The sequence below is a fragment of the Artibeus jamaicensis genome, unplaced genomic scaffold (genome assembly GCF_021234435.1).
Source record: "Artibeus jamaicensis isolate MK-2021 breed Jamaican fruit bat unplaced genomic scaffold, CSHL_Jam_final contig_465, whole genome shotgun sequence".
In the NCBI taxonomy this organism is placed as follows: domain Eukaryota; kingdom Metazoa; phylum Chordata; class Mammalia; order Chiroptera; family Phyllostomidae; genus Artibeus; species Artibeus jamaicensis.
Window position 1 is genome coordinate 27,844,270 of NW_026521843.1, and position 72,089 is coordinate 27,916,358.

General features: G+C 46.4%; 1 long non-coding RNA gene and 1 pseudogene across 1 annotated transcript; one reads left to right on the plus strand and one right to left on the minus strand.

Annotated features, from left to right (window-relative positions):
- Positions 1-21,859: 21,859 nt before the first annotated feature.
- LOC119060877 (uncharacterized) lies at positions 21,860-24,045 on the minus strand. The gene is made up of 3 exons (XR_005084681.2): positions 23,946-24,045; positions 22,850-22,943; positions 21,860-22,337 (listed from the first exon to the last, which is right to left on the minus strand). It is a non-coding gene; the product is annotated as an uncharacterized LOC119060877 (long non-coding RNA).
- Positions 24,046-38,041: 13,996 nt separating this feature from the next.
- Positions 38,042-38,516, plus strand: LOC128627709 (60S ribosomal protein L23a-like; annotated as a pseudogene).
- The last annotated feature ends 33,573 nt before the right edge of the window (positions 38,517-72,089 follow it).

Consider the following 72,089-nt stretch of genomic DNA (forward strand, 5'->3'; position numbering starts at 1 on the left):
TTTGAACTCTGTATCTAGTATATTGCTTGTCTCCATTTTTTAAAATTATTTTTCTGGAGCTTTGTTCTGTTCTTTCATTTGGGACATATTTCTTTGTCTCCTCACTTTGGCAGCCTCCCTGTATTTGGTTCTATGTGTTACGTAGAGCTCCTGTGTCTCCTGAAATTGATAGAGTGGTCTAATGTGGTAGGTGTTCTGTAGGGTCAAGTTGCACAGCCTCTCTGATAATACAAGCTGGGTACTCCAAGTGCACGCCCCTGCCCTGTGTGGGCGGTGTACACCCTCCTGTTGCAATTGAATCTTAATGGAAGGGATTTATCTCCAGGCTGATCAGATACAAGGACTGCCTATTACCACTGACCACCAACCACTGACTGCTGGTATGGATCTACAGATAGATATATAGGGCCCACCCCACAAACCAAGACTTACTTCAGTGGGGCTGGTGTTTGCTGAGTCTTTCCCTTGAGTGTGTCACTGTGGAGGTGGTTAGGTAGTGGTGCTTCAATGTGGTTTGAAGCTGTCCATTGGATGCTCTGCCTGGGGCCTCCTGGGAGGTACAGGCCAAGGTCAGCTGCCACTTATGTTTTGCCTGGGGCCACTCGGCATGAGCTACAAAGTGATCTGCATATGGCTACTACTTGTCCTGCTCATAGAGGTGCCCAGGTGAGACTTAGGTCTAAACCAAGGCCAACTGCTACTAGTGCCAGGCATAGGACCACCTATCATAGGTAGAAGACATGCCGAGGCAAGATGCTGCTTTCTTGAGAGATTTAGGGAAATCTGAAGCATGAGCTAAGACAGGTCATTCTTATGGAAACACCACTGGAAATAGCTTGGGTGGGCCCACAGGTTTGGTGGGCCAGGGCCTCAGGGAATCACCAGTATAAAGTGAATTGTGAGATTGGTTGATGCAGATGCAGATATGGTGCCCACCCGCTGGCTCTGTATGTGTGTATGTTGGGTTGGGTATCTCAGAAAAGGAACAATGGCCTCTGCCAGTACTCTTGTCTGGCAGAAAGTTGACCCTCCCATCTCTTGCCCTGATGTCAGACAATTCGTTTCCTCTTTACATGTCCCTGGTGGCTTTCAAGATGCTTCTCTAGTGCTGGAGCTCAGAGGGAGTCAATCCAATAAGTACATGCATGGGCCCTTTAATAGGAACTGCCTGAGACCCCAGAAGCCCTCCATCTCACTCAGCTACAATACTTGCTGGTTTTTTCATCCAGAAGTTATGGTGAACTTCTCTTCTTGACACCTGACTGGGGGGCCTGGTGTGGGGCTGGACTCCCTGTCCTCAGAGGGGACCTCTGTAGCTAAGATATCCCTCCCAACTTTTATCTACCACACATGGGTATGGAACCAGCCTCTTCCATGTCTCCACCCCTTCTATCAGTCTTAATGTGGCTTCTTTAAATCCCTACTTGTAGGACTTTGGGTGGTACTGAATGATGGTTGTTCTGTAGTTTAGTTGTAATTTTGATGTGGTTGTGGGCAGATGCCAGTACTGCATTTACCTATGCTGCCACCTTGACCAGCAGTTTAGAAGCATTTCTTTCTTTATTTTTTAAAAAACTTATTGATTGGAGAGAGAGATAGAGGAAGGGAGAGAGAGAGAAATGTTTATTTGTTGTTCCACCTATTATGCATTTATTAGTCACATAAATACACACATTTATGCAATGAATGCATAAATGCATAGTTGATCCTTTGTATGTGTCTTGACTAGAGATCAAACTTGCAACCTTGGTGTTTCGAGACAATGCTCCAACCATCTGTGATACCTGGCCAGGATCTACCAGCATTTCTTCTAGTAGGGAAGACAACTCTTCCTCATGAGCATTCTGGTTAAAGTAATGCAAAGAGGGATAGTGGTTATGGGAAACAGGGTGGGAGGAGTGAATGAAATCAAGACTCAGTATTTGGAGTTGTGAAAGAAAAAGTCATGTTTTAATTGACCTGAAGATAGAAAAGATCCTGGTACAGCCTTCCCTTCAAGCTAATTCAAGGCCTGTGCCCCTTGACAAGCAGGATCTGGCCAGAATTTGAATTGGGGGTGGGAGAGATACTGATGCTGGGAAAAGAAGTCTGACAATCTATATTCTTCTTTTGAAATTCTTAGGGGAGCAACTAAACCAGCAAAAGTTAAACCGTACAAAGCCAGCATGCCTGCTTACCTCTTTAATTTACTTTCCCAAATAGATATCATTTGGGCTATTCCCCTGAAGTCAAGCATGAAATCTATTTAGCTGAATAGCTACCCATTTCCTCTGACTTGCTGAAGAGATGCCCTGTTCTCTCAGAATCTCTGGAATGCCAGAGTCCAGAGAAAACTGGAGCCACATGCCTAGGCTCCATGAACCCCCCCAGCCCCATGTCAAAGGAACGTGTCACCAAAGATGGAGGCGACTGTCAGCACCACCCAGGCCAGAAACAGAACTGCCGATTCGTCTGTGTAGGTCACTGCGTGACTTTAAGTTGCTATGAGTTTGAGAGGGTCTCTTGTCAACAAGAGGTTTTTCATATTTTTGTGTGTCCAGGATCCTTTTGGTGGTTTTGTAAAACCCATGGATGGCACTCACAATGATGTTTCTAAATGCATACATCATATTGAAATAAAGTTATCAGAATATCTTAAAGAAACGAAGGTGTAAGATAGAATTATTTATATTTGCTTCTTCATTAACCTATTAAATGCAAGAGCCAGTGGTGGGTCTAATAACTCCTGTGATGTTGAAACAGTGATAAGTGTGAATGGTAATTCAAACTGTAATGTGATGTGATGTGAAGGTGTCTGGAATTTCTGCTGGTAACAAAGCCATAGGCATTTCTAATACTGTAGTTTGTTGTTTATATTCATAGTAAAAAATGATAATCCTCAGACGAAGGTTAATAGAAATAAAGATGTAAATTTTTCACATCCAAGTTTATGGATTTTTGTATTAAATGACTGCATTTCCGAATCACTTCACTTCCCAGTAAAGACCCCTTTAGGAGGAGGAGGAGGAGGAGAGGAAGGTACTTGAGAGGTCTGCAATGAGATTGTGAGAGCCCCTTGCATGGATTTTGAATGAATTATGCTGGGCCTACATTGGGAGTTTACACTGGGAGCTTGTGATACTAGGTCTCAGCCCTGTGGTGGAGAGTAACTTTATATTGTAATCCAGTAGAGTGGAGATCTTGAGAAGTGTGCCCTTGCTGAGAGGACACTGAAAGAAGTGCCAAAGATCACCTGTCAAGGTAGCAGTGGGCATAACCGGAGCCAAGAGGCACTTGAGAAAGACGAGTGAATCATCTCGGCTTGGTGAATGAGCCTGGGGTGAGGCCCATACTGGAATGTGGAGGGACCTAGGGAAAGAGTACTGGCTGCTAATGGCAGGCAAGGAGACCCCTGGGAGGATGACATAATTCCAGCATTCAGGAACTGTGGCCACAGAGGAAATAAGTCCAGGCATGAGTCAGAAAAAGAGAGGGATTCTGTTTATCCAAATAGGAGCAACGGCTTCGGCCTCCACCCTGGGAGTCTACAGTAAGCCAACGGAGCAGAAGAGATCTGTGGGAAGGGGAGGGGAGGGACCTACAGGTCAGCCCAGGGCAGCCTTCGGCCTTGGGAACCACAGCAGAGAGAAAACCCAAAGCAGAGTGTCTTTCTGAAGGCAAAGGATGAATTAATAATTGAACTTCATTCAAACGAAGAACTTCTATTCATCAAAAGACATCATTAAGAGGACCATGAGAAAAATATTCACAATGCATATATTTGACAAAGGATTCATTTCTAGAATATGTAAACAATTCTTGCAAATAAATAAGGAAAACATAAACTGAAGTTTACAAATGAACCAGTCTCAACAGGCACTTCACTGAAAAAGAGCCAAATGGCCAGAAGGCATATGAGAAGGTGCTTGAAACCACAAGTCATCAGGAAAATGCAAATTAAAACTTCATGAGAAGCCAAAATTAAAAAAGAAAAAAAAACATTGACTACATCAAGTATTGGAGAGGATGTGGAGCACCTGAAATTCTCATACATTGTGTATGGGAATGTACACTGGTACAACCACTTTGGAAAACACGCAGAATCTACTAAACAAGCACCCATTCATACCCTAAGAGCCAGCAATTTCATTCGTAGGCATGGGCCCAAGATTGCACCTGTCCATCAAAAGAATATAACTTTATATATTTACATGTTTATAAATACAGAGGGGGGCAAAAGTAGGTATATGGCTGTTCACATGAAAATAGTACAATAATTAATAAATAATAATACAAGAACAAACTCTGTTTTATGTACTCACAACTGTCAACCTACTTTTGCCTACCCCATATAACTATTAGGTAAATTTATATATATAAGTTGATATATATAAATTATAAGTTGATATAAATTTACATATATATATATATATATATATATATATATATATATATATGTTGATATATATATATATATCAACTTTTTCATTATAGTACCAACCTGGAAACAAACCCAAACTGTGGTCTCTTTATATAATGGAATGTCATGTAGCAATGAAAAAGAATAAACTATCGCTATACACAAAGTGGATGAATCTCACAGACAGAACAAAGAAGCCAGACACTAAAAGAACACTCTGCATGATTCCGTGTATGTGAAGGACAAGCACAGGCAAAACCAATCTATGACGATAGAGGTCAGGGTAGAATTTACTTGTGCAAGGGGTATTGATCAAGAGGGGGCACAAGGGCACCTTTTGTGGTGCTGAATTATAAATATTATTGACTTTTTGAAAAGTGATTTGGAAATGCAATCAAGTAAAAGGAGCCAGCCATCCTGTGGACTCGTTCCTCCTAACTCTGAGGTTTTATATTACAACAAGGTTTCATTGGGCCATATGAGCATGAACAGAGTACAAAGCAAGCTACAGACTGTCAGAAGATTTTTAGAAGATGGCAGAAGATTTTTACAATATAGGTATCTGACAAAGGGCTTGTATCCAGTAAAAATATGCAAATGACTTGAAATGCACTTTGCAAAAGTGGCTGAGAAGTATAAGGAAAGGTGCTCAACATCATTATTCTTTAGGGAAAACAAAATCACAACTCGATACTAATACACAGCCACCAAAATGACCCAAGTACCAAACACTGGCAGTAACAGAGGTGGGCCAGTGTTTTGAGCAATGGAACACTCATACACTGTTGCTGGCTGTGCAAAAATGGGATTGATGGTCGGAAATTGGCTGCGTCTACTGAGCTAACTGTGTGCCTATCGGGTTAGGGTTCCATGTGCCTGGTCTAGGAAATCAGCTAGATAGAACAAGAGAAGGACCAGGGATCTTAACTAATGAAGTCTGCCGGGTTCAGAGTCTACCCTACTCCAAATGTTTGGGGTTTTCTTTAGACTTCTAGCAAAGTTTCTTAGGCAAAATCTTAGCATTATTTTAGTTTAACCAAAGGGGAGGGAACTTGTCCAGGCTTAGTTCAAAATAGTAAGGGAGATGAGAGATCAGGTCTGCAGGTGGAAATGGCTGAGCCATACAAAAAACAAACAAACAAACAAACAAACAAATAAACAAAAATCTGGGGAGAACCCTGGAAGCTTGGGAATGAGTGGACAATCTGGGCAGCTAAAGGGTTCTCTTCTGCAGTGGGTACCATGTGAAAGACAAAGCCACTGACCTCTTCCCACTGCTGTCCAGCAAGTGGTCCTTTCCCAGCTCAGAGCCCCACCACCCATGGGCGGCATGGACCACATGGACAGACAGAGTGAGCAGAGGTATATTTCATGAGCCAGGGCTTCAAGCACTGAAAGAAGAGGCCATGTTTATTGTGAAAATCCAGCTTGGGGGGGACAATGAAGATGATGAAGGCTGAATGTGGGGGAACAAGGAACAAAGCAAACAAAGTGACCAAAGAGGCAAAGGAGACCAGAGCTAAGGGGAGGCCGAGGCCCAGTCCGCCAGCTGCCCTCACATGAGCCTGTCCATCAGCATGAACTTCTGGCCACACAGTGGCCCATGAAATGCTTCCCATAAAAATTGGTGCCAGGGAGGACAGCCTTCGGGGTGACTCACAACAAACGGCCAATGGCAGAAGGATGGCTGGGGATTTGACATCTGTTCTTTGGCCCATAATTAAAACTTCTTTCCCCTGAACACCGAAGGCAATAGTAATAAAAAGTACCAGCCTTTGAGTGTCACTGTCAGAGTATTTTTTCCGATTTTGAAAATTTTCTCAGGAGATGCAACCAATGAAACAACCACGCCAAACCTCCCAGGTCACACGTAGAAGTTCCAAGTTCTCATTATCTTATGACAGCCAAATCCCCAAACAAAACATGGAATACAAGACACTGGTCTTCTTGCAAAAGAAAAGTTTAAAAAAAACTACTAAACTTAGACTCTCTTCAGATGTCTTGATCTGTTCATTTGGCTTTGAGATGTGGGAGACTGACTTTTCAATCTCATGTTCATTGTCACCATCCACTGACATGTATTAGGCACCTACTGTGTGTAGAATGCTGTTTCTCAGAGGAAAGGTGTGTATAAACTCATAAAAGTTATCAATAGAATGACCCAAGGTCTTGTACTAAATCCTAAGATAACATTCATTCATTCATTCATTCAAAGAATGTTCATTGAGGGCCAGGCACCGTGGCGATGCCAATGACACAGTGGAGAGCCAAAGGACAAAAACAGCTTCTGCCCCTAAGATGCTTATAGTGCAGCAGGAGAGGAAGATTTTAACTTTTAAAAATTATTTCTCTCTGCACATTTCATCCCTTCCTCAACCCTGAATAACCCGGAAAAGACAGTTGTTGAACTTAGGATAATCAGGGGTACATAGTGAGAAGTCAACTCACTGTGTCGGAGAGGGCTGCGGGCTGTGGGGAGAAGGAAGCACACGGGTCCAGGGAGCTGTGGTGGGGGTCCCATCACGTGTGGCACGGGCTTCGGAGGTGTCTGGTGGAGGCCGGCTGTGGCCTCAGTCAAGCTAAGAGACAGGATGCTGCAGGAAGTGCCACAGGGGTGTGGCTGTGTTCTTCTTTGGTGGGGTGAGGCCGATGCCCCCTACATGGCTGAGAATCCCCCAACAGGCTCCTGAGAATAGCTGGAATCTGGGGTGGGGGTGCAGTGGGAGCTAGGGCCTCAGGACAGGCAGAGAGCCTAACTCACGTCAAGAAGAACACTGTTCTAGGTTTTTCTCACCTTGACTCCCTGCCTGGGTTTCCACAGACAAAGAACGAAGGGTGAGAATCCAGCTAATATTGCTCCCCGCCCACGAAGAGAGAAATGATGCATTCGTGTGCTGCTCTCCAGTTTACAAAGCACCTTCATGGGCATGTCACATTTGTTTCCCTTAACAGCCTTCTGAAGTCAGCAGGGTGGCCGTTTCACAGATGAGAGCACGGAGGCTTCTTTCTGCAGGTTAAATAATTTACCCAATACCACGAACTAGTTAAGTGGCAGAGGGGGGATCTGAACCCATTTCTTTTGACTCTTAGTTCTGTGTTCTTTCTGCAGGCATAACTATTCTTACCTAAACTTACACTGTTAAAGGCATGGATGAAACCTGAGCCCCTTCCCCACCAAGGAGCCCAGAACCTGGAGAGGATTTGCTCCTGAACCTGGCAAAGAACAGTGAAGATCCTGCCGGGAAGGAACCCTGCGTTTGTTGGACACTGCCCAGGAGGGCTTGTCACTGTGTGTGCTGAAGAGAAAGCAGATGTCAGAGACAGGGTCTCTCCTCCAACACCAAATCCCTTTTATGATTCTCTTCCATAGGCAGAAGAGAGAGCCTTGCCCGGCTAACAGGTCCAGCTCTATGCACAGGGGAAAAAATAGCTGTTCCCATCATATGATTCTAGAGCCTCGGTCATCGAACTTGCTATCAAGGGCCAGCGAGTAAATGTTGTGGGTTTTGGGGCCACAGGCAAGCTCTGTCACAGCTACTTCACTGTCACAGTGGCGCGACAGCCAGCGTGCAAATGAGTGGGAGTCACTGTGTTCCAGTCAAACTTTTGGACACGGTCATAGAATGTTTACATGTCTCAAAATATTATTCTTCTATTGATTTTTTCCACTTAAAAGAGTAAACACCATTGTTAACCCACAGGCCACATAAAACAGGCAGTGGGCCGCCAAAGGGCCACAGCTTGCCCAGCCCTGTTCCAGAGGGATCAAAGAAGTTTCTCAGTCCTCAGTATTGTCCCCGCTCATACCCTAAATGCGCCATTGGTACTTCATTCCTTTTGGGATGAAGTACTTCTCCATGCTTTTCTTTTACAATACAGGTATCCTGGGAGAAGAAGCTTATTAAATTCCTAACAACTTCATATAAAAAGTTTATTCCATGGGTTAGAATGTAAGCGCCATGAGAGGCTGGGCTTTTGTCTGTTTTGTCTGTTTTGTTAACTCACAGATGTTAGGGAGGGTCTATGATGAATCGTGAAGATATCTCTTTCTTCGCATACCCATAGTAGCGTGGCGTAGTAGTTAAGAGTCCGGTGGACCTGGATCACATCCTGGACCCTGATCTTACTAGCTTTTTGACTTGGGGTAAATTACTTTGTCTCATGGTGGCTTGGTTTAATCAGCTATAAAGTGAGAGTGATATTTAATTGACCTCATTCACTGGCTATAGCAAGGGTTGACTGAAATTATCTGTGTAATGTGAATGCTTCTAGCACAGTGGCTGATGTGTAGCATTTGCTGTTGTTATTTTTTAACTGCAGTGTGATGGAATCACTTCCATTGGTGCCCCCAGGCACCTCACCGCCTACTTCTCCGACTCTCCTGCATTGGAAGAGGAGAGCCCTTCGGAGGGGAGAGCAAGTAGGGCTCCAGTCGAGTATGGCCCAAAGCGACACTCAACCCTCATGCAATTTCTTTGGAGTCTTAGCCTTAATTTAAATATTCTCACAAATTTTGTGTTTGACTCTATACAATGTTTCAATATGTTGACTCTTATAGATGTGTCTCCCCAGAATCTTTGAGCAACACTGAGGCTCTGAGAAGACACGCTTTGTCCTGAACACACATCCCTGGTGGAGAACCTCAAACCAACATCACGTCTGCCCATGGCAGGTCCGCAGGTCAGGGGAGGGAGGCTCCAGGTTAGACCATCAGGGATGACTTCATGGAGGCCTGAGCTGGCCTGCCAGGATTTGGACACGTGGACGGAAAGAAGAAAGGTTATGAGCAAAGGTCTGGAAGTGGAGAACACACATAAAACTCTAAAAAAAAAACCCACAAAGAAACTTTGTTCCAGAAACCAGGAACTCGGGTTGTTTCTTACCTGAAAGTCACTAATCTTCGTGTCTCCTTCCAGTAAAACCTGATTCCCCAGGAGCCAGATTTGCCGTCCTCAGGCCATCAGTCACCTCAGCAGGCACACGGTCCCCTTGCTCTCCTCCTTCACAACCTACACATTTTACATCCGGACAGGAGGCCCCGTGTGAGCGTGGCTGGCGCCAGGCACTGCTCACATGCCTCCCCCAGGACGTACGGTCATTAAGAGACTTCTCATAATGAGCACTCTGGCCCCAAAGCATCCAGCCTTCTCTGCCCCTCTCAGCAGTCTGCTTTTAGGTTCCACCCTTGCCCCACTTGCTTCCCTCCCTCTTCCCTTCCTTCCTCTGTGCAGCTTCCTTCCTGGAAGTGTTAACAGGGCTGAAGGACAAGGGGAGGGTGAATCATGCCATACTTGATTGGTGGTTCTGCTCCATAAAGCGTGAGCTGTCTCAGCATGCTGAGCTAGCTTGCTGTTTTACTCTTCCAGTGTTAGATGGCCTCCTCCAGATTCAAGTGGAGACAGACATCAGGGAAGCAAAGCGAGATACAGTGAGCTTGGAGGCAGGACCAACAATACCTGCCTCCCATGGGCACATTCGCCATCACTGAAGAAGGCTGCTTTGGGACGCACTTGTACAGGATGATGCTGTACTAAGGGGCCCCTTGGAGTTCACGAGGTTCTTAGAATTATTTTGTGGTATTTATTCTGCATCTCGAAACGACAGTTCATGCCTCAGGGTTCTGGCTGCAGGGAAGATGAGACAAGCAGGCATGTTTTTCTGCATGTTTTTCTCTATTCCAAAGCAAGTAGCTGTGTCCTTGTCGATGATATCGCTCTCCCTGCTTGCCAAGCATATCCTAGGTCTCAGCGAATACTGATGAAAGATTAATTGGTTTCCAGCCAACATAGTTAGATGTGTAACTCTCTCTCACACAGAAACCAACATGGAGCATCAGAAGAGGATTCTTTAAGTTAGAAAGACGAAGGTTGCTGTAGAGCAGCATGTAATGAAATTGTGGACTTGGCAGTGAGGTGAAACCCGGAGAAGAAGCTTAGGCTTTAATACAGAGATGATTCAAGCCCAGCCCCTCACCCATAAAATGGAGATAATGCTGCCTAAATAATAGGGTTGCGCTGAGACACTGTGGCAAATGTCAACACGAGGCAGAGGGTTTAGTGCATCGTAAGTCCCATTCGTGATCATTTACTTCTTCTCTTTGGTGGGTCATGAAATTCAAGCTGGAGAAGTGGCTCCTCTGGGAGAGGGTACATTTTAGACAGTGGGAAGTTAGCTCATCGACTTCACTCTCCCTGGATGTGGCCCTGATGGGAAATACAAAGAGCTCACAGGAGAATTGGGACACCAGGCACATCGCAAAAGCTGTGCCGTGGATGCTCAGGCTGTGCTTTTCACTCAGGCCTGTGGAGGAGGCCGTCATTATCCCTGCCCCAGACTGCCCTGGTGTCCCAGCAGCCAGGAGATTCTAGGCTGGACAGAACTCTGGTGCGGCCATTGTGGGGGCCTTCCTGTGGCTCTGATCTTCCTTGTCCCTCCCTGGTGTGCCAACGGCATGTGCCCAGTGCCTGAACTTAAAGTGGACAGGAGAGAAGAGTGGCTTCAAATGTCTCTGTAGGGCTTTGGGGCGGGACTTGGAGATGCTTGCAGGGAGCATAAGAAGTGACCCCATGGAGTCACTGCCCCTTGTCAGTCAGGGGTGTCATGGTTGATCGCACCCACGGTTTATCGTGTTCTTTCCTCTGGCCTGGTCAACAGCTGGGGCCTTTCTGACCCTGGACAGTGAGCCTCAGCTCTTCTGGTCCTTTCTTCCTCTGACATAGAGGCAGCACTTAAGCCTCTTGTAACCAAGTCCAGGACCCTCCATCAGTGCAGAAGGTGAAGTCCTGACCAAACTCTGATAGGATTTACTTTCCAGAACTGAATGGGGTAGAATTTGTTCAGTTTCTGTTAAGCTTTGAGAACCCCATTGAACATCAAGAACAAGTCAAAAGACAACTGAGGTTTCAGCTAAACTGGGTTTGCTTGTTTGTTTTCATTTTGTTTTGCCACCGCAACCTAAGGGCAAGAGCTACAGAGTTTTGTAGACACAAACCCCTTTCTTAGTGAGAATACCTAGATTTAAACATCACCCTTTTTTTCCAGGAAGCTAGTAATCAACAGAATGTGTCCTGGGGGCAGGTGGGTAGGAGCAAAGATGTAAAAAGTTCAAGTGACCTGCCTGGGTCACACGGCACAGGCAAGCAGAGCGGGAGAAGGAGAAGCCGCAGTGAGAGTCAGTCTTCTAAATCTCTGGTTTGCAGTGCTCTCTGGCAGGGAGGGTATTTTTTAGTCAAAACAGAAATAGACTCATAGAGACAGAGAACAAACGGATCATTGCCAGAAGGGAAGGCGGTGAGGGGATAGAAGCCAAAGGGGAAGAAGAGGCACAAACTTCCAGTTATAAAACCAACAGGCCACAGGGAGGTAAAGTACAGCTCAGGGAATATAGTTAATGATTTCATAATGCCTTTGTATGACAACTGATGGTTACTATAGACTTATTGGGGTGATCATGTTATAAGGTATACAAATGTCAAATCACCATGTCATATATCAGAAACAAATATAATATTGTGTGTCACATATTCTTTAATAAAATATAAATACATATGCGGAAAAAAAAAAGACAAAAAGAAGTTCTCAAATTTGGATTCAGGGTTTCGGTCCAAGCCCAGGCTGTACAGGTCCTGGAGGCAAAGCTTTCACGTGTCAACTCAAAGGCTTCCGGCTGAAAATTCTCCCTGGTTGGCCCCCATGGCCTTGCTCCTGACTCCCACTGTGGCCAGAGTGCCACCTGTAGCTGACGTCTTTCCACCACATGGTCTCTCCGTGCCAGCTTCAAGACCACCAGGAACGGCTGGAGCACGTGTCCCGGCCACGCACTGTGGGCTGCCGCTCAGCCAGGTTTCCATCTTTGGTTCTCAGAGTTGCTCAAGGCCCCGTTATCCATTCTTGCTTGACTTTCTATCCCATTTCCCACCTGCCTCAAATTTCTAAGCCACCCTACTCTGACCATCCTTTTCCATCTCCACCCCTGCTCTCAGCATATGACCTCATCAGTTCCTTCCCCAAGAGGCTGCCAGTACTCTCATCCTTGCCTTTGCCTTTATCTCCTGGCCCATCACCCCTTCCTCCTGCTGCTTTCCAAGGTCAGTCTCTCCAGCCCTTTCTGCCTCTCCCATGGTCACCGCCCACCAGAGTGCCTTCTCTGGTGCCCTTTCAATCTCTCCCTCCTTACCAATTCCTCATTAAATATTGTTCAAGGGCCCGCCCTGCAAGAAACTTTCCTTTCACTCATCACTGTGAACCTTCTCTAAATCCACTCGTTGCCTCTTCTTTTCACTTCCCACTCAACCTCCCCCTCACTTAGACTGTCCTCCCAGAGACAGCCAGGGTCCTCTTTATTGCTGAGCTCAGCTGCTGTCTCCCCTTCTGGGGCCTCCCTGAAGCATCATAACTGTGTTCAGCCCTCCTTCTTGAAACTTGCCTCCCTTTTCTTCTTGGCCCTTCTCCTCCTTCCCCTGCTGTTCCCTCTCATCTGTCGCATTTACACTTTCCCACGTGGATACTCCTGAGTTCTGCCTTTCTCCTACTTTGGTCCATCTCTTCCTCCTGGATATTGTCTCGTGAAAATCACCACCAGGAACTCCAACTCCACCCATCCAACTAGAGCTGGTGTTTTCCTCTCTCCCCACTCCTTCTCTCTTAGAGTTCCCTGTTTCTATCATGGCCATGAGCATCTTCTCAGACACCTCGAAGACAGCAAGTGACTTGCTGGCCTTCCCTTCCTCCCACCACAGTGGATGGGGTGCGCCTCACCTCTGCGGGGTCCCGGCCTCCTTCCCTCTCCCCAGGAACACTGCCTGCACCTTGCTAGCCCTGCTCCTCTCTGACCCAGAATGCCCGCCTCCACTGTCTTTCCTCCTCAGCCTGCCTCCTCCTTTTTTTAATGGCTCACAGGGTCTACCACAAATATGCAGATGGGGTCACATCACCACTTCCAAGCTTACTCCCACTGTCAAGACTCCAACACCTTTAAGGTGGCTGTGATTTGCAAAAGAAAAGATAGCTTCTGTAGCCTGCCATCCTGGCTCTCACTAGGGCCCCCGTCTTAACTTCTTAACTTCACTGCTGTTCCCCATCACCCTTCCCATCCCTACCAACACATGCACCCTCCACAGGCACGTGCTGTATCCTCCTTTCACTTGGGACCACATGCCACTTTCCAGAAAAAACACTCTCATATCTCCATGTTATGCTGGTTCATTTCGTGCTTAGCTGGTTCCTCACCTTGGAACATCATGCTCCCCTTTTGAAATCCTATTCATCTTAAAAATATATATATTCTATTTACTTATTTTTAGAAAGAGGTGAAGAGAGAAAGAAAGAGTGGGAGAGAAACATCAGTGTGTGGTTGCCTCTCCCGTGCCCCCTACTGGGGACCTGGCCTGCAACCCAGGCAAGTGCCCTGACTGGGAATCGAACTGGTGACCCTTTGGTTCACAGGCCAGCATTTAATCCACTGAAACACAGCAGCCATAGCTTGAAACCTTACTCATCTTTTAAGGCTCATCTCCTGCATAAACCTCTCTCTTCGTCCTTCTGTCACAGCTCACTGCTTCCTCCTCTGAAGTCATGTGGCAGTTTGTTTGTATCTTCATGACAGCACCGTCTCCGTCCGTGACACGGCTGACCATGTCTTCGTCATGCCTGCCCCCTGGAAGATGTAGCCACATGGCTTGCTCATGGTGAGAACTTACTCGCCGAGAGCATGAGTGAACGACTGACTTGCGTCCCACTGCTGGAGGGGAGCAGCGAGGATGATCGCTTCAGTGGTGGACGACGGCGCTCCCACACCGTATCTTAGCTTCCTCGGGGTCCCAGCTCAGACTCATCCAAGGCTCACAGGAGTAGCTTCGCTTCCTCACCACCTCTCCCTTCTTTCTTCTGGACTTGGGCCTCCTCTGCCCCTTGACCCTGGATAAGATGAAGTTGCTACCTCTTCCACAAATCTACTGGCAGTTGTTTGATGAAGGAACTTTCTATTTCTTCACAGGATCACTGTGAAGGTGTCCGTTGGCTGTGATGCTAGTCCCCCCACTTCTCTGTCTCTCTCCTTCCTGGAGTTCTCCTCCCCTCCTGCCACCGAGGTACTAATTAACTAGGGCTTTTTCTCTTACCCAGTCATAGTGGGCTTTGCTTTGCCCAACTGAAGACTGAAGTTCCTCCCTATGACTCCTTTGCAAGGACTTCAGCCTCAATCCAGTTAAAGGTTCTGTCCCCTACTAAAGGCAATTCAGGCCTTAGGAAACAGGCAAAGGAATTCTGAGATGTGAAGATCTTTGGTCATTCTCGTGAAAACCTGAAAGCAGCCATTTTCTGTATCTTCTGCTACAGTAAATTCAGGGAGGCTGGGACCACACAGAAGCTCTTTCCCTAAACACCTTCCTAGCATGCAGCAAGAGAAAGCCGTGTTGGGGTAGGACAGCTTGTAATTCTGGCCTGCCCTGCCGGGTGAGTCAGCACTCATGTGGGCAGCCCCTGGCTGCTCTCCCCCAGCCTGGAGGGAACATGCTGAGTCACGCACCCGGAGCCAGAGACCCCATTGTTCCCCACTTCCCCATGCTGCAGACTGCATGTGGGCCTTGTACCTTTCTTGGCCTTTGATGAAGGGCCTAGGAGGCTCCAGAGCAGTTGCTGCCCTGGGAAGCCATCCCTCTAGTGGCCAGAGGAAACACAGGCAAGTTCACTGGAAGGGGCAAGTGCTGAGGTCGTGTACCCACTGCTGGTACCTGTTGCAGGCTGAAGCTGCAGGCTCCCGGACCCAGGCGGCAGGCAGCAGGCAGCAGGCAGCAGGCAGCAGGCAGCAGTGGAGCTGGCCACGGCCACAGCCTGCCGCCCAGGTTTCCATTCATGAGCCCGCTAAAGCACAAGGCTGGAAGGTGCTGCCTCCGCCATGGCTTGACGTGGTTTGCACAGGCCGAGTCCAGATATGTAATAGCCGTTTTCGATTTTCTATGAGGAGATTTATTCAAAAATAAATTTAGCTAAGGGGGAATAGTTAAAAAAAAAAGAAAGAAAACAGAGGGACAGATTTCCTTGTTGACTGGCTGCCAGGGACTGAAACGTTGAGGCAGCCAGTCCCTGCGGAGGAGCAGCTGCAACATTTCACGGTGTAAAGTCAGCGAATTTCCACTGGCCCGGCTGCCAGAGACCACAGAATGGTTTCAAACAACGGCTTGCTTCATGATATGCGTGTGTGTGTGTGTGTGCGCGCGTGTGTGTCTGAGAAAAAGGCAAGGGTGGGGGTGGAAGGGCGAAGAGGGAGCTGGAAGTGTCCTCCCGGCCAGCGAGTGGGCAGGGGTGCAGCGAGCAGATTAATGAAAACGTTTCGCTGGCATGAGGGGTTTGATTGCCCCACTGCAAAATTGCTTGCAGATTCGAAAACAGCATGTTTCATTTCAAACTCATTCTCTTGCCATACATTAGCACTTGTCAATGTGAGCATTAAGCACAGGCAGTGCAGAAATTTAATTACAAAACCATTTATTTTATTGAAAGAAAAATAAACCCAAGCTACCTCAAATGCATTAGGTAGGTTCAAAACATGTTCAGCTGATAACACCCAAGGGTAGGGAGGCGGCTGCAGGAATAAGTGCGTCTTTCATGTGCGGCGGGGACTCGGTATTAGAAACAGCTGCTTACAGGTCGCTCCTTATTCCAGTTCAGTTATGAACTGAAAAACAACTGATGTGATGAAGGGACTTTTCATATCTTAAGTGACTCAGTTCTGGTATTCCTTCTTCTCTTCCCGTGTTTTGCCTCTCCTTTTCAGCGTTTGAATTATAAATGCTAATTAGGCAAACAGAACTTTTGATTGAATGAAAATCTCCACTCTCCACGTCAGGCTCGTCTTTTGTTCTCCTAATGCAAGAAGAACCACAAGGTCTGTGGTATTAAAGGAAGTGACAAAAAATGTGCTAAGCACATCCCAAAGTCTGCAATGTGTGTCTTATTTATGCCTCCTTCCCCTGTCCCCCATGTGCACCTTCTACTCTATGGGTGGAAAGCCAGCAGCGCAAGGCTCTCTGGTGAAATACTGATGTCATGCAGGAGACGGCCTCTCCTTAGCACTAATGAGCTGCCAATAGTCCGTCTGTTTTACTATTCTGCTGGAAGAGGTAAAAAAGAGTTATAACCTAGTGGTTTGGACTGATTTGTCCATTTAAAGTGCTTTTTCCTTTTTTCCTGTCTGAGGTACCTACCCACAATGTCTTACAGACATCTCCTCAGGCCGTTCGCTCAGGGGAGGAATCAGGATAGGGAAGATAATTTTTAAAAAAATCCCCCAGTGAGACTACTCCAAATCTCTAAATTTCAAGGAGGCATCATCTGTCTGGTGGAGGGAGGGAGGGAGGGAGGGAGGGAGGGAGCCAGAGGCAGACAGGCGCGGGGGGGCCCTGAGACTGGAGGGTCCAGTTTGAGCTCTCGGACTCAGCCTGTGCACAGTAGCAGACCCCTGTGACCCAGACACGGTGATGATGCCACCTGGGAAGGACATCCTGGCCTGTCTCATGAGGGCTCTGGACATTTGTTGCCTCCTGCAGGACTGTGGCTGATGCTGGGGCTGGGGGGTGGGGATGGTTGGGGGGGATCACACACATCTGAGTCCACACTGGTCTGGGACCCACCGGGAGGAGCAGCTGAGGAGCCAGGCTGCCCAGACAACTTGGAAACGGTTCCCATTCCCTGGCCTGGAGGGCACCGCTGTCTCTGACCCAGCTGCTCTGCTCCCTTCTCCACTGGTGTTCTCCGGGCCAAAGACACAGGGAGCCTTAAGCCAGAACAACATTCCGAAACAGAGAGTCTCACCACTCCAGACAGCAAACCCTTTACTGACAGATTCTATTTTATGTTTTATTAGTTCATTAATTCTTCACTGTTGACACTGTAACAGATGTCCCCCATCCCCTCCCTGCTTCGCCACATCGTTGTCTGTGTCCATGGGACATGCATACATGCATATACGCATACAAGTTCTTCGGCTAATTTCTTCCAGTACCCCCCACCCCGTTCCCCTCTGAGATCTGTCAGTCTGTTCCATGCCTGCATTGTAGACAATCACTTGACTGGGGAGGAGGAGGAAGGGCAGAGGGAAACAGGATAAGGAAGTTGAAGGTGGGGGGGTTGCATCCTATTTGAATACTCTAACGGGGGAAGCCCCTTGAAACCAAGGAAGCTCCAGAGTAGAGCGGGCCTTCATCCTGTTATCACAAGTGTGTCCAGAAGAGAAGACGGCAAAGCACTACAAACACTCTCCGAGGGGGTCAGGAAGGTGATGCCCTGCTCTGACCCGGCCGGGGTGGGAGGCTCTTGCTCCATCACTGAGCATACACAAGCACAAGGGGCCGGGGTGGGTGGGCGGGGAGGGCGGGCTGGATCGGCTAACATGCTATCCCTGAAAGAATTGCCTCTGGGGACTTTCGGAACTTTACCTCTCACTCAATAAAAGCACATGCCAGCACCACAGGCTTCTTCTGTGTCTCCCTGGCCAGTGCTTGGAGCAAATGAAGGCATTGCTGGTCATTTTCTAACCATGTGGTGCTTCCCGGCCTGGGTCTCAGGCAGGAGAGTTCCAAAATGCACCCCAGTTTCAGAAACATCAATGGCTCTTTAAAAATAATAAAGCAAATCAAATTATTCAAGAATGGTTTATTTTCTCTTATTTTGCTGTCTTTGGAAAAAAGATGTAAACTCCTAGGAAACAGGTTTCCTTTCTTGTTGGGTTGGTAAAGCGGATGATGCAAGCAAGCTTTTCAAGCCTGTGGCTTAGAAGTAAGATTTGGGAAAGGGGCAATGAGCTTGCATCCAAAGCAGCCTTCTGTGGAGTGCGTAAGTCCAAGCCCTGCAGTGTGCGCACCCGAGCGGGCCCGGGGAACAGGAGAGCTGGGTATCTCACCCAGAGCCTCAGTTTCACAGGCAGGGCTGCTCCTTCTCCCTAAGGAGCTGCTGCGCCTATTACAAGATCATGAGAGGCTGCCACCCTTCAAATAAGGCTTGCTCTCCCCTCCTCAGACCCGTCACCCCCACTCAGCTCCCCTTGTGTGACAGAGAGTTGATGACATGCCCTTTGGCATCTACTTATAGCCATTTACCCACACACATTTTTTTGAGTACCTCCTATATGCTGGGCACTATAGTAGTTGCCGAGGATTTCATGAAGAACAAGACAGCCAAACTGCTCACCATTGTGGTTTATATCCAGTGGGAAAGGTAGACATGAATCAAGTAAAGAAGTTAAAAGGCTACAGATTGTCCTTAACGCTTTAAATGGAATAATTTGGGCATTGTGACAGGTTTTAGCAGCAGAGATATCTGAGGTAGGGAAGGTCTTTCTGAGAAGCTGGGAGTTACGCTAGAACTAAAAGTGAAGAAGGCAGCCTCAGAAAGAGCTGGGAGGAAAGTGGCAGCAGTGACCGGGACCACAGTCAGCACAGAGCCCTGGTGCCCACGAGGGCTTGGCCCAACCAGGACCAGCCAGGGGGCCACTGTGACAGAGTGGGATGAGTGAAGGGAGAGAGGTCGGGCATGAGGCCGTGGGACGTGGTGCGGACTCGGAACGCTGCAAGTACAGTGGGGAGCCATGAATGGTTCTAAGCAACGGATCAACAAGATGATGGCCTGCAAGTGTGACAAATGGCCTGGAAGTGCAATAATGGGAGACACACTGGGAGGGCGTTAAGAATCCAAGGAAAAGAATGATGGCTGTGGGTGTTTGACCTCTTCTTGTTTGATGTAGGTTGACTTGGCTTCCCGGCCAGTCTGAGAGCTCCTTGAGGGTGGAGAGCTTGCTTTAGTCTCCCTAGGGTAAAGGCGGGGGTCCCCTCCGCCCCACCGGGGCCTTCATATGTTACAATAGGAACACACGACTCCTCAGCTCGATCTTCAAGGCAGCCTGACACAGGCCACTCCTCAAGTCCTCCCTGGGGACACTACACTCCATTTCCTCTTCCCCCTCTTCCCACACCATAGCCAGCCTTTCCCACAAACCTCTGACTAGAATGTTCTTTCAGCTTTTGGACAGACCCTGACTCTTCCTGACAGTTAAAATGCCCAATTAAATGCCAACCTGACTCTGAAGGTTTTTCTTGACTCCCCGGGGAGACGGCAGCCAGGTGCACCCCTGTGCTCTCAGGGCGCTCTGTTTGCACCTGGATGTCAGCACCTGGTCACCCCGTGCTGTAAACTCTCTGCTTGGCGTCTATTGCCTAACCAGGTTCCTAACTCCCAGTCAAGCTATGAACACATCACAAAAGAGCAAGTTGTTTGTTTCTTTTTAAGAAAGTTGTCAAATTAAGGACAGGTTTTTAATTACATTATGTATGCAGTCACAGTATTACATGGTTAATATTAATAAATCTTTGCACTATGGACTTTCATTGTACTTTAAAATCTGAGCTGAGGCTTCTAGTTTGAATAGCAAGCAAGCTGCACTGGAAGCCAGTCTCCTAAAGGAGAGGAGATTTTTCTTTCTTCTAAAGAAAAATCTAAGGATGCTTTTTTTTGGTAATCCCTAGACCAACCATTAAAGAAATAATGTAAAGTGGTATAGCTAAAAATCTAAAATTAAGTTAAAATAATATTATAAAATATAAGGTCTGTCCAGAACATATCCAACCATGTAATAATCAAAGACAATGTAAGACACAAGAAACACTGTACATAGGACAATGACACCTCAGTCCCCTTCAAAGTAGGCATCTTGGGACCTCACACAGTTCACCTAATTGCCATCAGCTGCCCCTGAATCATCAACAGTCAAAAATCTCTTCTCTTTCAAAGGTGACTTTAATTTTGGGAAAATCCAGAAATCACGGGGTGCCAAATCTGGGCTGCAGGAGGGCTGAGTCACCTGGGTGACTTGATGTTTCACCAAAAAATCTCTGCACAAGATGTGATGCCCTGTCATCATGAAGCTGCCCATCACCAGTTGCCCACAGCTACGGCCTTCTAAATCATCCAAAGGGTTTCTGTGGAGGAATGTTCAAGCTTAACGCAAAATTTAATGCATATTTGTTGCTCTGCTCACTCAGGCATTTTGAATACCAAAGCCACAAAGTACATATGCTCACTCAATGGCACCTACTGCCCTCACTGACCAGTACAGTGAGTTGTCATTGTTCACACATGTGCATTCCAGTCCCTTCTCCTTACATTGGTGCCAGGTTATATCAATGTCACACAAACCACTCTCATTATATTAACAACGGCTGGACTTTTTCTGGACAGACCTCAGTATATTTAATCAACCTAACAGGAAGGGGGAAGCAGAAGAATTAAGCACTATATGGAGTGAACAACAGAAAAGAAATAATAACCTAAATCTAAAAGCTTTAATTATACAACAGCTAGAAGGAAACAGGAGAAAATTCTTATGATTCTAAGAGAACTTTGCAAGTTCTCTTAGAATATCAAACACACCATCCATAAAAGCAAAAAAAAAAAAAAAGATAAGTTGGATTTCCTCCAAATTATTCAGGAAATAAAGTATCACTTTTTTAAGAGCTAGAAAATTGAGGCTTGCACCAGGTCACGTAGCTGGCAAATGGCAGAGCCTGGAAATGAGCTCAGGTAGTCCGACTCCAGCATCTACAGTTTTATGCCTAGTACGATTCCAAAACAATTCCTTTTGCAAGACACAATGCAGGGGGCGTAGATTTTGATAGCATAACCGTGCCTCTGGGATAATGGGCTTGCAGCTCCACAACACCCTGGTTCCCTGCCCTGGACCTGGGAAGGCGTGAGTGCTTGAGCTCTAGCATCACGGAACGAGCTTTCAACAAACCCCGCAATGCTTCATCGCAAAAGAAAAATGTTATGACGGAGGTTAGGCCTGGGCTGTCTTCCCTGAAGATTTGCTAGCTCAATCTTAATGACTTGTTATTGCTGAAAACAAGGGCTGTCCGTGTGACGGGTGTCACCCCAGCGGCTATGCTGCAGAGAATTCAGTTGGCTTGAGCCCACCGCTCAGTGTGGGCTTGTGCAGGAAGGGGTGGGCAGTGTTTCGGGTTGAAATCCCAGCCTTACTGTTGGACCTGCCCTTGCCTCTTTCTTTCCTGGACTAGACACATAGTAGATTTCCATAAAGGCCCATGCTTGAGAGATGGTTTGTAGATGCCATTATTCACACTAGAGATTTATTTCTAGTTCCAAACCCCAAACTGAGATCATTGCATTATTTTCTCTATGTTCTATAGAGCACTGCATACGAACCTCTTTATAATGCAAGTTTGAATTCAGTAGGTCAGAAGTGGGGGCCGAGACTCTGCATGTCTAACAAGCTTCTAGGCCATATGGACGCTGTCCATGGAGCCCCCTATGGCTGGCCAGTCTAGAGAACTTGAACTCCAGAAGCAACTTCTCTTCCCTTTCAATCAAGAGAGAGTTTACCACAAACAACACCTTATGATCATTGTCCAGCTGGGAGAAAAAGCTCGACCAGTTTGTTGCCATTCCCTTCATTCATTCCTTTATTTTTAAAAAGATGAACCAAGAACATGCTGTGTTTGTAGTACAGCTACCAGGGCAGACGGAGACCTGTGAGAGCCCAGTCAGGCTCATGGCGTGGTGTCCCTCAAACACATTTGGACACGTATGTAGAGGCCATGTCTGCTCTGCTTGCTGAAGGTGGAGGCAATTTCCCTCCTGGCTTCCTGACTAGTTTGGCCCTATTCAAACTTGCAGTCCCCTTAGAAAGAACATGTAGCAGGTATCTGTTGAATGCCCACCAAGGTCTTTCCCAGACACACTTTCTTTGGCTTTCCCATGAGACAGATCAAAGTGAGTGCTGGGTGTCCTTCATTCTTCCTCTGGGGAGAATCAGTTAATATAAGTTTTCTATCTTGGTATTTGTAATAGATCAGCATCCTTGGGAAGGGCCTTTATCCTCAGCCCAGTACTGAGAAAACTTCGTCTTGGCCTTCAGCAGGCTTTCCATCTTCTTTTTAAAAGATATTTTATTTATTTATTTTTAGAGAGAGGGGAAGGGAGGGAGAAAGAGAGGGAGAGAAACATGAGTATGTGGTTGCTTCTCACATGCCCCCCCCTACAGGGGCACCTGGCCCACAACCCAGGCATGTGCCTCAACTGGGAATCACACTGGCGACCCTTTGGGTCACAGACCTGTGCTCAATCCAATGAGCTACACCAGCTGGGGCTCCACCTTCTTAAGGAAAGAAAGCTCACAGCTAAGCAGAAGGAGCATGAGCTGAATTCGGATCATGCTGGACCTGTGTGAGCAGGGACAGACCACTGTGGCCTGGTGGGCCCGTGGAAGTGGGCCTTCATGGGGAGGGCTGGGCCAGGCCTGCGGAATAGGAACATAAAGTGAATCCAGAGAGTGTAAACCAAGGCTAGGGAGGAGGAAAACTTGCAGTTTGGACAAATGCACACACAAACACCCCCGCAAGTGTCAGAGTTTTCAGAGCCGCTCCAGCCACATGCTCCTCTTACCAGCACACGGCCAAAAGTTCCACCAATGTGTCCATCCTGAATTCAGCCAGGCTGGGGTGTTTCATTCCGCCAGAGTGGAACCAGAGGCTTTGACCTGAATGCATAAAATGAAGGTGGAAAAGTGATGTTTCTATTGTTTTTCAGGAAAAGGACGCAACCACCAATAATCTGGAAATTCTCAATGGGGCAGCAGTTCAGGACAGCCGCTGACACTCCTTGACAGAGTGGAAAATCACGCGAGGCCCCTTCCTGAACTGCGGTGATCATCCACTGGTCCTGGGAGAAGAAGGGCCACTGCCAGGACAGTGCTGTTTGGGGCTCTAAAAATCCAGGTCTTCCTCCACTATCTGACCCTCCCGCCAACCCCTTCTTCAAATGTGCCACGGTAACTCCATCCAGCGCATTCTTGCCATTCTTCTGCCTCGATCAGGCTTCAGGTCAGAGCAGTTGCAAGATTGGATTTGTTTGTGATGTTTTTGTAGAATAAAATGTTTTAACAGTTTGGCAGAAGGAGGGAAAGATGAAACCAAAATGGCTGGAGCACTCATACCAAATGGGCCGCTCTTTGCAAGAGCAGAGAACCGCTGAGTAGTGGAGCAGAGGGAGGCCTAGGGCCTTCTATCAGCTCCCAACCTGGGGCAGCTACTTGGCACCTTGGGCTGGCCAGGTCCCTTTGGAAGGGCAGCTGGGCAATGAGGAAGGCCCTGGTTGTTTAGAGCAGCTGCAGAGAGTCAAAACCACAGCCTGGGCAACCTGGGTGGCATGCCTGGGTGACCAGGCATCCGGGTTGCTGGCTATTTGGGGCTTCTGCTCAAAAGGGCTTCGAGTAGCTTGGCTGCCTGGTACTTGGATTTGGGGGAGGAAAGACAATGACAGCACCAAAATTGCACCCACCTCCCATCGAGTCTCATTGCTTATGGGATACAATACACACCCTTTGACCAGGAACTCAAGGTCTTTAAAAATGTGGCTGCAATTGAACTGCCCAACCTAGTTGCTCCCCTGCACACACCATGTGCTCCAGCGAGGCCCGTGTGCTCACTGGTCTTCCCTCCCGGCTCATCCTTTCCTCTTCTGTCCCCCTCCTTAGTCCTACCTGTCTTTGAAGATCTACAAGGCTTGCTGCCTCCACGATCCACGGCAGCCCTTCTTTCCCCAGAACAGGATCACCCAAACTGCAGGCCGAATTTGGCACCAGCAAGGCAACTAAAAGCGTCGTTTGGAAAGAATTTGTTACCAGCAAATTTCTTTGAGAAGTCCTTTATAAATCATAATATGCATTTTTCTTATTATTCTTTACTTTTTTAGTTAACATATTGCTTATTTTTTATATGTAAATTACCTGCAGGAGTGGGGGGGGGGTGCATCCTGTAATCTTTCCAGGGTTTAAGTCCCCTAGGTCTGAACTCAGCCTGTTCCTCTCTGACCACTTCACCTGTGACAGCCTGTCCTGGACGTACACACATCAGAGCCCCTAATCATTCACGTTTTACAGGTGATTATGTAACTATTTCCTGTCTCGCTTCCCAATTAATCAGCATCTGCTTCTGAGCAGGCACCAAGTCTTCTCCAGGATTAGAGGACAGTGACTGGTACGTAGTTAAAGCTCACTGCATGTTAGATATTGCAGCTGCTGTTGTAGTTATTGTCATTTTACTTCTTTGCAACTCCCCAGAGAAAAGAGTTTTAGTTTCTTCAAAGACTGCACGTGGCAACCAATAACATAGCACACTGATTATACACACAGCCTCTGGAGACATGATACTGAGGTCCAAGTCCTGGCGCCACCACTTGAGTTTGATTACTTCATCTCAGGGACTCTGTTTCCTTGTCTGTTGCCCAGGTCATAAGTTCATTACAAGAATTAAATGGGCTAGTATTTCAGTAGTGCATCGCACTGTGCCTGGAACACAGGAAGCCCTATGTAAGTATCTTAAGTACAAACATTACCAAATGAAGCTGGGTAGAAATATACCTTCGAGAAAAAGTTTTCTGAGCAATACCAAGAAGATCGGTGCCATTTTATTAATTTGATAAAATAAGTTCCCCTTTCTGGAAATATCATTGGCAGATAAGCAATCAGTATGCTAATCACATTGTGTCTCAACTCTTCTTCAAAGCAGATGCTACAGGAACTCTCCCTGACAGGACCTGACTAATGATTGAACTTAAAGCATTTATCTTTATGATACATTTACTCAAACTCTCCTCTCCCTTCTGGGCAGGGCATGCTGTGATAGGCCACTCTGACCCCTCTCCAGGACTGCGGGAGTACTGGTGGCTGTCAGCCTCTCCAGAAATCAGCCCTCAGCTGGAGGGAGCCCTCAGGGACAGCCATGGCTGAGGACTCATTGGTGTGGAGAAGAGAGAGTCCTCCTCAACCCAACTTGCAATAACTCTGAAAGTCACCCCAGCCCCAGGGCTCCCCTCAAGGTCAGCTGAGGTCTTGGATGCTTTGCAGTCCAGGTATCCCAGTTCCCAATCCCACTTTTCCTCCCTCCCTTCCACAGGTGTTGACCCTGGGAGCACCCTCTACTAAACATCCCTACACTACTCTCCATTGCAATGTCCACTTCCTGGGAACCCAGCCTGCAGCTTGGTTAGGGCAAATTCATTTATTTTCATTAATTCTGATATGACCTCTAATTTACAGTTACCTGGGTTTCATCTGTAACTAAAGTGAGTATATGGTGTGGTTTGTCTGAGATAATTTGTGTCTTTAATTATGAAGAGGTTTAGTAATTAATAGCAATCCCTTTTGCTTTAACAATATTCCCACTCTGAACAATAAATCATATAGCCACGCTATTTGTAAACAACTCCATTCCCCCAGGTCTCATTGCCAATGTGGGAAACTGAGCTCATGTTTACATAGTCTGAATTACCCCCACCCTTAGAGCTCCCCTTAAGTGCCACTTTGAAACCTCGGCCCCCTCACAGACCTCTTTCCACTCATCTGCCCTACTTCTCCCCCCACCACACCCCCAGAGATCTGAGGACTCTGGAGCTCACATGCTCTCAACGGAGCAAACTGCGGTGGCTCAGCCGCTGCTCTCAACCCTTTTCTCAGGCTGCGGCTCACACCCCGGTGCTGACAGCCCCTCCACGCTCCCCAGGAGCCACACAGACACGCTGCTCTTGAGCATCACACAGCCTCTGCGTGTTCCATCATTGCTTCGGGGCCTGAATGGCCTGAGGAGTCCCTGAATCCTCAGCCTGGCCAGAGTTTGAGTCTCTATTTTGGTTGTAGCTTGATATATCTGCCCTTCCATAAAATGAGTAAGGAAACATGCCCCCTTTGTCTAGTACACACTTTTTAGCTGGAGCCCACAGCAGGATGGCATGGACCCTAGATGGGTGCAGGACAGGACCTAGATGGTGGCATATGACCCACAGGGCTCTTTCCCACCCTAGGTCACACATTGGCCATCAAGATGGCTGGGTCAAATTGAGGTTGAATAATGGTCGCCAAACTATACCTGGAGCCCCTATACCTACCTAATCCTCATGGTTCAAGTTCTATCTCCAGAAGTTTCCTTGCACTCCACATAATCGAGTTAGCATGAATGGATGCGGAGGAACTGTAATCTAACTTTACCCAAACCAGATATGCATACTGGCAGCCCTCACCTTGCACAACAGCACAGGACCACAGACACGCTGTGTAAGGTGGAACTCTGCCAGGTGATGATGCTAATCAGTGGGAAAAAATCACAGTTGGTCTGTGACCTTTGCAAATGTTTGCCAAAACATTTAAAACTCTCCTACTGTCAGTTATAAATGCATTAGAAAATGAAAAATTAGGAAAACCAATATTTACTTATTACACTGTAATTTAAAACATTAGAAACATTGAGAATTAAAGTGTTAAAAACTTGAGGAATTTGAACAGGTCTGGCCTTCTCCCTGTCATTGTGTAGTTTCGGATTCAGGGCAAGCATCCTTCCTGTACCTTGGTGCATTGGATCGGCCTGCAACATTTTGTTCTTTGCTCTTGCAATGCCCGGAAATAGCTACGAGCATCCTTTTAAGGTAAAGATTTTTGCTGGTGTCACTTCTCTTGGGACATTTTCATTTTCTTGGAATATGGGTGTAAACTTCTTAGCAACACTCTTATCTGTGCCTGAGAGTCACCTGGAGCTTAATGTCAATCAACTTATGCTGAATTGTGAAATGATGAAACCAGCCCCTATTGGCAGTAAAAGGTTCTTCTTCGGCCTCCTCGTAATTACCCTTTTTTTCATTGAGGCAACCAACATCAATGCTTTGCCCTGCATGCTAGCCAGACTACTCAGGATTTTACAATATTACAATCTTCTGTCCAAAGTAGAGGAAAACACTCCACTTCAACCGTAAGTGGCTTTCTGTGTCTAGTGCAATTTAAACTAAAAGATGAAGTGATTTTACCTTCTTTTTCATACCTTTTTATTGGATTTTTCCAATATGATTAGCCCCACCGCTTCCAGCAGCCCCACACCCTGTCCTGTTTTTGCTTTGCTACTGCCATTTTCAAATCTTATCGTACCCAGTGTCTCTTCCAGCATTATTAAATATTTTTGTCCTTGTTGTAGTTTAATTTTTGTTAGCTAACCCTCTTTAGATTATTCATTTTTGTAAAATGCCACATAGGCTTATCACTGGGAGAGGGGAGGCAACAGAGCCCATGCTTTGCTGTCTGCGTGGGAGCCAGGTACCAGCCGCTCGGAGACCAATGGCGGAGAGACGCAGGAAGGAGTGATGCAGTTGCTCGCGTCGAGGTATGCCTCTGTTGTTATGTAGTGATCCGCGGTCTGAATAGCAGACAGTGAAATTTGTACTTTATGCACTTACAGTCCCATAGTGTGGTGACTGAAATTTGAACCATTTTGTTGGGGATTGGTATTATTTAACTAAATCAGGGTAATTGAAAATTGTGCATATTGGAACCATACAAAACAAGGGCTGTTTTATGCGTGTTGTTTACCGAATATTTCTGAGCACATTTACAGCCTGGCACTTCACCCACTTTGTGGTCGGGTGGTTGCACGTGATTACTTCTGGCCAATGAAGTGTGAGCAGAAGTTACAGATGCTACTTCCGTGGCAAAGCATTTGACTGTCAGTGAGTACTGGGGAGCATAGCCCCTGAGTAAATCTGAGAAGGTGGCTGCCCTGTGAGCCTGGGTCCCTGGGCAACTAAGATAAGCAGAGGCTTCTGCTAAGATGTCATAGACATGAAGCATAAGCCAGAAGTAAACCTTCCTTTTAAGCTATGGAGGTCTTAGGGTTGTCTGTTTCTGCAGCACTGTAGCCCATTCTGATGGACACAATACAGAATTAGGAGAGAATCTAGGAAAAGGAGGAGAGAGAACCAGGCAGAATTCAGAAGCCAGAAATGGGCAGCTAATGTTCAAAAAGGGCTCCAACTAGGTGGGAGGAGGGGTAGAGAAAGAGTCAGGGGCTTTTACTAAAAAAACAAACAATAAGTCTTTATGTGATTAAAAAAAATAAAACAAATACAGAAAACAGGTGTCTAGTTGAATCAACTATTAAAAAGTAAACACTCATAACCTGTACCCTAATCAAGAAATAGAACTCAGTCAGCCCTCCAGGAAGCTCCCGTCCCTGTCCAGTCTCACCACGGAGCTGCTCCGCCCCCATCAGCTACCCCATCCCACCTCTAATGATGATGACCACCTCCCTTTCTCCATCACATTGCTACCTGTTCACTCCTCCTGCAACACCGTGGCTTAGTTTGACTAATACTTTCAAGTTTCCTGCAATGGACAGATTTCCTGTCCACTGCTTTCCCCTTCTGAATTTATTTGCTGAAGAATTTATTATCTGCGGTACCTGTGACACTCACGGTGCAGCGGTTATCTTCACCCACAAGGGGAATCCAACCCTGACCCACGTGCACTGCCTCCCCGGCATTGGGACTGAGTTTCCCAGGAAGGTTCCCCCACTTTGAGGGGAAATCTTATGGGCATGAATGCCCAGACCTGAGATTTATGTGGTGTACTATGAGTTTTCATTTAATGTGTTGACTTTATTATATTTAATATTTCTAAATGCATATTATAATATTTATGTGTCTTACTACAGTACCACAGTCTTTAAATATTAAAATAATAAATTTTTATAGTTTCCAAATAGAGTCAAATTTGAAGGTGATAAAAAGGGGGTCATGGAGAGTTTTCTGTGGTGTGGGTTTTGTGGCTTGGTGCCCCTCTGACCCTGCAGTTCCTCTGCATTGCTAGTCAGGTCTATAGCTGATCGAACTTGGGTTCAACTATTTTTGGCAAGACGACTTCATAGGCAGTGTTGCATTTGTTTACCAAAAGGCACATACTCATCTACAAAATGCTTTTTTTATATTGTGAACAGCCACTGGTGTTCAATTCCAAGACTCAGTCTAGCTCTGTTAATTTATCTGGGGCTTCAGAATGGTGAAATTGTAGTGCAGAACTTCCCGTCTTGTACCGTCTGGTTATTCACAATATAATTCACAGAGGAGAATCAGGGTAAATGCTTGATTTTCATTCCCCAGAGCTCAAAGCTCTATCACATCCAGGTAAGTTGCGAAGGTCTGAGATCGGCCAAACTGCCATACAAGCCCAGAGGGCCTCCATCGGCCCAGCCTTCTCTCACTATGCCTTCGACCCACTATGAGTTCGCCCCAGGCCCTGCGTACCCCATGATTCTCTCTCCAACTCCTCACTGAACCAGAGCCCACCTTCAAGAAGGGAAGGTCCTCATTTTCTTGTCCCTTAGGAGATAAATTGTGGGCAACACCCACAATACTGAGAGGTACGTGGATTCTAAGCCACCTCGCTCAAACATTCTGTCACAGTTCTTGTGGGGTTGAAAATGGGCAGTCACAAGCCCAAACCCAACTGGTGGTTACGTTTTGTTTTGGTCAGCAAGAGAGTCCACTGTTAAGGCTTTGTTTGTTTGTTTTTTTGCTTGCTTGTTTTTTAGCTGAATGAGACCACATTTGGAGAGGGGGATTTTTCTCTCTGGTTTGTTTGTGTGTTTTAAAGCCAAATGAGACTATATTTGGATAGGGGGATTTTCCTCTCTGGTTAGATCAGAGCCCAACACCCCTCTTGTATTATACCTGCCCTGTATAATGCCTCGCAAAGATACGCGTGCTTGCCACATCTGTCTTACAGTAAGTAAGCTTGCAGACAGGGGTTAGCAGCCTGTGTTGTAGGTGAATGCACAGGAACTGGAGAACTGGTGAGAAGGGCCCAAGTGAGACCTCAGTGGACACGGGACAGATGGTGCGTGCTCCGGGAGGCAGACTGCACTGGGGGAATGGGTGCTGGGACCCTCTCCAGCCCCACGTCAGCCAAAACCCACATTCTTTTCTCTTTTCTTTCACGGAGACAGCACAAGGAAGCATGATAAAATGAGGCCTAAGATAATATTTGGGGGGAAAGTTTATTTTTTTATGGTCTGTTTGCATTAAACCATCGGGCAAAGAGAGGCCGTTAAAGACTTGTCTCAAATAGCTGGGCTGGAGAAGCACAAATCCAATGTCAATAGCTGGAAATACAAGTGTTTGGTTTCATTAAACTTCTCTTTAAAAAACATTTCTTTCCTTTTCCTGAGGCAATCTGAGGGAAGGGGACGCAGAGCCGGAAAGAGACAGAGAGGAGGAAGGAGCAAATCGAAGCCAGAGCGGGTCGGGGGTGGGAGTGATGGTCCTGAGGTCCTCGTTCCCCTCAGAGTGTCCCCAGCCAGCCCAGGAGGTTGTCACACCTGTCCAGGAGCAGTCACCTTGTCATCTGCTGGGGGCAAGGACTGCTGCTAATTGAGGGACGGGGAACAAAGAGCAAACAACAAAATGAGTGAAAATGAACGAATGCTCAAATCAGGGCCAGCACCAGGAAAAATGACTTGAATTCTGTGCTCTCCTGTGGCCCTGCCACCACACTGGCCCTTGGCTGCCCGCAGGCAGAGGCCGCATCTTCTGTAGAAGCAGAAGAGGACAAGTTAAGAATCCCGGCTCTACTCAGACAGAGGGGGTTTTCAGGTTAAAATTCTGGCTCTGGGACTTGCTGACTGGGTCACTTTGGGCAAATTCTTTGTGTTAGAATGGTACCTAGCATTTAGTAAGAATTCAGTAAACATTTGTGGCTGTTATCCTCTTAGTTTTAGAACTCCTCTCTCTCTCTCCCTTTGTCCTTCCATTTACACACCACACGCCAGCAAACCCGCAAGACTTATCCAAATAATGAAAATACGTGTTCTCTTGCAGGGTGTTCTGCACACTGCCCCCGTCTGTTTCCACACAGCTCCATGGACGCCGCATGCTCACCCTTAACAAGAGCTCATATGCCCCATCTGGCTGGATGGCCCTCTTCATTCACCTCCATCAACTCCAATATGGCTCAAGGCCCACGTTGTAATGAAATGTTTTTCTGTTTTAAGAAAATCAACCCATTGAGCAAGAAAGGAAATGTACTGACTACACAGTTACAAAGACCAGGTCTGTCTTTAGGTGTTTCTGGATTCAGAACCTCACTTGAAGTCATTGGAACCTTGCGTCATCTCTTGGTCTTGCTTCTTCTTCCACTGTATTCTCACCAATGGAGTGCAAAAGCTCCAATTTCTCCACATCCCCACCATACACTTTTTTGTGTATTTTTGATAGTAACTATCCTAACAGCATGAGGTAGGATCTCACTGGGTTTTTACGTTCTTTTCCCTGATGGTTAGTGATGTTGAGCATCTTTCAGGTACCTGTTGGCCATTTGTATGTCTTCCTTGGAGAAATGCCTATTTGAGTCCTTTGCCCATTTGCAAAATTGGGTTATTAGGTTTTTTACTTTTAAGTTGTAGGAATTTCTTATATAGTTTGGATATTAACCCCTTATCAGACATATGGTTTACAAATATTTTCGCACATTCCACAGGTTGCCATTTCATTCTCTTGACTGTTCCATTTGCTGTGCAGAAGCTTTTTAGTTTGGTGAATTCCTACTTGTTTTTGTTTTTTATGCCTGTGCCTTTAATCCATTTTGGGTTGATTTTGTATATGATATAAAATAAGGTGCAATTTAAGTCTTTTGCATATGGATATCCAGTTTTTCCAATACCATTTGTTGAAAAGACTATTCTTTCCCCATTCTATATTCTTGGTACCTTGTCAAAGATCAGTTGACCATATATGCATGGGTTTATTTCTGGGCTCTCTGTTCTGTTCCATTGGTCTATATGTCTATCTTTAGGCCAATAACATATCATTTTGACTACTGTAACTCTGTAATATATTTTGAAATCAGCAAGTGATTGCATCTTGATCCAAGCATTGCTAGAGCTCCAGTCTGCCTGCCTGGGCCTGTGGGCTAGGGGCCTAGTGGCAAGACCAGCTGAGCCTAGCACAGCAGAAAAGAGTATAACCCTTAAACAAACAAAACAAACAAGCAAAACACTTATCTGGCTTTTCATTCCTCAGGGAACGGAGATTAAGGTAGGGCGGGTCCTTAAAAGGTGGATGAAAGAAACCCACAAAATAAAAGAAATACCAAAATGATGTTAAACCAGTTCAGACACTTCATCCAAAGCCTTTGCCATTACCTGCAGTGATTACCTGGCAAAGCTCCTCTACGTCTGGAGGTAACTACCCCAGACCCGAGACTCCTCTCCAGGACCTAGTCAGGGGCTTTATCCCAACACGACCCAAGCTGACCTCTGGGCAAGGCCCAAAGAGAGCCCCACCTGACCTAGTTCTCATGCCAAAGGGCCTCTAGAGACATCAACTAGCCCCAGGCAAGGGGAGGAGAACTAGGGAGGCACGGCACTGAAAGGCTCTCCAGTTCTCCTCATTCCACCAGATGGAGGGGCTCCCTCAGTGCCAGACCTGGGGCAGGCACTGGCGATCAACTCAACACAGCCTTCGGCCCCACTGGAGTCTCCAGCAGATAAGAGCCACCCACCACCCACCATCCCTGCCTTTTGCTGCGGGGGCTTGGGTGAAGAGGGCAGGGAAGGGTTTCAATTACTCATATGTGATGTAATTGAAAGGATGATGTCAGTAGACCTCAGATCAGATCCTTGTTCCACCATTTTCTAGCTGCCTGATTCAGGCATGTTCTCCAGGTCTGGCTGGTCTAACTTAGGAAGGGGTGGGATTGGGCAGGATCCCTCCCAGCTCTGAGTTAGGTGACAGTCAATTCTGATGCTATGCTGTCACCTGCACCAACCACGCACCCACAGTCCACATCTCTAGGACATTTGGTTGCTCCAGGGACATTTGAGGTCAAATCTCCCCTCCAGCTTGTGCTATGGAGCAACAACCAGCGACCCACAGGGAAGGGCACTGGTCTGAGACAAACTGTATCTGCCCCCTCTCCATGCCTCAGTCCCCCGACCTGAAGATAAAGATAACAGGGACGATTCCCATCTCGTTGGATTGTTAGGAGGGTTCAATGAGATGATTTAGACCGAACCTCTGAGAACAGTGCCTGGCTCTCAGTAAGTGCAGTATAAGATTTGGCCATTATTACCATGAGCATTCAGGAGCCTGCAAAGCTTCCAAAACCACCATCTGAGCTAACAGAAAGTCCAAATGTGGCAACCAAGGTCTTTGTCTCAGGGAAGGTTGAGCCTCCCGCAGATCTGGGGCCAGAAGAAAGGAGCCTTGGATGTCCTCCCCTTCACTCTGGAAGGTAAGAATTGGCGGGCTCTCTGGCCTGCAGATCAGAGCCCCTCCCAGCCTCCAGCTCCAGGGCCCATTAGGAACATGCTGTTGACACTGAGCAGCCGCGCCTCACACTTGCACAGCACAGCCTGGCAGGCTGCATGTGGCCTCCTTTCCCAGCGGGCTCGTGCCAGACGGCTCAATTACCCTTGGGTGCATTTCAGGCCTTCTCGCTATTATCAGCTTCTCACTTTCAGCTGCTGGGTGGGGGCAGGATCCTTCCCTTCCTCCCTCTGCCCCATCGCCAGGTGTCTGTTTTCACAGCAGCCTGGACGGCCCAGGTGAGCCATCTCCTGTCCCGGGGAAGGCGTCTCCCAGCGTCCCTCTGTGACCCGCCCAGGCATCGCCCCCCATGTCCTCAGGGGGAATCCAACGCTTGCCTCTCAGTCCCAGCCCCAGATGAATCTCTCCTGAGCGGCGGTTGGGAGGTGAGGAAGGGGCTAGGTCCTAACTGTCCAGTCTGTGCCACCAACATTTCAAGGTCCCTGAAGGAAAAAACTTTCCTGCTGTAATGACCAGCACGCCCACTGGCAAAGATAGAGGAGGAGGGGAAAATGATACAGAACAAAAGAATGCAGATTTCCACCAGAGTCATAAACACTAGATTTAGAAAATGTGCCGTTCCTCTCTCTCCTCCTTTGCTCAGGCAGTGTTCCCTCTTGTGCTCTGTCCCCTCTTCTCCCTGAAGCTGCTCCACAACAGCTCTGAGATCCTTCTTTCCCCCCTGGTCATTCTCTCTCAAAAGAAGAAAGAAGCTGGGAAGAAAGAAGCTGGCCTTTCTCAAAAGGCCGCAGAAGCTGGGAGTGCCCCCCGCCCCCGCCATACCCAAGTTGGGGAAACTTCATGTTACAGTAATTCCTCAAAGGGGAGGAGAATGTCATCTTTGAACAAACAAACAAACAAACAAAACCATCTTTCATTAAGAGCTCCACAGAGAAGCCATTCCAGGGGAAGGGACAGTTTGGCAGCCGGGCCCTTTCCCTCCGCCTGCGGTTTTGTCCTCACTGGCAGCGTGCTTTGTTCCATTGCCACCATGTCCCCTTGTCCACCTGGTTCTCCTGCCCAGGTGTGGACCGCACCCTGTTCCCCCCTTTGCAGAACTCAGGCTGGAATTCTCTAAAAATATCCTCACAGAAAACCAATGAAATGAACAAAGAGAACACAAACAGCTGAACAACAGATGTGTTCACTGAGCACAGGTACCTAATCCTAAAACAAGCACAGTCTCGCCGCCCCTGCGCCGGTCAGCTCTGGTTTCTTCCCTGTCTCCGCCAGGAGAGACCCTCTTGGGCAAGGCTTTCTGACACTCTCCTTCCCCCTCCATGCCCAGCAGTGGGAAGAGAAAGGGCAGGTGGTGTTCAGAGCGCAGCCGACACCTGGTCTGAGCTAAGGTCAAAGGGCAGGTGGGCCCCTAAGTCCCCTGAACTGGAGCAGAATTCTACTGGTTGATGCAACTCCCCATGTGGATGCGGGTAGTGTCCAAGAGGGGGCCTAGCAGGAGGAGGAGGGTTGGCAAGGCCAGGCTTGGAGGCGAGGCCAAGCCTAGATGTTGGGAGCAGGTGCCTGGCTGCAGTTCTGCTTTTGTCCCTCTAGCCATGTCCCATCTTTTCTGGGCCTCCATTTCCCCATTGGTAGAAGGGGGTGGTCTGAGTAGGTGGTCTCTGCAGGTTCTCTCATCTCTAGCACTTGGCAGTCCAAGCACCACTTTTTGGAGGCGAGACAACGCCAGTCTGCCCAGACAGGTCCCGTACGTGCTGCCCGAGTAAAGGCATCGACCCCCAACACAACCACAGCAGCTCACCGGCCTGAGCGGGGACCGGGTGCCAGAAACGACTGTAGCTCCTTCACACACGTGGACTCACTTTCCCCTTGCAAGAGCCCTGAGCAGAGGGCCTAGGGTCCCCATTTTGCAGGTGACCAGCCTGTAGCACCAGGTGGTAAGGAGCACTCCAGGGTGGTGAGTAAAGGCAAGGGCTTCAGGCAGGGTGGTCCCAGGGCTCGTGCTCTGATCTCCAGATTAAAATACTTCCTCACAGGAGCGACTGTAATATCTAAAGTGGACACAGCAGCCGAAAGGTGGAAACGACCCAAACGCCCATCAGTGGACAAACAAATAACGAAATGTGATACGGCCACACAGTGGAATATTATTCAGCCTTAAAGAGGAATGAAATTCGGACATACACCCTGAACATGCAGGAGCCTGAAAGCATCGTGCTGAGCGAAATGCGCCAGACACAAAAGGACAGACGTGTGGTTTCACGTACAGGAAATATCTCGAACTGACAGATTCCGTGAGAGCAAACAGAATGGTGGTGAGCCGGGACCGAGGGGAGGGGAGAACGGGGAACCTCCGTTTCAGGGGTGCAGAGTTTCTGTTTGGGATGGTTAAAGAGTTTCAGAAATAGTGGAAATGGTTGTGAAATATTAGAAATGTACTTAATGCCACTGAATTGTATACTTAGGACGGTCGATTTTGTTATATTTATATGAACGATGAGTTTTTAAAATATCTATAGTAGAATAAACAGCACTTACTGAGCACCTACTATGCCCCCATAGCCCTAGGTGCTTTATACATTGCCTCATTTAATACCTACGACAGCCCTGTGAGGTAGACTACGGTGTCGTTCCGCCTACTGTATCGACAAGGACACCTAGCCTCAGAGAATAAATTCCCCAAGGGCCCGTGAATAGTCAGCGGCCAAGCTGACACGCAAACCCAGGCAGTGCTGAGTGAGAATTCGGAGAGGAGGGCAGAGAGAAATCTGAGAAGGCGAGGAACAAGCTGAGACGAACCAGGGTGTGGGGCTGCTCACACTCCTACCTGTGCTTGCCAGGCTCCACAAATCCCACCGTTGTCTTTTCTCACATCTCTCCCTGCACTGGTTACATTTTCCCCCTGCTTTACAGCCAGCGAACACCTTCCTGCCTCACCCCTCAATGGACATCACCACCTCTGCCCAGGATCCCTCCGGACCCACCCCCGGCACAGCAGGTCAGCCTGTCAGGGCTGGGAGCACAGAAGGAGCTCACAGCCCACCGGGTCTATTCTGTGCTGAGGGACAAAGAGGCCAGATCTCTACTAAAGGTGACTCCTGATCGAGGAGCTACCCACCCGCACTCCTGCCCCCACTGGGGAGGTCCTGCCAGGGCCAGAAGCAGCTGGCTGATAATTGCCTGTCCCCAGAAGAACCTCCGGGACGCTGGGCAGGTGACTCCAGGGGTGCCAGCCCTGTAGCTTACTAGTTTATCCCAGGCTCAGTTGACCTCGAATGGGAGTGCGGTCCAGGCAACAAGTTTCATTTGCCTTTCAAATAATGAACTGCCCATTGCCCCCGCAGCACGGGGCATTTTGCATTCAGGTCACCCAGAAGAGCCAAGCTCACCTCCATCTAGGCCAGCCTGTCCAGCGGTAGCCTCCGGAGGCATTAGCCTAACCCTGAAGGTTGCACACAGGCACAAAGCTTCCTTAGAAACTCCTTGCACGGAGGACGCAGGCGAAGTCGTCAGGTGCCAAGGTTGGGACTGGCAGGTGGGAAGGGTTTGTGTGTGTGCCTCATGACTTGCTTTTCCTACCCATGTGCCCCACCCCTGATATTTCCCTGGCATTTTGTTCCCCAGGTTCTGCACCCAGCCAATGACTGGGAATCCCCAGAAATCTGATGAACTGGGACTCCTCTCAGGGGGAACTGAGAAGCTAACAATGTCCCAAGAAGTAAAATGTGGGGGGGATTCTGACCTCAGGAACGGTGTGGAGGAAAGGTTTTAAAGCATAGGAGTCCTTCCAGGTGCCCCTTTAATCATGACCAGGAAGAGGGACCTCTCCCAGGTAGTAGATTTAAAAGTACAGGCGCCCTGCTCCCAGGAGAGTCGCTGTGGCATCTCAGAGTGGGCTCCGGTGTCAAACTTCCAGATCTGCCTCCTGACTCTGCTGCTAACCAGCCATGTGATCTGGAGCTTGTGACAGCGGAATTTTCCTCTTTTATAAACTCCCTGAGGATACTCAAGAGGATGAAGCACTTAAAGTATTTAGGATAGTGCTTAGCACAAAGGTCCTAGTCAATAAATATTGGCTTTTATTGTTATGCAGATTGACCTTGGCAGTCAATTAGGAAATCTTTCTCCCTGAAACCAGACTTGGTCTCAGATTCCCGAAGGCAGCAGAGCAAGTAGCCACTACCAACTGGCCAGCAATAGCATCTAAGACAAAATCCATTTGCAACCATTGAATCTGTTTTTTTTTTCTTCAGTTGGCATTTAGTGGCATTCAGTTGGCATTCCCCAGAGGGGAAGAGCCCCTCTGTCTGAGCTGGGACCCTCTGCTTCCCCATCCTCATCTCCTATTATTCTCATGCTAGGACTACCCTCCTCACAACACATGCGTGCACTTTAGATCCTAAATTGATCCCCGACTTCCCCATGCATGATTTTCAACAGCTTTAATGAAACACAATTCATATACCATACAATTCACCCATTTCAAGTATGCATCCACTTTTCATGAAGATGCCACCAAGAGCGAAGAAGGAAGCTCCTGCCCCTCCCAAAGCCAAAGCCAAAGCCAAACCAAAGGCTTTGCAGGCAAAGCAAACATTGCTGAAATGGGTCCACACTGACAAAAAAAAAAAGGGGATCCACATGTCTCCCATGTTCTGATGGATGAAGACACTGCAGCTCTGAAGGCAGCCCCAACGTCACAGGAAGAGCCCCAGGAGAAATAAACTTGACCACTACACCATCAATTTCTCCCAACTACTGAGTCAGCCATGAGAAAGATAGAAAACAACAACAGACTAGTGTTCATTGTGGATGTCAAGGCCAACAAGCACCAAATCAAACAGGCTGTGAAGAAGCTCTGTGACACCAACATGGCCGAGGTCAAACTCCTGATCAGGCCTCATGGAGAGGAGGAGGCCTATTCAACGGGATCACAACTGATGCTTTGGATGTTGCCGACAAAATTGGGATGATCTAAACTGAGGCCAGCTATCCACTTCTAAATATAAAAATTTTCACCTAAAAAAGAGCAAATAAATGAAGTGTGCAATTTGATGGCTTTTAGTATATACAGAGCTGTGCATATATTACCACAATCAATATGGTAGATTTTTATTGCCTTTCAAAAAATTCCCCACACCTGTTATCTACCACCTTCTAAACTCTCTTCTCTATCTTCCCCCCACCCCAGTACTAGGCAACCACTAATCCACTTTCTGTCTTTATAGATTTGCCTACTCTGGACATTTCATATAAATGGAATCACACATTATGTGGTTCTTTATATCTGGCTTCTTTGACTTATAATGTTTTCAAGGTCCATCCACACTGTAGCATGTATCAGTACTTCATTTCACTTTATTGGACAAATATTTCATTGTATATATATAATTTATTGATGGGCATTTGGATGTTTCTACCTTTTAACTATTATGAATAATGTTGCTATAAATATTTATGTAGAAGTTTTTGTGTGGACATGTTTCATTTGTCAGGTGGATATCTAGGAGTTAAATTGTTGGGTCATATTGTAACTCTAACCATTTCAGAAACTGCCAGAATGTTTTCCAAACCAGCTGTACAATTTTAAATTTCCATCAGCAGTGCATGAAGGTATGACTTCTCTCTGTCCTTGCCAACACTTGTTATTATCCATATTTTGAATTAGAGCTCTCCTAGAGAGTATGTAATGGTATGTTATCAAGGCTTTGATTTGCACTTCCTGATGGTTAATGATTTTGAGCATGTTTTCATGTGCTTATCAGTCAGTTGTATATCTTCATTGGGAACTTTCTATTCATGTCCTTTGCCCATTTTTAAGTTGGGATATTTGTCTTTTTATTATTGAGTTATGAGTTTTTAAAATGTATTCTAGATACAAATCCCTTATCAGGTATATGATCGGCACAATTTTTCTCCCATTCTCCCATTTCCCCCACTTTGTCTTGTTGCTTTCTTTATGGTATTGTTTGAGGCACAAAAAGTTTGAATTTTGATGCCATTTTGAGTAAATTTTGTATGTGGTAAGTGGTAGGGGCTTCAACATCATTCTTATACATGTGAATATCCAGTCATCCCAGCACCACTGAATAAAACTGTTCTTTCCCCCATTTAATTGTCTTGGAACCTTTGTCGAGAACCAATTAACCATAAAGTTGAGGTTTATTTCTGGACTCTCAATTGCAATCTTCTGCTCTCTATGTCCGTCCATATGCCAGCAGCACAATGTCACGATCACTGTAGTTTTGCAGTAAGTTCTGGGATCTGGCAGTGTTAGTCTTCCAGGTTTGCTCCTCATCTTCAAGGTTATTTTGGCTAATCTGGGTCCCTAACATTTTCATATGAACTTTAGAATTAACTTGTCAATTTCTGCAGCTGGGATTTTGATAGGGATTATATTGAATCTTCAGATCAATTTGGGGAATATTGCCACTTTAATAATATTATTTCTTCTAATCCATGAGCATGGGATGACTTTCCATTTATTTAGTCTCTCTTTAATTTCTTTGAATGATATTTTGTGGTGGAGTATAAACTTTTCACTTCATATGTCAGATTTATTCCTAAGTGTCTTTTATGTAAGTGGAATTGTTTTCTTTTTCATTTGCTGTTTAGTCATTGTTATGGTATAGAAGTACAGTTGATTTTGTTCATTGATCATGTATCCTCAGCTTTGCTGAACTCATTTACAGCTACTAGTTTTATTGTGGATTATTTAGGGTGTTCTATATATAAATCATATCATCTCTAAATAGAGATAATTTTACTTCTTCCTTTCCAATTTTGGTGCTCTTTCTTTCTTTTCTTACCTAATCTCCCCAACTAGAACCTCCAGTACAATGTTGTATAGCTGATGAGAGTAGCTATCCTTGTCCTGCTCCAAATCTTAGGGGGTTGCATCACTTCTAATGATGCTAGTTCTTGGGGTTTGTAGATGCTTTATATCAGATTTTTTTTCTATGAAACAACAAGTGCTCTATAGACTAAGTTCAGTATTTATGGCCTTGAACAGAGCAGAATAATTTGTACAAAAAAGAAAAGGAAAATTTCTTTTCTCCTCTGCTTAGTCGGAAAGGACTTTCTGGGAAAGGAGAGATTTGAAAGAATTCCTGGAAGGAAAGGGAAGAAGATGCTTGGCAAATTTATTAGAATGTGCTTTCTTCAAAATTTATTAGACTGTGCTTTCCTGAGAAGGCACAGGAGGGGGGATTGGGGAGGGGCTGGCAGGGAATGGCCGGAGAGCAAAGGGAAGCTAATTTTCCGCTGAAGCGAGAGCAGGACAGAGGAACTGGGGAAGAGAGATGCTAGCCCAGGATAGCCGAGCCCTGCGAAAGTTCCTGCAGATGAGCTGCCTGCCATGAAGTAGGTTGAACTCTTCCTACAGGGCGGTGGAATGATTCCCCAGTACCAGGTCTCTAAGCAGGGGTTTCGAACCTGACAATCTAGGGGGCCTGGTATAATTCCCTCTGATATTATGGCACAGCATCAGGGGAGCTCAGAGTCTGACCATTTCCAAGCATTATTCATCTACCCTCAGAGATGTAAATCATGCTGTGTTGTTGCCAGTAGACAGGTGATGGCTTGAAGTCAGGTTAATTCTAGTAATTGCTAAACTCTTACCATGAGTCCAGCCTCATGCTAAGGACTGAGATGAGCAGAAGGGAAGACAGAGTAGGGTCCTAGCTGTTGAGGAATTTAGAGCTGGTAAAACAAGAATTCCATATTGGAAAGTGGTACGATGTGTGTAATTCGCCCCAGTCTGGAACTAAATATAAAAGTGGGTGGGATACTGAGTGAGGTAGGGGTTTACAGGGGACAGAGAAGGCACTGAGGGCTGGTAGCCAGGGAGAACTTACGGAGAGGTGGAACTTGACACCAACATGCACCTATGAGAATAAGGTCTCTCTTCCTTCCTCCCTCCCCCCAGGCTACAAGAAGACCCAGCCTGGGAGCGGAGGACGCAGCTTCTCTTCTGGAAACTTAGAGGGAAGGCTCTAAGTGAGAACTTTCTCCTGTCCTACCTTTTTCAGTGCTGTTTGTTCTAAAAGGGACCAGATTTTCCTGTTAGGACAGCCAAAAACCCAAAATAAATCAAGGAAGGAATGGCAAGGATGGACCTGGAAATGAAGTTAAATTCCCTAGGCTTGGTGAAGACACCACAAAATGGTTTTCTCCTCAAAGTGGCTGCTCCGGTTAGAGGTACGCGGACTGGACTGCTAACGGGTCTGGGGACATATTCTCCCTGTCAGCTCCACCCACCCCTCTTCCCAACCATTTCCTCCAAAAGCCTTTTGCAGATGGTGCCTCTCAGTTCCCAGAACCAGTCTGGAGCAGTGATTAAAAGATCAAAATTCCAGGAACTACTTTTTCTTCTTGTACACCTTGGCAAATGCTTACGCTACAGTAAGACGCAGTATACCATTTAAGAGTGACGATCAAGGTTCTGCAGAAAAATCAAGAATGCCACCAGGCATGGGGCCAGTCCTCAAAAAAGTAGTTGTTTGGGGAGGGTAGGAGCCTGTGAACTCTCTGTTGGGGAACACTGTACCCTGCGATACTCGGATGGCCCTCTTGCCTCACTAATTCACTTTCCTTTCCCCATTTGCATGGGCAAGGGTTACTTCCATTACTACCAGTTTTCTGCATATTACTAATTAAATTAAATCCATAAATTGAACAAGCTAAATCTGCAGCTCAAAGAGTGTATGTATGTATTTATATAGATATATCTATGTATGTACTTTTTCTTTAAAAAATTCTGTATTAGTGAGATATATTAAGATTAACATGTTTATTATCCTAACCCTCTTAGAGCATATCATATACTTTTGTGTGAAAAAGTACAGGATTATAATTAATAGTCATCCCATAAGTCAAAGTAGAGCCCTTTGGATAAACTTTCTAGACATTAAGAAGTTGAAGAGTACAACAACCAAGCACGGAATTTCTCAGTGAGTTGATCTCCGTTCTTCTAATTCATTCTGTATTGATGGAGGATGTAACTGAATTGTCAGCTGATAGATCACTGAAAATAATTTTTGATGATAGATTACCATGTGTTTTTGATATGTAACTGGGAGGGAGTTCAAAGAGCTGAGTATTGCTGTTATCACGAAACTCTTCCTACTCCCAACATATTTTTGTGCACATGTTTTCTCAGCATAGACATCTATAAGAAAGAGAAAGTAGGAACAGAATTGAAGCTGGGGGGAGACCGGGCGGGGGGGTGGGGTGGGATGGGAGAAATAGATAAAAAAAAAATGTACTTGAAAAGTAACTAAATAAAATTTAATATTAAAAAAAAAGAATTGAAGCTAAACACCATCTCATTTAAAAATACTACTCATTCATTTCATGAAGAAATGCATTTCTAGTAACAATGTATTTTTGTTAAATATTTATTAAAATATGTATTATACTTATAATATTTTGACCAGTTAGATAATAAAAATTACTTTAATGAATAACATAGAAATGTTTTTAACATTTAAAGCTTGCAATCACAGGAGATTTTTTTAAGTTACTTTTAACATATACATACATTTTCACTGCAGAGAGTATAATAAGTATAAAAATATATCAGGATAAACTCTGTGGGAAAAGTGGAATGAAAATGCAGATTCAAGGAGAAATAGGCACAGTATAAGATCTCGATGGCAAAGAGCTTGCTCATATACTTTTTAAACAGATGATGATGAGTATCAAATGGCTATAGTATTTATATTCCACTGGGTACATTTAAAAGTGTTGTAGGTTTACAGCTATCAAATTTGCAATGTGCCAGAAATTCCACCTTTTTGCAATTACTATTTCAATTTGTAATAAAAAAATATTTAGCTGACAGTATGCTCATGCTGCCTCTCTGCCTTTGCTAGCCCTTCCCCTCACCTGGAACACCCTTTGTCTGCTTGTCAGGATGGTATGGGCCCAGAGGGCCTGGGACAGGAGCACATGGAGGCCTGGGGGGTCCAGGTGCACTGTCTGCATCGCTGCCTCCCAGTGCTCTCCTGACCCCACCATTCTCCAAGGGCCATGTGGGGGCAGGTCCCAAGCCTTTCCTTAGTGACTGACCTCTGAGCTGAGACAGAAGCAGGCACTTCCCACCCAGATAAAGGGTCCCTGGGACTTTCAGGCTACAAATACCTGCACTATCCTCTCTGCCTTAGTCAGTGATGGGGACGTGGGCTGAGCAGCTTGGGCTGCAAACCTCCCGTTCACCATTCACTGCACCGTTCACCCTTCCCCACAGCAAGCCCCCGGTAAGTATTCTGACAGAGAGAGAAGGCCCAAACACCCAGGCTGATGGAGGAGACCGTTGCCACACAGAAACATAGAGGGGACATCAGGATTCCCGCCCCTCTTGTCTTTAGTATGAAAGAAGGACTTTTTCCTCTTATTTTTCCTGTATGCTTATCATTCAAAAGTTGATGCTTTTCAGAAAGTAGATGCTTTAAAGGGTCTATGGCCTGAGATATTCACAATGTTCCTTTAGGACCAGCTACAACAGAAGACAGTTATCTGTACAATACTAAGGCCATCATAAAGGAATCAAAGTCTTTAGAAATGGCAATCCAGGAAGGCTGCCTGGAGGAAGTGAGATGGTCAAACTCATTTTTAAAGATTTGAGTCTCATGGAACCTACTAAACAACAATCCCAATGTTTATTGTCTTCCAGAATATTCTCTCTGTGGTGAGGAGTTATAACATAATGCCAGAGACCGGCTGGAGTCGGATAAGCTGAAACTTGGAAGAGAGAGGAGGGAAAGGTGGAACGAGAGGAGAGAGAAAAAAATCCTATCTCAAATTCAGGAACATTGCCCCGCTTCATTTCATTACCAGAGAGTAACGGTGTTTACAAATGACGACATTATACGCTGAAACGTGATCTCCTGGGAAAGAATATCAGCTGCCTCAGTAATTATAGATCTGCCCCCTGCCTGCCTTCGACAGCCATCTAATGGGAGCTCTGAGAGCCAACGGGCAGGAGCACCTTCCACTGAGACCAATGATGTTTCAGCTGTAAAGAGCGTAACCCAGCACAGCTAGTTGGCCTCGGCCAATGAGCCCACAGGAGCTGTGCCCAGATGCAGCTCAGTGGACTGGCCAAGGCGGGCGGTCAGGCCCATTGCTCAATCGTGAGTGAAGAAGGCGCAGAGCAGTGGGCACCCATGGCCTTTCCGTTCAGCCCATTTGGCTGCTCCCCTCCAGGCGCTCTTGGTGCCAGCCTTACCAAGCTGCTTGCTCTTGCCCTGAACCAACCTGCCCTGTGCTATCCTGCTCGAGTCACTTCCCTCCCTGAAATACCCTTTGCCTGCATATCCCCATGACTACCTTCTACCATTCCTTTAAGCCCTACCTCTAAGGCCCCTCCTCTGAAAAGACTTCTCTCATTCCCAACAACCCACTCAGCCCTTGAATTGAGGATCACCTATCAGCCTCTATGCTTCAGTCCCGAACCCTTGACCTGCAACCCTCTTCTGGAATAGACCCCTTCCTACCTTGCACTATGGTTATTTACACCTTATGATTTCCTCTCCTAGCCTGGGCGTAGGCTTAGCTACCCGTTTTCATTTCAACTGCATGAGCATGGGCTAAGTACCTCCTAGGTGCCAGGCACTGTGCAGGGTGACTAATGAGGGAGGGAGAGGGCCCTGCAGCCAGCTCTTCACACCCCAACAGCAGAGCAGAGGCCAGGCACAGCCCAGATCACCGCTGTCCATGGCCAAGCTCCATGTTTGTTCTATGGCTTTAACGCAGAATGTGGCTTAGTTCTAGGTGTTTGAACAGTGATTTATCTTTATCTGCAAGCAGATCAGCATGTGACCAAGTGAGGGTCCAGGGAGCTGTGGTTGGAAGACGGCCGAGCAAATACTGCTCGGTGCTCGGTGACTGGCACAGGCTCCTGGGGAATGGTGAGCACACCCCCGGTTGTGATATTTTATGTGTCCAGGGTCCCAGGAGGGACTCTGGAGCCAACACTCATTCCTATGGGCCCCAGCCACGTACAGGGAGAGCATCCAGTTCACATCCAGAAGGAGGTCCCTCAGTTTCTGGGAAGCTCATGAAAGTGCTAGATGTTCTCCCCTGAAGGACACAGACACATGCACGTACTGTTCTCCATACAGTCTCGGGAGATTCATCTGCTCTAGGAAACCCACCCCTGGGCCCCTGGATCAGCATCTTGATGTATGGGGTTCTCTAGTACAGCAAAACCTACAATGGGCAACAAATGTTTGTTGCATTAATGAGTGACCATGAATTTGACCAGGCAAAGTTCCTCACTTGTCTTCACTAATCACCGTTTCTTGTACTGTCTAGCAGAGCCAGCATGAGGTCTTAGCCAGAGCTGACCTGGTGTTCAGGTAGAGCGAGTGGCCTTCTCTGTGGTGGCATCTATGGGGCTCAGGGAACGCTTTTCCTCTCAAAAGCATGAGTTAATAACAACTACCAAGAACTCTCAGCCTCCAGAAAGTTTGAATTGATCTAAGCAGGAAAGGCCTTCCCAAAAAGGGTGCAGAGGGGCATCTATTGGGTACCTACTATGTGCTGGGGGATTTCCACAAATCATCCCATTTAGTCTTCACATTATTGGGATAAGAAAGTACACCATTTTCCCCGCTTATGAGCAAGGAAACCGAGGCAAATGTGCCCAAAGTTACACAGCTAGCGAGTTGAAGAACTGAGAATCAAACTCAAGGCTGTCAGATTTCAAAGCCCATGAACTTCCCCCTGTACAATAAACCAAGAGTTTGTTTTGCTTCCGGATAGAACGCCTATCAGGCCTGTGATCACTTCAGCTCAGAAACAGGAAACGATCCGGGGAGACCACAGTTGCCCTGAATGACATCAACTTCCCTCTTTGGAAAATGACCCCAAACCTCACTATTTCCCATGGAACCAGTGTGGGGTTTGCTTCGTGACCATGAAAACTAATCCCTTTTTTTAAACGTACACACCCTGCAGCCCTTAGCATCCTCATGCAATCTGAAAAAGGAAAGTATTTTCTCTGATGGCCCAAGTGCAAAGCCAGGGAAAATGCTCTGACACCCATCTTTGCAAGAGGCCGGGTTCTGGGGCCCCGCGGAGCCCGAGACAGCGAACCCCTGCAACACCAGGTGCCCGTCACCAGGGACTCATCTACCCATATTTTCTTCCCAGTACAAGAGAATCACCAGTCTAGGAAGATATTCATTTTCAACCTCATTTGTTATTTCAATAGTGCTTTTTTTTTCTTCTGTAAGTGTTATTGTTTACTCTGCCTCATCAGCTTTGTCCATTGTCCCTGTGAACAAGGGTACGACCGTCCAAGCGACCACCATCCTCATCATCTTAACGGCCACCATCCCGGATGTCTTTTGCAGTTGAAAAGTGCTTTCCCACCAAAAGTAAAGTGTGACCATGGTCACAACCAAGACTTCCTGAGACAGCTGATGCTGAACAAGGACACTTTGTTTTTCCCTTCGGTAAGAAGCAGCTTTGGGTGTGTTTATTAACTTTTATTTCTGCATTTTTCTCCTCTATCTCCCATTGACATATTTATTTTCAACTAGGTATTTCTGAATAAATCACTCTCCTACTGACCCCATTAGACAGAAAAATAGTGATCAGTCAGTGCATCTACATGCAAACAAATATTTTTGCACCCCAATGTTTGCAAACTGATGACTTTGAAGTCTACTTACAGAGTTTTCTCAGACATAAAACATTTGGATAACATTAAAGGCAAAAACCCAACTTTTTTCCCTCTTAACAGAGAGCCCTGCAGAAAGTATTTTTGGCACCTCAAGTTGTCTTGTTAATCAGCTATTATTATAGGGGTTCGAACCAGAACAATGTTCTAAAAGCTCCTTATCTCATTACATAAGTGGAATGGCATTTCAGAATCTCACTTTTAAAAGGCATTAGTCACTAGTATAACAAAACACATGCTCTGAAGCAATAAAATTTAGTGTTCAAATAAAAAATGCTTGTTTACATGTGCTTTTATATGGCTCTCTATATAAAAGAAACCACGTTTTCATGACATAGTTCCCTTGGGTCAGTGGACACTCCCTCCTATTGTCTTTCTAAAGAAAAGCCAGCCTTCCCACTGTCATCGCCCGGGGAAGAGGTAGACATCCAAGAGGGGAGGAGCAGATTTGGTAGTTACAACTTTGTGATCTGACGTGAAACAGTAGCTCTGCCTCCCGCCTCCTCTGACTCAGTCTTTATAAGAACCATTTCTACAGATGGGTCCTTGTGGGAATCTCTATCGCTTCTTGGCCTCAAAGCCCCCTGGCTGTGGACCCAGCAATAAGGCCCCTCCTCTCCACACCAACAGAAAAGAGGGAACCAGATGGGTGTGCTGAAACAAGAACACAGAGAAAGAGTGGACTGTTGTTGTTTTTCTCTAACACGCCTCTTCTTAATCCCCAAGTCCAGAGGATCCATCCATTAACACAACTCCTTGTTAAATTTATTAACTTTTACTGCATCCAAAATAACTAAATCCTATTAGGTAGGGCAATATAGTTCACTTTAAACCACCATAATTCTATTTGATATCTTTAGGCTAGAATTTCACCTTCGATCTAATTTAAATTTCCTAATGGAAATTTATGGACTCGTACGATCCTATTTTTACCTGCGTTACTGAGTTTGATGTTTCTTACATGCATTCAGAACTCATATAATGTAACATTTAAAACAAAACATTAGGTCTTTCACAGACTCATCTTATATGCTTAGCAAGCATGGGAAAGGGTATCAGAGTTAAGGATGGAGTTTCTTGTAGGTAATATTTACCTTTTTGATTCTATAAATAAAAGTAAGGGTAGTACTAAGAAATGTCATATGGTAGTAAGAAGTTAAATTTGTATTCAGTAACGGACTAATGATTTGTTAATCTTATTGATTAGACACCAAACGCTAATACATTTAAAAAAAATAATTCAGCCTAAGAGTAACAAAGAGGAGCCAGGAGAACAAAGAAGCAGGTCCTGAAAACTATTTGTGTGTGTGCCAAATAACTATGGCTACTACTAATTCTTCCTTTTCTTTACCTGAAAGCCTTGCAAATTCTAGACAAACTACTTCTCTGTCAGAGTTCAGAAAGAGAAGGAAAAAACAAAACGAAGCTGACACCATTTTTTGCCCATGATGTCATTTGCTGTCTTCCAAAGCCCATGGGTCCGATTTTGATGTCAGGGTGCGTAACTCTGCAGTGACAGCCCCAAATGTGTTTGAAGAGGGAAATAACCTTTCAGCTCCGCGGCAGTCATTTTTCCCACAAAGACAAATATAGCCCAGGCTGAAATCACTTAGTGTCAATCAAGGTAACCAGATCAGCTTGGCGTTAATAATGGATTTGGTCACGTGCCCCCACAGAGAGCAAAGTGTGAGATAGCTGGACGCTTGTTCCATGTGACACCTACCAGCTTCAATGTCAGGCCACAGTTCTCCTAGCCCAGCTGGGAAGCAACAGGGTAATTTAATCTGCCACCCACTCCCATTGCTAAACTGAGAGAATTATCAGAGTTGCCAGAACACCGGGTCCAGGCTTGGCGGCTGATGTGCAAATCCGTACCTGGGGTTATCATTAGAAACAGACCCAGGTTTTGTGAGGTCCAAGCCTTATGGAATTTGGGGCCTCTCCTTACAGAAAGAACACAGTTACAAATGCCCAAGTAGGAACAGGACCTTTCTTTGAAAGGGCCCCTTTAGGTCATAGTCCCTGAAGCCTGTGTCATTAACAGCATAATAAATCCACCTCTAGTTGTCATGGAAACCAAAAGACCATTAGCCTCCTGTCTGTATCTAGAATTTTTGATTGACTGATTTCCAGAAGGCATATCTTCTCTACTCTTATGTAATCATTTGTACTTTTCCATGTTTCCTTAAGCAAAGATGAACTGTACGTATAAAATGTCATCATGGGGCATGCGTTGTCCCTTTCCCAACCCCTCTGCCCACCTCAAACGTAGGACTGTGTTTCTAACAGGTACCGATCACAGCTGGTATGTCCTGGTTGTCCTCTATGATGCCAGCTTTTAGAGGTTAAGAATTTGTCCCAAATATCCTTAGTTTCCCCTAAATAATCTGCAATAAAACCCTTGAAGAAGATCACCACAGGCTCCATTTGTCCACTACAGATAAAAACAATGAAACAGTGAAGTCAGGGGAGACCTCTGAAACTGTCAGTTTTCAGTCAAACCAATGACTGCTTGCTCTGTTTAAGTATGGATAAATGAACTAAAAACGTTATTAGTACAACTGGGAACATCACATAGAGTTTAATCTCTCAGATGCAATGTTGGGTCAACATTTCAAAATATTATTAAATTAATAGGCTAGGAGAAAAAATTATATAACTATCTCAACAGACAGAAGAATTAGTGCATGAAATTTCACACTCATTTCCAAAGAAAATCTTAGCAAGTTGGAAATAGAAGAAAATTTTCTTTTCTTGATAAAGAATGTCAACCAGAAACCTAGAGCAAATATGCCTAATGATGAACTAGGAGAATTATTCATATTGGTATTAGGAATACGATAAAGACTATTTCATAAGATACAACTATTTCATATTGACCTGGAAGTCCTAGCCAATTAAATGACACACATAAAAATGACATAACAATTTGAAAGGAAGAAGCCACAGTGTCAGTATTTGCAGACGACATGATTGTGTGTCTAGAAAATCTAAGAGAACCTGAATTAAACTATCAGAACTCTCGGAGTTTCTGTCAGAGGCCAAGCATAACATTAACGTGAAAACAATAGCTTGCTTCTGCTCTACAATAACTATTGCACAATGTTATGAAAAACTATCCTACTCACAAAAGCCACAAAACTTCAAAATAACTAAAAATAAACTAAAAATCTGCAAGATCTACATAAAAAATGATAACAATTTTACCAGAGGACATAAAAGAAAACCCAAATAAATCAAGAAAATGTTCATGTATCTGGTCGGGAAGACCTGGCATCGTAAAGAAGGTCATTCCCTTGCAAATCAATCTACAAATTCAGTGAAATCACGATTGAATGCCCATTGGGATTTTCCAAAGAACGTACAAACTGATTCTAAAGTTTTTCTAGAAGAGAAAATGTGGAAGAATAGCCAAGGTGATTTTGAAAGAGAAGTTCCAAAGGAGAGTGCAGGCCGTTCTAAATTTCTGAAGTAGCGCCAAAGAGGCTGGGCTTCAAAACAAGGAGGGACACTCAGGCCCATAGAGAGGATGCGGACTGCATGTCATTGCAATGGCCCTGAGGGATAAGAGACTGCATCAAGCAGGAGAACTGGGGGAGCACAGCTTCTTGGGTTTACTTACATTAACCCCACCGTGAGTGACAGGCTTGAGTACAGGCCATGACCAGTCTGCCAGGGGAAACTACTAGGTGACAGGAAGCCCTTGGCAGCATTTTTCTGGAGCCCACAGGTCACAGCCACAATGCTTCACCACTCCAGAATGGTTTTACCAAACCACTTTTGGTAAGCCACAATATTCAGACCTATCATCAGGCTCAGTTTCTTGCTATATTGCTGTAATGCCATATGCTGAACTAAATACAGATTAAATGATAATAACCAGTCATCAAACATGCTTGGTTGTTCTAAGACAATATGACAGGCCATGTGTACCACTTGGTCATTAAATTCAACCTAAAGTGCACTCTCTGCTGGACTACTTCAGAAATGCGGAAGAGTGTGTTCTCTCTTCTAGAGCTCCTTTTTCAAAGCTCTAGGCTGGTATGTCATTTATCTATTGTGAGAAGCTGAACAGAGAAATCCTGGCCATTGCCTCTCACAGTATCAAAACAAAATACAAAACTAGGGAAAATAAAACATTGTGGCATTGGTGCAAACAGTTTAATAGGACAGAAGGGAATCTAGCAGCTAAGCCATGAATATATGGGAATGTTTTCCTCTGATAAATGTGGCATTTCAAATTGGTAGTGAAAGGATGGACTAACTATTCAAAGAATAATATTGGAGTAATTTACTGACCATTTGGGAAAAATGAATTTACTTCACTACTTTCCACTATTCAAAAATAAAAGTTCCAGAAGAATGAAAGACCTAAGTGTATACAAAACTATAAACCTTAGAAGAAAATCTTGGGGAACATGACATAGGGAATGTCTATGAAAAGCTATAAAGGAAAAAGTCATTATTTAATTTTGTCAAATTGTAAAATTCTGTTAACAGAAATCACCATAAAGATACTAAAAGACAAGTTAACAGATGATGAAAAATATTTGCTACATATATAGTAAGTCCCCACCACTGCCAATCAGTTTTGTGACTTTAAGTGAAACAATATATAACAAAAACAATTTTACTATGGGCTAATTTATATAAACAAGAGTTAAGTTCCTAAAGTATCTCATCGATGTTATAACAAAGTGACATTGAATGAAATGACTTTATTTGAGGACCTGCTCTATAACAAAGGATTGGTACTTAAAATATTTAAGAACTCCTATAGAGACAGCCTAATAGCATTGGGAAAGTGGTGAAAGAGATGAATTGGCAATTCAAATGAGACAAACTACAAGTTATAAAAAGTCAGTTTCACTGCTTATTGGTAATATATTAAACAATAGTGGAATCCCAGTCCTGTATTTTACTTATAGTCAATGATACTTGTTTGTCTGTGGAAGTTTCATCATCTTTCTCTGTTTTTGAAAGATATTTTCACTGGGTATAAAATTCTGGTTGATGCATTTCCTACACCCCCCCTCCCCCGCACATGCAGTACTCCATCATCTTCTGGCTTACATGGTTTCTAGCAATATATTTGCTTTAATAAAATCTTTTTAAAAGATTTTATTTATTCTTATAGAGAGGAGAAGGGAGGGAGAAAGAGAGGGAGGGGAACATCAATGTGTGAGAGAAACATCAGTTGGGTGCCTCTCACACACACCATGACCAGAGACCAGGCTACAACCCAGGCGTGTGCTTGGACTGGGAATCAAACTGGTGACCTTTTGCTTTGTGGGATGATACCCAACCAATTGAGTTACACTGGTCAGCACAATATTTAATCTTTATTCCTCTGTATATAATGTCATTTTTCTGCCCTCTTCACTGTTTTCAAGCTTTTGTCTTCATCCTTAGCTTTCAAGACTTTGTATATGACATGTTTTGCTTGTTTTTGCATTTATTCTGCTTGGTGTTCTCCAAGCTGTAAAATTAACTTTGGAAAAATTTTCAGTCATAATTTTTGAAAATATTTTTCTGCCTTTTTCTTTTTTCTCTTCCTGGAATTGTAATTCACACATATGTTACACTATCTGACACTGTCCCACAAATTTTGCATGCTCTGTTCACCTTTTCTTTTATTTTTTCATGTGTGTGCATATATATGTGTGTGCACATGCTCTACTTTTGGTAATTTCCTGTAGATTTTTATGTTCAGTGATTCTTTTCTTGACTGTATCAAATTTACTAATGAGCTTACTGTGAACATTCATCATGTCTGTTACTGTGTCTTTCACTTCTAGCATTTTCATTTGATTTTTTCTTATCATTTCAATCTCTCTAACAAAACTACCCATCTGATATTGTGCATTGTACATCTTTTCCATTACAGTATGACATAGAAACCATAGTTATTTAAAATACTCTGATTATTCCAGTAGCTGTATTATATCTGAATCTAATTAGGTTGATTGCCTTGACTCTTGACTCTTGACAGTGTAGTGTTTAACTTGCTTATTTGTATGTTTCACAACTTTATTGAAACACAAATATATTGCATGTGATAGTGAAAATAGATGTAAATAGTTTTTATGCTTAAAAATAAACATGCCTTTCATCTGCTGGCCTTTATTATAGGGGTTTGAGTCCGTTTATTTAGGAGATTCTATGTGGCAGACACTGTTGGTTGTTGCCCCAACAGTAATCTTTTCCCTCTTCCTTGCTAAAAAAATTCTAATATCAGTGAAGTATTGGGTGACAATACCTTTAGGGACGATAGGGCCTTCCTCCGGTTTCAGCGGATGAGTCATGTTTGGTTTAAGCTAATCATGGAAATCTGAATCCCCTCTGCTAGTGACTGGTTCAAAAGTAGGTATGTGGGACTTTCCGCCAAGATGGAGGTGTAGTTAGGCCCACTTCACCACCTTGCACAACCACAGAGAGACTTACAACTATATCTCAAAACAAGTAAAAACCAGAACTGTCAGAAAATCAAGCTCTTTGGAAGTCCAACAACCAAGGATTTAAAGAAGCCACATTCATGCAGATGAGTAGGAGGAGTGTGGTCATGGAGATGAGAGGAGAGGTGTAGAGACACAGTGTGGCATGCAGAGATGGCAGCGGTGGCAGCTGAACAGGTGGCCCCAAAGTCATGTGTGGTAAATAAAAATTGGAAGGGATACCTTGGGAGCCAGTGATCCCAGCTCCAGGCCAGATTGCACAGCCCAGGGTTTCAGGGCTGGGAAGATAAATCCCCATAACTTCTGGCTATAAAAAACAGTGAGGGGCTGGAGTAGCAGAAGAAACTGCCAGATTTTTAGGAGAGTCCATTTAAAGGGCCCACACACATGGATTTCGAATGTATGGAAATCCACTCACTCTGGGATTTACCACCATGGCAACAGCTGGAAGGGCCCCAGTCACATATGGGAAGTGGGTGAAGTGACTCAAAATGGGGCAAGTGCTGGGAAAACCTCCAAAAACCAGGCAGCGATATTGTCCCCTCTCTAAGTCCAACCCCACAGAGAGTCACAAAGCAGTGAAGTGGGTTGCCCTGCCCTGGCAATTATTTAAGGCTCTGCTCCACACAATTTTCAGGTGCCCTTTTTAAGACAGGGAGTCAAAGTAGCTCTACCTAATACACAGAAACAAACACAGGGAGGCTGCTGAATTGAGGAGACAAAGAAATATGGCCCAAATGAAAGAACAGAACAAAATCTCAGAAAAAGAACTAATGAAACGGAGATAACCAACCCATCAGATGCTCAAAACACTGGTGATCAGGATGCTCAAAGAACTCAGTACAGCAAAAACATAAGGGAAGAAATGAAGGTTACACTAAATGAAATGAAAAATTTACAGGGAACCAACAATGGAGAGGATGAAGCTAAGAATTAAATCAATTATTTGGAACACAAGGAAGGAAAAAAACATTCAATCAGAACAGCAGGAAAAAAAATGAATTTAAAAAACATGAGGAGAAGCTTAGAAACCTCTGGGACAATTTTAAAAGTTCCAACAACCGAATCATAAGGGTGCCAGAAAGAGAAGAGGAAGAGCAAGAAAATGAAAACTTATTTGAACAAATAATGAAAGAAATTTCCCTTAATTTGGTGAAGGAAATAGACATACAAGTCTAGGAAGCACAGAGAGTCCCAAACAAGTTGGACCAAAAGAGGACCACACCAAGACACAACATAATTAAAATGCCACAGGTTAAAGATAAAGAGAGAATCTTAAAAGCAGCAAAAGAAAAGCAGCAAGTTACCTACAAAGAAGTTTCCCTAAGACCATCAGACGATTTCTCAAAAGAAACTTTGCAAGTATTGCGGTTCGATTCCCAGTCAGGGCACATGCCTGGGTTGCAGGCCAGTTCCCAGCAGGGGACGCACAAGAGGCAACCACACATTGATATTTCTTTCCCACTCTTTCTCCTTCCTTTCCCCTCTCTCAAAAAAAATAAATAAATAAAATATTTTTTTAAAAAAAGAAACTTTGCAGGTAAGAAGAGATTGGCAAGAAGTATTCGAAGTCATGAGAGCAAGAACCTATATCCAAGATTACTCTATCCAGCAAAGCTATCATTTGGAATGGAAGGGCAGTAAAATGCTTTCCAGAAAAGGTAAACCTAATGGAGTTCATCATTACCAAGCTGTTATTACATGAAATGTTAAAGGGACTTATTTAGTAAAAAGATTAAAATTATGAACATAAAAGGGCCACAAATTCACAACTATTAACAACTGCACCAAAATAAAACCCCAAACAAACTAAGCAAACAACCAGAACAGGAACAAAGTCATAGATATGGAGATCATTTAGAGGGTTATCAGCTGGGAAGGGGAAGGGAGAGAATGGACAAAAATGTGCAAAGATCAAGAAGCATAATTAGTAGGTACAAAATAGACAGAGGGATGTCAAGAACAATATAAGAAATGGAGAAGCCAAAGAACTGATATCCATGTCCCATGGACATGAACTAAGGAGGGGGTTGCTGGAAGGAAGGAGGGTAGGAGGCAGAGGGGGACAAAAGAGGAAAAATAGGAACAACTGTAATAGCACCATCAATATTTTTAAAAAGAAAAGAAATAAAAGTAGGCACATGATCCAGTTCACACAACTGGTATTAGAGTGGAGACTACAGGAGGAGGCTGAGAAAGATGTCCCACATGATAGACAAGAGAGATATCTGGAAGAGGCCCTGACCCTCCTCCACCTGCTCTACCTTTCTGCCTTATGAGGATGTGCCATTTGAAGCTCTGGAAGCCGTCTCACAACCATAAGGGGAAAACCAAGGGACCCCCTGCAGACATGACCAAAAGCCCTAAGATGATCAAACTCTGAATGAGTCAACCCTGGAATCACCTATCCCTGGATTTTGTATCGTATGAGAAAGTGAAAATTCCCTATTGCTGGTCTCACACAGGGAGATCAAAGTCTGATAGTGACCCTGAAGTGGTTCTCCCATGGCACCCAGGACTGTCACCCAAATCACACGTGTCACCCTGAATGGTTATTGCTCCTCACTAGATTGTAAACTCTGTAGGGTAGGGACCTCATCTGTCTCACTCACCGCAGCATTCCTGCATGGAGGAGGAGCCTCACATGTGGTTAGTGCACAATAAATATTTGTTGATTAAAATCTTACCATCTACAGAGGAATGTAAGGCACACATGTAAAAAAAAATGTGTGTGTGTCCTCACTAAGCAGCGAAGAATTCCCCACTAGAGTTCAAGGGAGTTGGAGGGACCGGGGGAATGTCCCCAGAGGAGGCGGAAGGGAGCCGGCCCTTGGAGGGACTGCACCAGAGGGAATAGGACACTTCTGGCGGGATCAAAGTCAGGGTGCCAGACCTGAGAACAGGAGCAAGTAAAGGAGCAAGGCTGGATCCAAGGTCTCAAGTGAGGTGAGTGCTGGAGAGAACATTGCATTAACTGCAGAGGATCTTGGAGATCAGGCAGGCTAAGGGGTTTGAGCTTTATTCTGTAAGAAAAAGGAAATCCCCTAAGAATTTTCAGAGCAGCAGTGGCCTGTGCAGAGCCAAGCTTCTGACCATTAAACCTGAGACAGCGTGGGATGCACTGGAGCAGGTGGGAGGGAGCCAGCAGACCAGGGGCCGCCACGGAGGGACTCCGAGTGGCAGCAGGTGGGGGTATTTGCTTGAGAAATGATCTGTCCCCTGTTTTTACCCTATGATTATAGGATAAACACGGTGATTAGTGTATAAGACAAAAACTAAAAGCGATTTTAAAAAGACCTTCAGAAAGAAATAGTCAGGCGAAGATAATTCCTCACGGCAGAACAGGAGAGCAAGACGGGGGCGTGAGAGGAGAGGGGTCTCCAGGCTCCTCCTTCTCCCGCAAAAATGAGCTCTTTAGAAGCCACTCTCCTGGCTGAGGCTGGAGGAGAAAGTTGGTTCCTCTTTGCAAATTCAACGCCATTCGTCATTTATGGCGTTTTCAACTCTAAGGCAATTTTTCTGCTATCTCTAAACACTGTAACTTTTCTTCAAACTACAAAGTTAGGGTCAAAGCAAAAGTGGGGGGATGTGCTTCTCTCCAGAAAGGCCTCGGCATGCGCAGGAGGAGAGATATTCAGGAAGGTATTTTTTTTTAACATCCCATGGCACTTTAATTATGGTACCAGTTTGCACATATCTAACCCCTTTCATGAGAGGTGATCGAAAGCAATTGTATCTCACTTGCTGAAACCCCTTCGAGTTTCAGTAAAGAGGTGAGATTTATTATACATTTGCACCAATGCCACCAACTCATATACCTGACAGCATGTCATATTTTACCCCCCAAAACGAAGCCTTGACGTTTTACTGTCATAAGGTTTCTAGTGACCCTGTGTTTTCGCATTCCTGCCGAACGTGCCAAGAAAGAAGGCGCCGCAAACTCTTCTGACCCTATTGCATCAAACACATCTCTCGTGTTCTTCGTACTTTGTCTCGATTCTTTTTGACAGTCAGGTCTGAGGTTTAAGAAATTCTCCCCAGGAAAAACCTCAAAACGTGGACTGTACCTTCCACTCACATCTGGAGCCACATATCGAAACCTGCCTCCACAGAGCAGCTCTTCCTGACAGAAAGGAGGGGCCGTCTGTCTTCCCACTGAGGAGCTGGCCGATTGCCCGGATACCCTCCTGTTCCCCCGGGAGAGCCCTCCCTGTCCATTTACGGACATTCTCCCCACTCTCCAGGGCTCAGGGTCCTTGATATCCCAAGGCCTCCCCGTGATATTCCAAGAACCTTCAACAGGGCTCAGCCAGCTGGAATCCACCCCATGGGGCCCCAACTTGTGGAGTTAAATGTCTTCACTCCTAAAGAATACACAGATTTTAAAATACTGATGCCCAGTTGAATCTGAACTTCTGGGGTTGCAGCAGGGTGGGGGGCAGGCCCAGACATCAGTTTAATTTTTAAAGCTGCTCAGGTCTTTTTAAACTGCAGCCAGGGTTCAGAACCACTAGGTAAGGTAACTTAGGAAGTTCTATTATCTTTACTATTCCATGACTCTCAGAGGAGCTAATGAATTACTAGGGTACACTACTCCCCCTTTTCTTCATTGACAGAGACCCTGGGAACATGAAGAGTAATCCTAGAATGGCACGTATTTTGGGTGAAAAGACCTACGTCAGTGGCTTGGTTGCTGTGTAGGGCTAGCTCTGCAGTGAGGTTTAAGGCAGTCCCTGGACTGAATGGCAAAGAAAGTTGTATCACACAGCAGCACCTGCCATGAGCGAGGGGGAAGGGAGAGGCACTCAAGGTTTTTTCCCAGCCTGTCCTAATCCAAAGAAGAGACCGCACAGGAAGAGATCACAGCCACAGGGGTGGACTGGTGCTATCCCTTGCTTCAGGCATGGATTGCGGTGTAACCCCACCTCCCCAATCCCACGCAGTGACTCAAAACGATAGCCACATGCTCCTGACGTGTGATGGGGACAGGGTTTTCATGAGACAGCCAATCTCTTCCCCAAGGGGTGTTAAGATGGCGGGGTGATCTCGGTTGGGACGGCAGGATCTAAGATGACTTCACTCTTCCCTGACTAGCTTCCTGGCAGGAGAGGGTGGAACAGTGGAGGGTGGCCTGGGTCCCTCTCTCTGCCAGGGGAGTCAGACATCCTTCTGTGATGACTCGAGGCTCTAAGAGAGTGAAAATGGATGCTATTGGGCCACTTCAGGGCTTCTTACAAAGCTCAGAATTGGCACAGCGGTTATTTCTGTAGCGTTCTCTTGGCCAAAGCAAATCATGAGGCTGGCCCAAGTGCCAGGGGAGGGGAAATGGCTCACCCCTGGAAGGGAGGTGCAACCAGCGCGTGCAGAGAGGGGAGGAATTGCTGGGACCTGACTCAGCTTACCCAGTGGATCCCCGTTGCGTTGAGAGAGTGTGCTGATATTCCTGATCACCCATCCATAATTTAAGGGGTTTAAATATTAACATAACCACAAGCACATGTGTATTATGTTCAGAAACACATATGTTTACATTATTGCCTTAGCTAATATCTAAATATTGTCAAATATAGTCATTTATTAGATAATTGCCTTCACCAGTAACTATCAGAAAGAGATACAGTGGTTGAATTTTTACCCCACAGCCCCTTGGAGGGACTGTATTTTGATGTATTTAAGGATACAGTTGGACAGGAGAACTTAAGAGTACAATGTGAAGACAGCCGTTTCTCCTCCAGTACGCACAGAAACTGGCGGGCGGACAGTCTCGTGGGCATCGCTTTCAGGATACTGAGCATAGCAACCATGTTAAGAGCAGGAAGGAGAACCAGTGGCTTCAAGTCCACTTCTCCCAGGAAACTGCAACCCCAGGGCGGCTCTGAGCGCCCCATCCCACGGCATGTCCCTACCTCGCCTGTCTCCTTCGGGAGGTTGCGTTCATTTGTCTAAGTCTTTTGTGCCCCTTCACACCTTCACACCATAGGATACCAAGGACTTTGGTGGGGATCTTTTCATTCAGTTGCTCTTCAATTAGAATCCAGCCCTGGACTCTGTTCTTCAAAACATGGCAAGAATGGTGTGGCTGGAACCACAACTCCAAGTGGAAAGACTTATTAGCCAATGAGCTTCACTTGATTTCACATTATAGTTCTACTGGTTAAAATTCCAAGACAACTTCCTTTTGTTATTAAACAAAAATGAGACTTGGGGTATTTTTAAAACCACAAGATAATTCCTATGAAGGCCACAGAGGTATAATTGAAAGACTGCTTGTCCTATGAAGTTTACTAAAAAAAAAAAAAATGTGAATGATGTTGTAGAGAGAACCACGTAGATTATTCCCAATCATTTATCCAATGAGTGTTTATTGAGTACTTACTATGTTCCTGACATGGTGTTCAGCACCGAGAAAACACAGAAATAGGACACTGTTCTGGCTCTAATAGTCTGAGTACGTGTGTGTGTGGGGGGGGGGCAGATACGCAATCCACCGCATTGCATATGATATGGTAAGTATTCTAACAATAATGATGACAATAATAATAACTATTTATGTAGCATTTACAATGAGCCTGGCATGGTTCTAAATGCTTTGAAATATATTAATTCACTTATTTCTCGGAATAACCCTTCTATTATCACCTTTGTATAAATGAGGAAGCTGAGACATGGAGAGGCCAAATTCTGTGTCTCAGGCAAGCCCCTAGTTGGTGGTAGAACTTGGATCTAAACCCACAAGGTCTGGCTTTAGAGTTTGTTTTCCTCACTACCACTCAGAGAAGACAGCAACTAATTTGTCGGGGAGGGGAGGTGGATAGGCACGGTCCTACTGAGGTAGTGAGTGATGCTGCCATTTTAAAGGACAGAAGAAATTCCCCAGGTGAAGAAGAGACATTTGCAAAACTTGAGGGCAAACATGGGGACTGATGAAAAGGCTGATGAGGCTGGGGTGTGATGGGGTGAGCTGGGCACTGACGGCAAAGAGCCCTGCACACTGTGGCCATGAAGGCCCAGGGTCTCTTTGGAGACCTCTGACTTCCCCAGGCCCCCTGTTCAGAGACTCACCCCTAGCTCAGAACCCTATCCTCCAGATGACACGTTGGAATCTGGGACAGAGAGACGGAAAATAAGAGTGGCAAACATCTACATGCACCACTCCGGTGTCCAGAGCCCTCTAACACACGTGTTCTTGGCTGTGCCTCATGTTTTGCAGTTGAGAAAACAGACGGAGAGATAAATGTCACCTGGTGAGTAGACCCAGGTTTTTGGATTCCTCATCCAGTGCCCTTTCCATTGTTACCAACACATCCATCCCCATCACCAAACCCCCAAATATCCAAGTGTCTACTTGGTGTCCGGAGGGTCACCATCACAAAAAAGGATAGCTAGGGACATTTAGGCCACTGCAACAACAAAGGAGACAAAGGCACACACAGTGAACAAGACATCAGTCCCATCATTATCGCAGTCACAATGTGACCTGCAGGTCTTGGTGTCCTCACCTGCAAAATAAATGAAGAGTGTTTAAGATGATTTCCAAAGGGCCTGTCCGGCCCAATCTTTCTCTTCCTTCATCATTGTCTACATGCAGCTTCATTATTTTAGTCGACTGCTGTTTCTGGCCATCACTGCATGTCTAGTTCCACTCAAACAGAGCTGAGTTGACAGACTGTGCCATTAGAGGTGGAAGCTGTGTCTGGGACACAGCCTCAGGCACATCTATATTCCAGCCGAGTTCCTTTCTTCAATTTAAGGGCCCTTGAAGCGCCCAGCATTTCCATGTCCCACTGTGGGATCTGCTTTGTAGCCTGAAATAAGATATGTGTCTCCTTATTAATATCCTCACACTGTCTGAATGCATTTTAAAGGCTCACCGTGCTCAGCAACCTGTGGGCCTGTTTTTGTTATTGTTGGTGGGAGTTGTGCATACTTGACTTAAAAGTTAGCACCAAATGCAGCTTTATCTGATCAGGGAAGCATGAAATAGAGAAGGAGTAGGTGAATTTCCTTTGCAAAGCAGACACCCCTGGATGTATTTTTCAAGCTGGAGATTTGCATCAACTTGAATGAATGGCAGTGGTGGTTCTCACCAGGCGAAGTGAGTGCCAATGAGGTCACAGAGAGAGCAGTGGGCATGGCAAAGATTACACCTCAAACTGAGTCCCAAGGAAAGTGACATATGGCAGTGACCATGTTAACTGGATTCCCAAAACCCCTCTCTGTTTGTAGAGAGTTCTTCTGCTCTTAAGGAGCCTTTATATTCCTTAATTCATTTGATCACCTTAGCACCAGTGGGTGGCCAGGGAATAGATAGTTATCTCCAGCATCAGGAAGCTGAGGTTTGGCAAATGGCCAGAATTAAATGGCAAGGCAGGGCAAGAATCCAGGTCTCCTAACCTCTAGACCAGTGCTCTTTTCTCTGCACCATGCTGCCACAATCACGGGGGCGCATACTTGAACTTCTTGAAGGTAGATACTGCCTTACCCATCATTATATGCCTCAGGACTTGGCAAAGAAAGTCAAAAAACATTTGAATTTCTTATACTCTAGTTTGATGAATGAGACTGGCCTTTATGAATTTACTGGAGTAGGGACAGAAAAAAGTTTCCGTCTTTATGGTGCCTGCAAGGATCGGCATGGCCTGGCCACCATCACCCTCCTGACCTCACATCCTTCTGCAACTGCTTTCTTTACTCTGGCCACTCTGGACTTCTGGCTGTTTCCTAAACATGCCAAACAGAAAGGTGCCTCAGGGCCTTTGCATTGACAGTTCCCTCTGTCTGGAACACCCTTCCCCAAATGCTCTTATAGCTAACTTCCTCATGTCCCTCAGGTCTGTGTACAAATATCACCTTCTTCATAAGGTCTACCCCCAGCACCTGATTTGAACGTGTAACTCACCCCCCACTTGGAAGGTAAGTACTTCCAATCACTCTTACCTCACTCTGCGTTATTCATTGGCATTTTTGCCTTCTATCATACTATACACCTTTCTTATTATTTATAATTACTATTTATCATCTGCCTATAACTAGTAGAATATAAACTCCAGGAGTACAGGTACTTTTGATTCAATGATGTATCCCAAAGGCCTATAAAAGTGCTGGGCACCAAGCAGATCCTCAATAAATGTTACTGAGTAAATGAATGAATGGATTTGCAAAGTCACAAACATACTTTTATTTCACAGAGAGGTTTCTTTCTGGTCTACCCAAGTGTATGTAAGCTTAACCGTGATATAACTGACTCTTTCTGGTGCTGCAAGGTGGTTGGGGAGCAGAGAATCTGCTGCCTTAGTTTTGTCGAGGGGACGAGCAGCAGCTGTGGCCTGAATCACTGATTGAGTCTCTTCTCCCACCGGCGTGGGCCTTTCGACTCTAGATGGGTTCTAAGAGGAATAGAGGCACAGGTATGAAAAACGAAAACAAAACCAGGAAACATCCCTTATGGTGGATCTCAAGAGGGATTCTCAGAGTTGGTAAGGAGCAGCACCGAGAGAGCTACCTATGGCGATTCTAGGTCCCAAGTGGGGGAAAGGACGTGGGACCAGACCTACTGATGTTACAGCCCAGGGGCCAGGACAGGGATTCGAAGCAGCTGGGCAGGCAAGGAGTTCGACGGGCATGGCTTCTTTAGGCCCTGGCCCGGGCCCCAGGTTTTTGCAAAATTGTGGAGTCTCAGCAAGTACGCCAAACCCAGGTACAGGCCAGTGGGAGGACTGACTTCAAGCACCTTGAGCACGTGTATGGAGCAAGCTGGAGTCTTTGCTGTTAGGGGGCTGCTGGAGTCCCAGGCTGGCCATCTGGGCAGGGCCCACGAAGGAGAGGAGCTGGAGCTCAGGAAGAAGGCTAGTGCTATGCCCAGCTCCCAGACCAGCAGGACAGGCAGCTGCTAGTCTGGAGACCCTCAGCATGTCCTCCTTCACCCCATGGTCTGGGGACTGGGGACAAGCTGAGTGGAAGAGGGACAGTGGGCTGGGGGGAGAGCATGGAGCAGCCCCAGCTGTTAAAGAGGGTATCTCAGTAGGACTGATCCAGGTGCCCAGAGACTTCTGCCTCAAGAACTGGCTGAGCCTGGCTTCTCTTTACTTAGCAAGGCGGACAGGGAAGAGAGACTGGGGGCTTTCAGAGGTAGGGTCGAAGCCCAACGCCACTGTCTCAGAGCTGGGCGAGTTGTCGCTACATCAGAGCTTCTGTTCCCTCACTCCCTTTCCTCACAGGGGTGCTGGAAGAACTGGAGGACAGAGCACCCAGAAAAGCTGCACACCTCATGCACAGACGGAGGACCTCCCCGCCCAGGCCCGCTCTGGAAGGATCCACAGTCTGACTTTCTACTCCCTGCCCTGACCAGGGTCTGAACCCAGGCCGGCTGGAGGAGAGGAGACTACAGCAAGCCCTCCCCACCTTACAGCTGGGCTCCTTCCCCCACCCCCATCCTCCATCCCCACCCCACCTTGTGCCCCTCCAGAGCTGGTTTATTTGAACTAAGAATTTAAATGTAAATATGCAACATCCCTTCCCCTCTTCCCTCCACTCAGCGGGAGGGAGCGTGTGTCTACCCCTGTCAGCTGCAGCAAGAATGCCCCGTGTGCAGAGATCCTATCTCCACTGAGGAGAGCAGAAATATTAGACGTGGCTAAATAAGAAAACACAGATTATTGCTGGAGACCCCTAAGGCCTACTTTGTCTGTGCAATAGTTTGTTTTACTTTTCACAGAATTTATTTTGGCTGCAGCCAGATTGATGGTGATTATATCTGAAATCCCTCCCACATATCTGTCACATAAACACTTCATTTAATTCAGGTTTGTAAAAAGCTACAGGCCAACAGGGAGCCAGTTTTCCGATTAATTAACAGACGCTAATGCTGGGCATCTTGTCACATGGCCCAGAGGCTGAGGGTCCAAGAGGGGATGGCAGGCGGCCCCGGTCCCTTTCTCAGGAGTTTGATCCCTTGGCGGGTGAAGGAAAATCAAGGAAAAGTTGAAGGAGGAAGAAGAGGGCCTCTCACTGTCTAGCTGGCAGAGGATAAGGATTCCAGAATGTGGAGTGGGCCAGAGTGGACCATCCGGGCATAGTCCGAAGAGGAGGGGGGACGTATAGGCATTTTGAAGTCGTTGCAAAATAAACCCCAGGCTTCCTCAGAGTTTCTGTTGATAGTATCATTGGATCTGACACCTCCTGGAGAAGGGGAAAGGCCTTGGGGGCCAACAGCTGGGGAGGGAGGCCCCTGCTCAGGCAGCTGTGGGGGGACACGGTCCCGGAGCCTCGGCAGCCATGGCTCTGATTCCCTGAGACCCCCAGACTGCCTGCTCCCCAGCGGCTGCCGCGGCCCTGCCAGCGCCGGGCAGGATTTCCTTCTGTCTGATGGGAGCGTGCCCCTAACAGGCCGCATATGCCCGCCAGCTGCTGCTCTCGTTTTGCCACCGCAGCCCAGACAAGAAAGGCATTATTTCCTCCTGGCCTCCTAATCTCCGGGCCTCTCTAACTTCACAGGCCTGCTTCGGGCGGGCATCGTTAACTGGCGCTTCTCTGGGGTGAGTTCCCCTTCGCTCAGAAAAGGCTCTTTTATTCTCCCCACGCCGCCTGCCTTTCCCTTGGACTGATGCGGGGTTCCCCCACCGAGGGGCTGAGAGCATGCAGGACTTCAGTGCACACATTTGGTTCTGCAGGGGCTTTACTGACATCCGCAGGAAGGGTCCCAAGCCTGGGAGAATTCCTGGGAGAATCTCAAGAACGAACATTTTTTTCAGTGTGTTAACCTCTGGTTGATATATACTATCTCATTTAATACAAAATCACCCAGCCAAAGAGCTACTTTTGAACCCCATTTCACAGATGAGCGATCTAGATGGAGAGGAAAAAAGACTAATAGGAGGGACTCAGCCAAGAAGAGGCGGAACCAGCCCTGAATCTGTGTCTACCTGAATCCACTTTCTAATACCGTTCAGCGCTTTGCCAGAAGGACATGGGGGCTGGAGGCAAGACTTTCCCACTCTCATCTTTGCTGTGCCACTAACTGAGATGTCTGTGTAAAGGAGGGGTGGGTAGCACCCTGAGGCCCAGCCTTCCAGGGCCTCCCACCCCAGCTTCTGCCCCGATTCCACTTCCAAATAACCGCAAGAACTGGGCCATCCCCAACTCTCAACCTGCAGAGGGACTGGAGGCCAAAACCCAGCTCCAGCCATATCCAGTTACTAACCAAACACTTGTGTTTCTTCCCAACTGAAACTGAACGTGCCTGTCATTTGGGGCTCTTGACCAAGAGAGCTGGTGTTTAACCCTTTCTCAGCCACTGTTTTTCCCCAAGCTGTGCTTAACCACAAGGCACCCATTAGTCAGGTGTTGCTGCATTCAGGCTCGGCCCGGAGACGCCCTTCAAGAGGAAAGACACCTGTGAGAGTTCCAGCAGGACACACCATCTTTGACTTAGCCAGTCCTAATTTTTCACTTCTGTCCCTTTTTGTAAATGTCACTTTGGAAGTGTGATTCCTATTTCACCAACCTTTTTAAAACAAAGGGTGCCATTGTCCTAGGGGCAGGAAAGGAGAGGTTGGTCTGGAGGGGAGAGGGGAAGGGGATAGAGAGTCAGCGGTCAGAGGTCACGTCTCGGAGCAGGCCTGCGTGTTCCCCGAGGTGGAGCTGGGGAGGGCTGGGCTCCCCGGCCATGCTCGTCCAGTCTGGACACCCCCGGTCTGCAAGCAACTCCCCTCTAACTACTTCAGAGAGTCTTTGAATGTTAGCTCCTTATTTTGCACGACCCCCCTCGCAGGACAAGACTAAGGCAAGAGTTTTGTTCTCCTGAACGGATTTTACTGGCTTCCAAAATTTGTAAAGCTCCACCCCCAGAGCCAAAACCAAATACACAAAAACAAAATAGAACAAAAAGCAACCTTGGGGTACAGGACTATGGACACAATGAGGATCCGAATTCCAAAGTTCCCAGGTTGACCCCAGCTTTGAGGATGTGATGGTCACAGCCAGGAAACCAGCGCCAAGCCTGCGTGCTGGCCTCCGGGCTCAGAGGCCTAATTGTCAGACCGTGTTTCCAGATGCAAGGTTCCTGCCTTTGGCACGCACTTTTTCTATAACAAACCCACTTCGGGGTCATTCATCAGTGCATAAGTACACACCTGGGAGGTGGGGGACAAGCCCCCATTTTTCTGGCTCTATAAATACGGAACTCACATTTCTCCATTGACATTTGCAGAGGAATGATCGATTAGAGGGCCCTGCACCATGGAGCAATTTCAAATAAACGAGTGGTCTGGTGCATGCTCCAGCTCTCCACGCACGCCCTGCAGAGGAAATGAGCCCTTCCTTCCCAGCCTCTTCCTTTTTAGGTGAGCAAATGCAAAGACCCAAGCCTGAGAGGGATTCCAGCTTCAAGGTTTTGACTCAATGAGGTGTGTGTGTGTGGTAGGGGCGGGGGTGAACCCTAGATTCCATGTGCTGCCCAGCAAATGGGGGATTTGACATCCAACACACAGAGCTCTCAGGCCTCAAGACCATCTGGGGACCAAAGAAATAGAAGCAGGTGGCTTTCCAGTGTCACTGGCAATAGGGACCTAGGGCCATCTCTGCACATAAGTCAAGTCAGTGTTTGTCCGAATGGAAAGATTAGGCAGAACCAATAGCACTGTTGCCTGACCCAAAATTTTGTCTGCATCGGGTATGTAGATAACACAACTGGAAACCCTTTTCTTTGAGGTAAACATGCTACCAGTTTGTACTGGGGTGGCGGTGCACTGGGAGGAGGTGGGGGTGCACTGGGAGGAGGTGGGGAGAGCTGGGAGGAGGTGGGGTGAACTGGGAGGAGGTGGGGGTGCACTGGGAGGAGATAACAGGAAAAAAATGCACCAGAGTCAGAGAGGACTCAGAAAGGGCCCCAGGGTTAGATCAGACATTAGTGGTCAGGTGAAAGAAAGCAGCTTCAGGTCAGTGTGGCGGGGGGTGGGGGTGCAGGGGGTGACAGTCGCAAAGTGGAGGCTGCATGTGGAGTCTTACTTTTTTCCGCATGAAGAAGAGAGAGAGCTTAAACCATTACTATGTAAGACAACTCAGTGAAGGATTTTGAAGAGACTTCTAGACTTCGGGGGCAGTTCAGGGAACATGCTCTATGTGACAATGCCCCCCAAACCCTCGGGAGCCAGACAGATGAGACTCTGGGTCCTGATGTCTAATGGTGGGAGTTCGTGGACAGGAGACTGCTGAGCCTCGGCCAGCCGGCCGTGCAGTGCCCTCCACCCCTCTGAACCGCCCAGCGCCATGGGTCCCCAGAACTTTAGTGACTGGCTTCTCCACCCCCACAACCCACCCCAGGAAATGCGGGCCTGAGCCTTGAGTGCCTGGAAGAGAAAGCTGGGAGGGGGCCTTCCTTCAGGAGCAGCCCCTCCTCCCTTCAGACCTTCTTTCAACACCAAGCAAGCGTCTGGCACTTGCTAAACTTTCTCTTGAGCTTTTAGAGGGAAAGACCAGTGTGGTGAAGGGAGGGCTAAGGGGATGGTTTGGGGGAGAAATAAATTTCCCCGAAGAAGCCTCTCTCCTTGAATCTCTGAAAGCTTGTGTGACAATGTAATCAAGTGGGAGGCCACGACAGCCTGTCACACTGGAAGCCTGTCTCCGGCTCTCCTGAGGTAGGGGGTGGCTGAGCAGGGTGGGGGGGTGGCTGAGCAGGGCCACCGGGCTGCCATCGGCACAGTCATTCCAGGTATGTGTGTGCTTCTCTCTGTCAGTTTCCGTGACTCATACTCGAAGTCCACAGAGGCCTGAGCCAGCAGCCTTCAGCAGCGGAGGACGCCGGCCCCTCGCCGGCCCACAGTCCATCCCGGCAGCTTCGGCAGGACTGAGCCCTCCACGAGAACTTCTGACACCCCAGCCCCACTTGGCTGTCTCACAGCCACCAGCGCCGGTTATAGGTTATTTTATTGTTTTGGTCCCTTTTGCAGGGGGCACTTCCCACACGTCACCATCTGACTTGCTCCTTGGATGTGGACACTGGTTCAGCTAGGAGGGTCTTTGCATCCATGGCAGAGATGGGGAGAGAGAGAGAGAGTGCGAGCTCAGCTGAATAACAAGAGACCTTACTGTTAACTTGACGGTCCAGTTTTCCTGCTTTAGCTCCTCCCAGCCCCTCCACCCCCAGGCTGCTGTGCCTCAGAGTGCTGTCCTGTCCTGTCCGCTGTACCACACAGCCATTTCAAGGACTTCAGTCAGAACAAACTGTGATTTAAAAAAATTGCTGAATAACCACAGTGGCCCCTTAAACAAATGGCATCATCCACAGACAACAAATACCAACACACATATGTAAACACATGTGTCCTGGCTCCCAGTCACTTTAAATAAATGTTACTGTAACACAGCCCCACTATGCAGACTTTTATTTTTAATCAATATTGCCTGAAGCTAGCGAATAAGGAAGGAAATCACTGGGAAATGCATTATTCATGAGCTCGCCAGAGTGCCGATGACTGGCGGTGATAAAAGTCCCGGTGCGAGCCCAGTGGCAGCCTGATAGCTCCCTATCTGGTCAATCTATCCTGCCTGCTTCCTGTGTTCGGGAGCAGGGGGATCAGCTCTCATCACTTCTCTCTTCTCCATCATTTAGGAGAGAGGGATCTCTGCACCTGTGGGAGCTGAACTTGCCCTTTGCTCGGTCACGTGCCAGGGGGAGAGAGGGATGGAGCTGGCAGGGAGAGAGCCAAATTCCCGCAGGGGGAACTCGAATGAGAACTAATTAGAGTTCTGTCCTCTGTGGTTCTTCAACTCACACCTTCTTGTGAGCAAGAAAGAATCCTTCTCAGCTTTTGAGAATTCTAATTGGTAAAGGAAAATAATCTTTGGACATTAATTGATATAGAGCCCTTGCCTAATGGAATTCTGGGAAAGCTCTCAGAAACTTGGGCACAGCGCTAGGTAGTGGTGGCCTGGCCACCTCATCAATTAGCTTTCCTGGCAGAGATGGGCCGCCAAGCCGGGAGAAAGAAGGGTGGGGCCAGAGGAAGGCCTGTGGGGCAGAGAATCCTGGGGCCTTACGTAGAGCTTCTCACTCATGAAGTTGCCTCCAGCAAGCTATGCCACCCTGCCTGGGCTTCTGAGCAAGCGCCCCCCTCCCCAACCTGGCCCCATTAAATGAAAAGTCAGGAGGCCCATATTGTCAGGGAGAGAGACCCAGATTGCTTCTGCAGTGTTGCATAAACTTGAGTGGGAGACAAAGGGAAAATTGAAGAGGAAGAGAAAACTGTTGTATTCAAATTAAATTTCAAATAATTAACAACTCAGACACATGCATAACTTATATGCACCTGAGAAATGTGTTATGTAAATGCACACAAGTTCTGAAGAGCACTAGTTCACACACTATCACACATGCTATGGATGTGAGGCTTAGAACAGCAAGCGCTGTGCCGTGTAAGACACAGAGGTCATGGGAAGAGGGGGACATGGGACATCTGTAGCCCTGCCGAATCAGCTGCAGTCATTCTGTTGAGCCTCTGGAGGGGAGTAAGAGTCGGCTGTCTGCAAGCCCTCCACCCCGCTCCGGGCCAGAACTCCTAGCGGCTGGGTGGCTGGTACTTCTCAGTGGTGGACTCCAAGTCACAGATCAGTGGATGCAGATCCAAAGGCAGGGTGGGGGCAGGAACAAGGTCCAAGCATCCAGTCCTCCAGCTGCCCAGGGAGCAATCAGAGGGGAGCCAAAGTGGGGCCAGCACCTTTCAGTTCTGGCTGCACAGGGTGAGCCCAGGGCGGCAGCACTCCGTCAGTGTTTAGCTAAGGCTGAAACCCCCGCTAGAAATATCAGACCACTTTTTGCTTGTGAAAAGTCTAAGGTTACACATTTCTTTCTTTTTAATGTTGCTTTGATATTTTCATATATTGTACATATAGGGCCTTGAAGAGGTCAACAAAGAGACACAAGTAAAAATCTTATGGCCCCACAAATCAAGAAGAATTATTATAATTCGCATGCCTGATTGTGTTCAAGCACACGTTCCCAGAGTGTGTGACAACTGCCCTTTAATTGGAGCCCCCCCCCCAACTGTATGTGTGCGGTAGCACTTACCTGGAGGAAAGACCTGCAGGGACCCCGAGCACACAGAACAGGATGCACGGGTACCACAATACCCACTGGGAAGAGAACAGATACTCAAGGAGCGGGTAAGTTTCACAAAGCCCACGCACTGCACTCTTCACAAGACACGTGTCCTTCAGGCCCTTGCCCAGGTGTGGCATCTGAGAGGCAGAGCCTGGCAGCAAACAGCAGTAACAGCAGTAACGCACGACCCTCTGACAGACAAGGGGGTGCCGTGGAAATAGTCATTATGTCTGTTTTCTGTCTGGGTCGTGAGTCTGGGTCCGTTTAGTGTAAGGATAGAAACACACGCGTGCGCACATGCACACACACCCACCAACAACACAAACCCTTCTCCTTCTCTCAATAGTCCCAGAGTTGCATCCCCATGTTACAGACAAGCATGGAATAAGAGAACGTGGCACGACCAGTCATCGACTAAAAACCATCCAGTCCAGCGTTTTTAAAACCGGGGTTTCCCAGAACATTGTTGTCTAAGAGATGTTAATAGGTAGATTGTAGCAAAAGCATCCCATGCTCAAATTGGTCTGGGAAATATTTAACATTCTCCTATGTATTCACAATGTACACTGAAATATTTAAGGTGCTGCAGATAAAGCTCAACTCTGATGCATTCAGCATCTCCCAGGACGGGATGTTCCCCTTATTACAGCCAATAACATACGATGGGGTGACATTATTTTAGTTCAACATATATCTGTCTCCTTCCTCATCCTCACCCCTCCCCAGTGCTCCTGTTCCCACACCACATATGCGCACACTTTATCCAAACCTCAGAAAGATTGGATGGATAGCTAAACAAAGCCCTCAGAACACTTGCTTGAATAAGGCAATCTGTTGTATGTGGTAAAAGCTTGAAAGACCCCAATTTTTCACTCTTCCCTATACCCACACCCTTTGGCACGTAAGTTTGCTGTTCCTTCCATAAAAGAATTGTCTGGTCATGTGACTTGGTTTGGCCAGTAGAAATGACTGTGTGCCCAGCCTGGCTTCCTTCCACCTTGGCAACTAGCAGGAGAACATGCCCGGGCTAGCGGGCTGAAGGACGAGAGACGTGTGGAGCAGAACCCGGTCACTTCGGGTGCCCCAGACAAGAGCAGCCCAGATCGGCCGCAGGCCAGTCAACCACCAGAAATGTGAGCGAGCCCAGCCGAGAACAACAGAAGTGCCGGGCCAATTCCCAGCTGACCCCAGAAGGGCGAGCAGCATGCATTTATTGCTGCACACCGCTGGGCTTTTGTGATGGCTTGTCATGCATCATGCAGCATTTCTCAGGCAACAGATACTTGGTATGGTGTAGCAGAAAGAACTTGG